This window comes from Salarias fasciatus, chromosome 7 (assembly GCF_902148845.1).
Source record: "Salarias fasciatus chromosome 7, fSalaFa1.1, whole genome shotgun sequence".
NCBI lineage: Eukaryota > Metazoa > Chordata > Actinopteri > Blenniiformes > Blenniidae > Salarias > Salarias fasciatus.
The window spans coordinates 12,381,942-12,452,885 of record NC_043751.1 but is presented as its reverse complement, the minus strand read 5'-3'; the positions used below and the strand labels follow the sequence as shown (position 1 = coordinate 12,452,885).

General features: G+C 41.4%; 5 protein-coding genes across 6 annotated transcripts; 2 read left to right on the top strand and 3 right to left on the bottom strand.

Moving 5' to 3' along the window:
* Positions 1-5,610: 5,610 nt before the first annotated feature.
* hbp1 (HMG-box transcription factor 1) lies at positions 5,611-13,012 on the bottom strand. 2 transcript variants are annotated; one of them, XM_030096679.1, is made up of 12 exons: positions 12,972-13,012; positions 11,506-11,661; positions 11,249-11,426; positions 10,711-10,831; positions 10,455-10,569; positions 9,825-9,943; positions 9,171-9,327; positions 8,854-8,998; positions 7,719-7,997; positions 6,088-6,229; positions 5,846-5,998; positions 5,611-5,806 (listed from the first exon to the last, which is right to left on the bottom strand). In XM_030096679.1, the coding sequence occupies exons 2-11, from the start codon at positions 11,576-11,578 to the stop codon at positions 5,981-5,983; spliced, it is 1,347 nt and encodes a 448-aa protein (XP_029952539.1). In that variant the 5' UTR covers positions 11,579-11,661; positions 12,972-13,012; the 3' UTR covers positions 5,611-5,806; positions 5,846-5,980. The 2 variants fall into 2 exon arrangements, with proteins under 2 accessions (XP_029952539.1, XP_029952540.1); XM_030096680.1 differs by lacking the exon at positions 12,972-13,012 and having other exon boundaries at positions 11,506-11,804.
* Positions 13,013-14,427: 1,415 nt separating this feature from the next.
* On the bottom strand, positions 14,428-21,048 carry prkar2b (protein kinase cAMP-dependent type II regulatory subunit beta). The gene is made up of 11 exons (XM_030095476.1): positions 20,486-21,048; positions 19,372-19,407; positions 18,041-18,093; positions 17,823-17,906; positions 17,511-17,617; positions 17,207-17,360; positions 15,769-15,870; positions 15,604-15,678; positions 15,407-15,475; positions 15,165-15,300; positions 14,428-14,864 (listed from the first exon to the last, which is right to left on the bottom strand). The coding sequence occupies exons 1-11, from the start codon at positions 20,748-20,750 to the stop codon at positions 14,731-14,733; spliced, it is 1,215 nt and encodes a 404-aa protein (XP_029951336.1). The 5' UTR covers positions 20,751-21,048; the 3' UTR covers positions 14,428-14,730.
* A 4,638-nt stretch (positions 21,049-25,686) lies between these two features.
* On the bottom strand, positions 25,687-30,956 carry hsp90b1 (heat shock protein 90, beta (grp94), member 1). The gene is made up of 18 exons (XM_030095475.1): positions 30,797-30,956; positions 30,216-30,318; positions 29,771-29,912; positions 29,557-29,673; positions 29,130-29,461; positions 28,837-28,948; positions 28,588-28,713; positions 28,308-28,424; positions 28,068-28,205; positions 27,898-27,975; positions 27,750-27,815; positions 27,290-27,559; positions 26,940-27,185; positions 26,701-26,837; positions 26,527-26,605; positions 26,245-26,400; positions 26,062-26,154; positions 25,687-25,961 (listed from the first exon to the last, which is right to left on the bottom strand). The coding sequence occupies exons 1-18, from the start codon at positions 30,843-30,845 to the stop codon at positions 25,935-25,937; spliced, it is 2,388 nt and encodes a 795-aa protein (XP_029951335.1). The 5' UTR covers positions 30,846-30,956; the 3' UTR covers positions 25,687-25,934.
* Positions 30,957-34,919: 3,963 nt separating this feature from the next.
* ifitm5 (interferon induced transmembrane protein 5) lies at positions 34,920-37,286 on the top strand. The gene is made up of 2 exons (XM_030095477.1): positions 34,920-35,184; positions 36,309-37,286. The coding sequence occupies exons 1-2, from the start codon at positions 34,978-34,980 to the stop codon at positions 36,528-36,530; spliced, it is 429 nt and encodes a 142-aa protein (XP_029951337.1). The 5' UTR covers positions 34,920-34,977; the 3' UTR covers positions 36,531-37,286.
* A 5,144-nt stretch (positions 37,287-42,430) lies between these two features.
* LOC115391935 (uncharacterized oxidoreductase YjmC-like) lies at positions 42,431-49,743 on the top strand. The gene is made up of 11 exons (XM_030096366.1): positions 42,431-42,546; positions 45,072-45,220; positions 45,318-45,506; positions 45,979-46,040; positions 46,155-46,208; positions 46,293-46,391; positions 46,480-46,615; positions 46,884-47,002; positions 47,343-47,438; positions 47,543-47,653; positions 47,907-49,743. The coding sequence occupies exons 1-11, from the start codon at positions 42,539-42,541 to the stop codon at positions 47,955-47,957; spliced, it is 1,074 nt and encodes a 357-aa protein (XP_029952226.1). The 5' UTR covers positions 42,431-42,538; the 3' UTR covers positions 47,958-49,743.
* The last annotated feature ends 21,201 nt before the right edge of the window (positions 49,744-70,944 follow it).

Below are 70,944 nucleotides of genomic sequence, written 5' to 3'. Positions count from 1 at the left end.
AGCGATCGGCTTTTAAATGAGTCCATTCCCGCCGCAGCACGAGGACTGAATGAGAAAGTAACTCCGACTAAACCCAGTCATAATTTATTGATCCCCGTTCGTGTTACCTATAGCTGAGGTTCTGGAGTTGTGTCTGTTTCTCTCTGTGATCCGCCAATAACATCCCGACTCCGCATCAACAGCTCTCTCCGAAATTAAAGTTCACTGTTGAGAGCGGTGATTCGGTTCTGGTTCATCCCACACAGCCGTGTTGGGGAGCACAAACACTTTCCCTGCACTTGATCTTAAATCACTGGATAACCGAGTTTCTGCTGTACAAAGTGAGGAGGTTTCTCTTAACGGGCACGCCGACAGAAATGTTTTAGCTTAAATGTCAAGTAGTCCATCGTTTCTGTGCAAGAGTCGACAGAAAAATGACTCCTGTCGTGTCATTTATATGAAGTCCTGCCGTCATTACCGCTGATGCAACATTATTCTACAACATGTTTACAAATCGTCCATCTGCAACATCCCACAAACATCTCAGTCCTCTCCTTTTTTTAAATGTATATAACAATCCCACCAGCTCAGAGATCCTGCAAGTTTTCTGGGGTCATAAGAAAAGATTCTTTCACTTTTTTGTAAGCAACCTCCCTCTGAGGACCAATCCTCCACTAACCGCACTGTCTGGTCAAGTAGTCGTTTTCGGCTGAATGCTTTCAAATGTTTTTCACATTATGAGACACTTTTGACGACAGCTGTTGGGACGAGTGATGGAGAAGAAGGAACACTGTCCATCATTCTACTGACTTTAATATGAAATGAAAGTCTGATAAGCAATCTGTAGCTGTTTGCACTAAAGATCATTTCATAACTTGTTCATTCTAAATGTTCTTCATGTGCATGTTTTTGCATGTTTGAGCCACTTGGTGAAGCATATATATGCTTTAGAGATCCAGTATGGTAAATAATGGCCTCACGACCCAAAAAAAAGGGATAGTAGCGAGGACTCAAGAAAGAGAATTCAGAGGGAGGTTTAGTGACGGGAAAGCTGGCAAATAAATCTACCACATTGGTAAATGTGCCTCCAGTAGATCATAACCACTTTTTGAAGTCCCCATTTAATGTTATTACAACAGAAGCAGAAGGCACTTTGCTATGTGGAGGGAATTTCAGTATAATTATAGATCACAGGATGTAAAGAGAAAATAAAAATCACTTAACAAAATTCAATACATTTTCTTAACAAAAGTAATAATAATAAAGGACATAAAATGCAAAAGGGAGAAAAAATGCAATGAAGTGTTTCCAAGATTTTTCATTTTCAATTTCGTTTAAAAAACTTGAATTACAGCAGGTCAAAAACAGCAAGTGTCTTCAGAAAAACTCAAATGTAACAGTTTAACATGGGGTTTCAGGAATGATCTGAAAGAGGGCATAATGGATTCACTAATGAACACAGAGCTTCCAGAGGAGTCTAAAAACTATTTTGAGGGGATAAAGAGCATATAAAGTCGTGCATACAAACGCTTTCATAGTTGAATTACGAGTATTTGAGATGAAGAAACAAGAAGAAAGACATCAGAGAAAAAAATAGCTTTACAAAAGGCTTTAAAATTGGACACACTTCCACATTTCCAAGGGTTTCAGATCAAGAACTGTGAAAACTATGAACCAAAGAAAACCAGCTGCCTCAACGTATCAGCACACGGAAAGCGGAGGCTGATGCAGCTTTCTTCACCGTGTCAACGCTGATAACCCAGTGAACCTACAGAAATGTTTAAGACAGACGGGAGATCGGGGGAACAATGAGTTTTCTGGCCTTGGCAGGTGGCTGCCATTGCACTGATAATCAAATAAAAACATGCACAGGTAAATCTGCACCAGAAACGGCCATGCATGAAGAATCGCCATTCAGACATTAGCATCAGGCACAAAGACAGTCCGCCGCTCACTAAATGACTAAAGATAATTGCGCCTAATTAGAGAGCCTTGATTAAGGTGCAGTTTTTGATTTAGGAGAGATGATCCATGTCTCGGTTTCTTATCATTTTAATTGTTCATTTTAGCATGCATGACTTTATTCTTCCTGTCAAGTGGCAAAAGGCATACATTTAAGCACTGTGTCCAGAAATACACTCACTGACTTCAAATGGAAAAGATTATTATTTTAATTTTTATTATGTACGCATTGTTAATATGACTTTTTATGTGGAAAAAGGTCTTCTATTGTTGTCATGTCCATATAATGATTTAATTCTCCTCCCCTAATTCTTCCCATAAGTTATAATTACTGAAATTTCTGAAACCTTGTTTTTCTTTAAGCAGTATATTAAAACTGTTGCAAAGCTGCTGTCTCTCGCTGTCCTGCTCCATGCTTTAGTGGCTGTTGTGTCAGCATTAGCATTAGCATTAGTATTAGTCTGCCTCCACTGAGCCACAGACGCATTTGCAGTTCTTGAATAAACATTTGCTCTGTCTACATGCTTACAGTTCACTCAGCTCTCATGCTGCTGCTGCTCCTCGCCGCCCTTCATATATTCTGTTTGATTGGAGACGAAGTGTTACGCAGAGCCACGCACGACTGCTGGAGAGAGTATCCTTCACAGACGTGCAAGCAGTTGATAGAATTTGACTTTCATACAGAATAATGAGACGTAAGCGGCGTAAATGTGTTTGACTTCCAACCAACTTCGGCTGAACTTCGTTTGTGAATCAGTAAGAAAGCCATTTTTGTTGAAGTAACTGTTAAAGTAATCCACTACTCCAGTAAGTCTCCAGTAACTCCATTAAAGTGCCGATTTGAGAGAAGTTGATCCCGACCACGATGTGAAGACAGCGGCCGCTGTGATCTGCTCGCGTTCATAAACACCGCCACCTTCTCGCTCCTGTGACAATGACAAATTGTTTTAATTTTCAAAACAGCGAAAAGATTTGAGAAACACTTCTTATTTACTAACATGATTACGGTTCTCTTGAGCGCCTCCATTTAAACTCACATCGCAGACGTTTCTGTTCCTGTAAAACTCAGCCTGCATCTCTTTCAGAGAAACCCTGTTATGTTAAAAAAAAAAAAAAAAATAGTAGCATGTTTATCATTTATTCATGATGCATTTACAGCAGGAGGGATTTTCATGATCAAAAATCATTTCAGTGATTTTCCTTCATTCCCAGCCTGCACTGAGGTGGATGGATGTTTAATGGTTTTTATTTGCCTGCAACATGTAGATTCAACATGATGTGTATCATCACTTCTCACTCACACTGAAGCCTACAGTCAGAGGAGGCTTCACTGAAACACACATGGAGGGGAGATGATTATGTCAGGGGAAGGACAGCACATCTCAGTGAAGAAGAATGGAGCGACAGCGCCCTCTGCCGTGGGCAACATATACAACGCGTTGAGGGAGGAGATGGATTTGTTTAAAAATGAAGATGTTTGGCATGTTCTTGTTTTCATCAAGCTTTTCATTTCCCTTTTTTTTGTACTCTGCTAACTAAGCTTACCTGTACTGGACTGCCTGACAAGAAATGTTGATGAAATCATACTGTGTACTGCTCGCTTCCACGTGGTATACGTACTTAAAGCGATACTTCAACATTTTGGCAAATTGGCCCATCTAGGGCAATTCGGTAGTCATTTAGAACAGCATACTTACTTTTTTTGTGAGGGCGAGCTGTTGTTTATTCAGCGGTGAGTCTGAGGAGAGCTTCACGGCGGACATAATGGAAGTGGATGGTACAGTAGCTTCCCTCGTCAAACTCATCAATCCAACACAATCCAACAACCCCAAAACACACTTTGGTGGACACGTTATAATCCCCACATTCACTACGCTGTGAAATATTAATGCAAAATTACGAGATTGAGCGTTTTTTTGCGAAGATTGCTAAGACGGAACTACTTACTAAACATGGCGTCTGGGCGTAGTGATCTCAAAAGAAAAAGTAGTTCCCAATATTTGCTTCAATGTCGTAACGCTACAATATTATTTATTGGTGTTTCACAGCGTGGTGAATGTGCGGATTATAACGTGTCCACCAAAGTGTGTTTTGGGGTTGTTGGATTGTGTATTTGATGAGTTTGACGAGGGGAAGCAACTGTACCGTCCACTTCCATTATGTCCGCCGTGAAGCTCTCCTCAGACGCACCGCTGAATAAACAACAGCTCGCCCTCACAAAAAAAGTAAGTATGCTGTTCTAAATGACTACCGAATTGCCCTAGATGGGCCAATTTGCCAAAATGTTGAAGTATCGCTTTAACACCGTGGGTAATGAAACAATTTTTGTCCAGTGTCCAGGTGCGTTGGGGGGCCTGTCAGTGTGGACTTTGCATGTTTTCCCTGTGTTTGTATCTGTTTTGTCTAGGTGCTTCCAGGGGTGAGGTTTAAATATTATATTTAAACATTAAATGTGCCTATTTTTGAGACAATCATCTTTTAAAGTTCACTCACATCTGACCATCTGACCACTGTTAATGTTGCATGAAAAAAATAAAGTTTTCCTACAAATTGACTTCAGTTAATGAAATCCTTCACTTTCATTCCCTTTGAGACCCTTTTTTTTTAATCTCTAGAAGAAGATGCTCAGTTCCACTGAGAATATAATTCGATTAAGACCTTTGGCTGCTGTCCTCATTCAGCTCTGGAGCAATTCTGCCTCAGTGCGATCGATACTCTGGAGGCTTCGTCAGAATACCGACAGGGTGGAATGTGACGGACTGGGAGGGAAACAAAAGACTTAGACGACACACTCCGACTGCGTTTTTACGCGGAAACGTCAAGCTTTACTTGGTGGACATTAAGACCAGAGGATATCGAGCGCTCTTAAAGCTCAAGAAAATCTTCCTGATTCGCCTCATTATTCAAGGACTTGTTCTCATTCATTATTCTAATTATTCAAAGCGAAGGGACAAGCGAAAACACGTCGAGCTGCAATCAGACGCTGTTTACAGTTCAGGGGTACAACAAAAACACTTGGATAAGATGCAAGTTTAAAAAAATTATTTATAATATGATACAAGGATATTTTGTGCAAGAGGTTGCCGGGGCTGTGAAAACCTGTACATGACGAACAAAGCACATCAAATTAATTAGCGACCTGAAAGTGAAGCACGGCGGGCGAGCCATGATCGTGTCGAACTTCGTCTAAAAACTACCGGGTTACAAGCTTGTATGATACAAAATGCTGTCCAACAGTATACAATGGCTGTATATAGGATTAGATTACATATTTATATAAAGTGCAGAAGGAATAAGCACTCGCAGCGAGAGGCCTGAAGTGCTCTGTGACTGAGTGTAAACCCACCACCACATGCTGGAAGCCGTTCCCGTCACACGGCCGGGTGGTCGGGTCGAAACTACCTACAGATTTGGCAGGGCAGTTATCACAAACTGTTGGCCGTAGCTCAGCGGCAGAATATATTCTGTAATACAAAAAAATGTATGAAAGCGTTACCAAATCTGTGCAATATATTGAGTCTTACAAATATCAATATGAACAGTTGTGGAAAAAAAAAAAAGGTATCCAAAAGTTCCCCTTTTTACAGTTATAAATACACACGTGTTTGCTGCTTCTTCTACATTGAAGTGTAGCACCATGGGCTTGTTTTTTCCTTTTGTTTAGTTTAGTTTTTTTCTCCCACCACTAAATAAGAAATAACCTGAAATAAATGAGGAGATGAAATCTCTCTTCTTGCATCAGAGGGAATAAGACATCTTTGATGTTAAAAGATATAAGAAAATATATGCACTGTTAGTGACTAGATTACATGTTTTGTATATACTCCATAATTCTGGTTCGTCACTTTAAGGTTGCAAGATTATTTAAAAAAAAAAGAAAAAAGAAAAAAAAAGAAAAGAAACGAAAAGCGAGTGAGTTCAGCATCACAGTTGAGTCTTGAAAATGCAGGAGAGCAAAGAGGCATCGAGCAGTCCGTCAGACTGGGTCCGTCGCCTCTCCGCGCCAAAACACCAGCAGCAGGGGATTCTGGGAGATTATCTAGGTCTGCTGGGAACCCTACAAGAGGACAACAGCAAAATTAGCATCTTTAAAACAAAACAAAACGGACATGTCATCTGATGCAGTGGAAACGGTTTCCTCCTTACTGAGTTGGTTCTTTTGCGTTTCCAGCAGTCTGGATTGAGTCTCTTCTGCTCCTCGGCGAGCGCCTTGGCCTCCATCGTGTACATCCTCCTCTCCTCACTCTTCATCTTCTTCCACTTGTCCCCCAGGATGACGCTAATGGCTCTGCGGCAGAAAGGTCGCAGACAGATCAAAACTCAGTTTGTCACATTTGAGAGAACTCATATTTGTTGCCCTTTCACAGTTTTTCTATTTCTTTTTCTTTTTTGTATCATGAATTTACTTTTCACAATTTACTAGACACATTCATACTGTTGTCTGACAATAATGTCAATAATTGAGCGTTACCACCAGGCTCTTTCAGAGTGACGCCATTCAAAGGTAGAAATTTAAAGCATCACAGACAACAGCAGAGAATTAACCTCGTCGCTTCTTGAAAAGGGCAAAAACAACACCGATATTACTTGTTGACGGATTCTGAATATAATGAAAGTGCAGAAATTGCTTCTCTACTAATAGAAGTACAGAACTAAGAGTAACCTAAAGTGTCTGCTGTTTCTTTTCCCTCAGTTTGTTATTTCATCCTTGCCCTTGAGGCTCCAGACATTCATAAGGAATTCTCTTTGTTAAAGTACAAAAAAAAAAAAAAAAAAACCCACACCTGGTCGTGGACTTTACGTGAGCAGCCCAAAGCCTGAACCACTCAGTTACATCCAACACAAAGAGAGTAATTATTCAACCCCAGCAGTCACTCTGTGTTACAGTTATCTGCAGACTTTCTGCGTTTCAACATGTTCGGGGAAAATGAAGGAAACAGTTAAGTGTGATGAAAAAAGAAAAAAAAAAATCATCCTGGGGAATATATTGGACTCTTTCATTTCCCCTTTTTGGTCAAAGCAAACTGTCAGAACTCTTTAAAAAGGCTGTAAAAACAGCAGCTGAAATCAGCTGGAATGAGCCGGATCGGCACACGCGCTCCACAGAGTCGCGGCCTTCACCAAATCACTGATGACAATATGCGGTTACTGCGTTTGAAATGAAAGTCTGATCACGTTACGGTCATATTCTGACCACAGAATAGGAAATATAAATGTTAATCTGGCTCTCTAATGTGGAAACAATAGCACTGTTTGTCAAAATAACTGTATTTTAAACACAGAATAAACATTCACAACATTTTAACAGGATTTCGGATCAGCTGAGATGAGGAGTTTAGAATGATTTAGTCAGGACGATACATGTTTGTGGCTCTTTCTCCTGCAAATGCAGCAAAATGGGGATTTAGAGGAAAAAAAAGGAGAGTTTGTAGTGCAGAGTGTAACTGTTGGAGTTTGATGAAGGGCTCTGTCTGTACATGTCTGACTGAGTAGGTGTACATTAACTCTGAGAGCAAGGAGCTGCAAGAAGCACAGTGCAGCAGTTTAATGGAAAAATATGGCTCAAAAGTACAGCAGATAATTATTTTCTGTCACAAACCTTTGCCTCATTATGGATTCTCAGGGCAGTTTATGCAGAATTTACCTTTTCATGTGTTTTCAGACGGACTCGGTGACACTAAAAACCACTGAAAGCGTTTATTTATGACTTATGCTTGAAGTCTCGGTCATGCAACAAACACACACGACAGTGACATTCAGTGCACTGGCGTTCACACCTGTTGTCTTTCCCAGGGTACATCTGCGTGTACTCCACTCGGTACTTCTTGGCGAAGAGCATGAAGGCATTCATTGGCCGCTTGCATTTTGTGGGCGTGGCACCACTGGCTGTCCCTGAGTTGTGACTCCTGCTCGACTTGCTGCTGGAGGACTGCGGGGAGCTGGCGCGCTCCCAGTCCGGGCTGACGGCGCCCCCGCTGGACAGGGAGGCCCTGCGCTGGCGAGCCATGCTGCTCAGGACGTACACTGCTGAGGAGTCCAGAGGGGTGAAGTCGTAACTGCAGGGCAGAGGAAAGAGGTGCGTGTGTTTATATCTATATGCTGGTCTCTCTGGCGTTCTCCCCAAACCTTTAAACACAAGCATAACACTAAGCCAAAAAAGCTGTTCAGCAGGTTGGCCCTTTCACTGATCTCACTCCACTTCCCTCGTGAACCCCGAGGGAGAAGAAGGAGGTAGAAAGCACAAGTCCGGTCCAGCGGAGGAGGGTTCAAGCCCCAACAGGTGCCTCTCCTTCACTCAACCGCCGTCACTCTGTTGCTTATGTTGGAATGTGTATAATGGTGGTGTCTATCTCTTTACATTTCTCGAATTAAATTCAAAAACAAGCATTAAAAGGTGTAAACAAAAAAAAAAACACAAATCTCTTTCGCTCCCTCCCTCTGACGGAGGAACTGGGAGTCCGTGATCTGACTGAGCCTCCTGAACTCACCACGTCTGCACTGAGCTGATTTGTGTCTGTTTACTTGTTGCTCTGTCTCTGTCCTCTCCTTTTTATCGCTTTCTGTGCCCTAAGTCCAACCAAAACAGCAGAAAATCTCCACCTCTGATTCGGCTTCAGCAAAGTTTCTTCCTGCTAAAAGTGAGTTTTTTTCTTTCCACCGTCCCTGATATGCTTGATCAGGTGGAACTGTTGGGTTTTTGAGATGAATCTGTTGAATTTCGCCCTACATCAATAAAACTAAATTAAATTTAAATGAATTTACTGTATAGAGTAAAATAAAAAAGTGAAACTTGGTGTTTTCCGACAGCAGTCATCAGAGAAAAAGTCGTTCTTCCCACAGATGGTCACAAATGTTGTTGGTGCTCGTCTGATGGGTGACTCAAGCACGATCACACGCATACTGAAAGTGTACCTTCTGAAAGTGTCAAAGACGACAGAGTCATCGCAGTTAATGGCATCGGGGTGGTTTGGCGGCAGACACAAATCTCCCAGCTGCATCTCATAACACGGGATCCCATGATGCACCACAGTAAGGCTCGGGTAAAAGGAGGACCACCCTGAAAAATACAACAATTTGCATTTGCAAGCATTATTTTGTTAGTAGAAGATCTGTTTCCCTCTTTAGCCTGAGCACTACAGTGCTAACAGCTGCTTCTCAAACAACAAAACACAAACTCCTGATGTCCATACACAGACATGTATCAGTATATTTTCCAGAGGTGATTTTACCTTTATTTTTGACAAAAAACGGGTGATCCAGTCGGCATTCAGCTGTGAGAAGGCCTTGATCAGGCGAGCCTGGGTCAAAAGTCAGCTTAAGAACCGCCTGGCTGAAAGATATCGTCTCTTCGTGGTTTACCAACTTCAGCCCATCAGAACCATATCTCTGGAAATGAAGGAGACGCTCGGTGAGAGCTCTGTTTGACCGGCTACATCATGACAATACCAGGTGAGTCAATTTGTAGAAAAACAAATTACTGTCGTATCACTAGGTTTCTATGAAGTAACAGAAAAAAAAGCAAATAAATGATTTGATTCTGTCAATCTGACTGCCACCTTGTGGCCCATCTGAGGTATTGTAATAGAGACCATCAAGAGATCCAGATTTCTTTACTCATAGATTCAAACAATTCTAAGTTATTTAAGAACCGGTTGGGCTAATGTGGTGGGCAGGAATATGGCCATGTGAATGATCCACAAAGCATGTTTTAAAATAGTGGTCCTTAAAAAAAACAACGTGAATTAAAACTCTAATTACTCAAAATGTTTCCCAAAATGCTGACCCTTTGGTATTACCTGCATCCTTGAAGTAGCTCTCGGTTATCAACAGGTTAAGAACTGAGTGTTTCATGATGTTACTGACGTCACTCTGGGCCGTCTTACCTTCATCGAGGGTGAAGTTGGTCTCATGGCTTCATCGTCTGAGTCGTCATCTGAATCACCCAGTTCATCAGCTTCCTGCCATTCCACATTTGGACCGCGATGGAAGCGAAGGCGGGTTCCTGGATATCAGGACAACAATGCCCCGTTAGAAAAAAGCAGGCGTGCTTCCTGAACATGAACTTATTACTTCTGTTTGAACAGCAGATAAGAGAATTTTTTTTTTTTTTTTTACATTTTTAATCATGCTCTTCTTGTTGAGAAATAAAGGGTCAGCTGATGCTCCTGCTGTTAAATATTATCTTGATTAAATATTTGCTTGGACACCAGTGTTGGAAAAACAATTGCGTTTAAAAACTGCACTGTGCGTTTCAGTGCTGTATTGTGTTCTTAATGTTTAAACGTGTTTATCTAACTTTTTAGAGCAGTGACGAATGACGAATTTCTGTTTTTATGTTGCAATAGTTCAACTGATAAACACTTAGAGGTTAAAAAGCTGGCTTCCATTTTGAGAATTACATGTAAATTGTGGCAATTCTTCTATGTATTTCTCTAAAGTTTTGTATATTTAATCAAAACATTTGTGAAATGTGTTTGTGTGAGTTGCTTGTAAATGGGTATGTTTGTGGTCACCTTTGAGGAAGCAATGCCAGGCCGTGGACGGCCAGGAGTGAGACCAGGCCATGTCTTCATCGTCTGAAAATGATGAGGACATCGAAAAAACCCCGGACTCTGACTCGCTACTTGCCTGATGGAAAAAGAAACATCGCACCGTGAAAATGGTCTCAGAATGCATGTGATGCAAAGTTTACCAGAACAGAGTTTCAGAGCCAAGAGGAATGGATGATTCTCTGATTTTCTAAGGGTGAGGCTGAAAGTGAGAGGTTACCCTGACACGCCTGCGCTCCCTGAGGTGGCCTCTGGACGGGTTGGGTGCGCTGCTCGCTAACGGGGGTCGGGCGTAGGAATGTAAACTATTACTGTTGCCAAAGATGTGAACTGGAGACGATCTGAAAATAACGACTCGGTTAAAAATATATCAGCCATTTTTTTTATTGATTTATCAAATGCAATCATAGTGCTGATTAATCTTTCATACATTAAGATCAACACATCAGTTATTCTCTAAATTTCGACGATGACATGATAAACTTCTTAACTTTTAGAGAGAAAGTCCCAGTGAAACTTGCTTTTGCAGATCCCTGCTCACATGGATGCAAATTGCAAAGATGGTTCAAACTAAAAATCTGCCCAATTCCTGGAACTGTTTCACAAGACACATTTCAGCCATGCAGCTAACTTGTCAGTCCAGCTCTGTAAAATACCCCCGGGGGACAGATGAGTACAGAAGGTAGCCTCAAATATTTCTCTGTTGTTATCTTACACATGTGTTTCTGGAGTTAGGGTCAGTTTATATTACTACAAACCTCTTATGTGGGGCGTCCTTCAGCAGGGGGCTTTGAGGACTGGTGGCAATGTTGGCTAACTCAGCGAGCCAGTTGGTGCTTGGAGAGCAGCTGAGCTCCTGGTGAGAAACTGCTCCAACCTGAAATAACCCCGAAGACCTCTGGTCCTCTTCCACCTCCTGCAGCTCCGGCATGTCATCTGTGGAGAGGAGGCCGTGGCATTCACGTTACATGTGATGACATACAGCTTAACTTAGCAGTAGGTTGGGAATTTTTACCATAATCCATGTGACACCCAGGTGAGGAAGGCAGGTCCTCGTTACACTTGAGTGGATCAAAAGACTCGTCCATTGTCACACTGCTGCTCCGTTTCCTCTTCTTTATTTGTTTTTTAGTCAGGCTGCAGTTCACCTTACTAAACTCCCATCATCACACTGGGAAAGATCAGATGGTTTCAGGAAAAACAAGAAGGCAAAATCAGACACACATTTCACAATCAAACTGAAACTGCTCCTGAGTAATTATGTAATCTAATGAATGAGAGCTATCCTTAATTCCTATGAATAGAATAAATAAGTCTTTGCAACTGCAAACAAAATAGGGATGTGTTTACTTTTGATCGAATTGGGTGAGTTTGAGACATTATGAAATGTTGCAGACAATGAAAATAACCGCATGTTCTGCAAAGGCTGCACAAGAAATCTGCTGAAGGGCAAAGACACCTCAGACAGAATGTCGCTATCGATCGCCATGTGCAGGATCAATATCATGCAAAAGCTGGGCAGCATTCAGGTGATCCTTTGTCTCTTAATCCACACAGCAAACCTCGGGGAGCAGTCACGTGACTGGCTGCGTGGAGGCCTTGTTTATAAACCTAAAAGCATTTATAGCGCATGCGCACCAGAGCTCATTCATTCATAACTGCGCAGAGATAGTGACAAATAACAAAAAAGGTCCTGAAAAGTGCAACACGGACGCTTAAAAACACGCAGTTTTAGAAAATATGCACCGATGTAAATGACACGGCAAATGCATCGACACTTAATGCGACTTTCTTTCGTTTTATTTCGACGGACTGTGTGGAAAACAACCCTGCAATCAATTAAAACGATGCAAGCGTCCAACAAAACACGCTAAGACAAAACTAACGACGATGTTAATAAATGATCGACAGTAGTTTGAAAACGATTGACACTACAAAAACACGAGCATTATGAAAACGCATTGCCAACAAATCGTACAAAATATACTGTTTCCGATCCAAAAGACGATCTGAAATGCAGGATTGTTGTTTTCACACTGATCTGGATCATAAATAGTGTCTCGCATTAAAAGCTAGAATCTGTCGGGTGAAACACTGTAAACAAAAGAATGTCAACAAGTTGAGGCATGACGCAACCCCTCCGCTCATTTCAAAATGAATGACAAGAAAACATCTGGAAGCCCTTCAACGACATTTTATCCACGTCCACGGCAGCCTTTCGCCGAATAAAAGACGTGTTTTAATTCAGAAAGGAGGCGACGGGAGGGTTTGTTATCACCAAAACAACAAGCGTCAGAGCGCCAAGGGGGGAAAAAAAACCTTAGTCGATCTCAATCTGCCTGTCGACGACAAATGAACGCGTGACAACATCACGAAAACCTCCATCTAGTTTTGCAAAGACGCGGATAACACAACGACGGAGCTGAAACGGAGGATCAGGCTGTAATTTCTTCGAAAAAAAGTAGTCAACTTCCCACTTACCAAAGCTTGTCGCCATCAAGAAACTCTGTGGCATTCACTCGAGGGGCGGAGACGAACGGCTCAGAGAGACGCTGCTATTGGTCCACAGGGGCGTCAATCACAGCGATTCCTCTGTCCCATTGGCCCAAACAGTTGAGGAAAATGAATAAGGCGGGGCTTACTTTGTTGATCATCGTGTCATTGGATGGAAGTGAATGTCTGTTTCTACCCAGTAACAGCTGATTGGCAATAACAAGAACAATACACGGTTATTTTTTATCTGCAATGTTGCAACAACAGCAAGAAGTACTTGCTCACATTGCAGATTAAATCCTCGTTTCTGTTAGGAAACCTCTGCTTTACGTTTCTACTGCACAATCCTGTGAACCAGTAAATGAGTGACTGAACAATGAATGAATGGAGAATGAATAGAGAATGGGAACCTTGAAGGAGTGACTGTCACTACACACAAAAAACAGACATGACACGCAATTATAAAATGTTTTTTATTGACATGAAAAGTGAAACATACAGTACCAGTATTGTGGTTTTGCCTCCAAAAACGACAAGAACTACCAAGGTGGTGAAATTAAAAAGTAGCATGTTTAAGTGGAAACCCATCTTTTAACGGTTCAAGCTGCAGAAAAAAATACAGGAGACTTCAATTATTTATTTAAAAAGAGAGACAAGAATAGAGAGCAAGAAGACCCACTTTAGATTCCTGTCAAATGGGAAACAGTATAAGTTGTTGGCAGAGGTAGACAGCAAATATGGATATCATAATAATGTATGTTTCACCTACACAAGAACAGCATGACTTAAATTTTACGTGAAAACACAGAAAAAAACCCATTTGTCTTGAGACATCACCTATAATGACTACAGACTAGCGGGGCAACTTATAAAGTTAAAAGTGGGTCTATATAGTAACAGTAAATACTTAGTTTCAAAATTGTACAGCAATGTGTTGTATATTCTTACAAAACTATCAGCTATCTCTCTGAAGTTTGCTTTTTTGTAAAAGCATAATATTAGGCTGACAGCCACAAACACTTACCAACAATGAATTACAGCTTATGAGCGTGTGTTCAATTGATTAAATCTCACGATGAACAGAAAAATGTTTTGTAAAAACGTTAAGGTACTGCCAAGTCTACATTCTGTTGTAATCAAAATGCAAAAGATGTTACTCAAATCAACACCCATCAAAAATTCTTTGCTTTTCCTCAAGTCGGGGCTCCTCTGTCAGAGCGCCTCCGACTGTGACAGGCGATTGTGGCAAACTTGCACACAATTATCGGGTAAGAAATTCGCTTTGGCATCCGATTTCAACGAATAATGTTTAGAAATTTACAAACAATATCATACTGCAGGTGTAGCTATAACACTATGGAGAAAAAGGTGTAAGTTAACAAAAGTGTTCAATATACAAACAAATAATGCACCTGACAACGACAAGTAAAATCCACACTTAGATTTTTTTTTTTTTAAGGTGAGAGTCGTGACATATACCAAGCTTTAAGCAATGCTGCTTTGGCTTCACTTCAGTCCTAATGCTCTGTAGCAAACTCTGCTTACATGAATCTGGCCTCACATGGGAATCTGGCATCTGTTTTACTGATCTGACACTCAAATGTGGAGCATTGAATATTCACTTCTTTTTTTTTTGTAAGAAAAGCTGTTTAAAGTGGATTTGGACAAAAACATCCACGCAAGCCACGTTTCCCCCCCCCCCCCCCCCCCCCCTCCCATCACTCATTCATGGTCCATTGGTGTCACCTCATGCAGTATGCTGCTCAATCTCAGGGCTACTTCCAAACAGGGTCACCAGCTGCTCCTCGTAGTTAGCAATGTTTCTCTTCATGATGTCCATACAGGGTCCGAGCAACCTCTCGAAGGCCTTCACGTCCATGACTGGAGAGAAAATAACAAAACCGAAGGGATCATCATGTGGTGTTGAATTCTTAGGGCAGGAGTTTTCCAGAGGGGTGGAGAAGAGGGGAAAATCAGGCGGCCAGGGAGAATATCAGTATGGTTAGTATGATTCAAGTCCTACATTCATCTAAATATTACAAACTGGTGTGGTTGAATTTGATTCAAGTTGTCCTGAGGTGAGGATGGGCTCAATCTGCCCCACCTGCATTAGAGACATACTGGAAAATGCCTGCAATGAATAAGAGTGTATGAATGAGTATGAAACTTCAGGAAACATACCCAAGCATTTGACACTCCCCACAGCGTAGGCAGATGCAGCTCTGGGCTTGTTTGTGACGAGAGCCAACTCCCCGAAATACTGGCCTCGGGTGCACGTGGCGATTTCCACCTCCTCTTCCTCCTGGTCTTTTTTTGTCTGGTGTGGAAGAAATACAAACCGTAAGACACCAGAAAGCAGCCGAAGCATCTGCTCACGCAAACATTTTATTCAGTGTGTGGTTGACACGTGTGTGTAAAATTACCCGGCTTCTCTTCATGGTGATTCTAACTTGGCCGGACTCGACAATGTAGAAGCTATCTGCTAAATCCCCCTATAATAACAACGATAGAGTGAGTGTAAATGAACACGCTGTGGCACGTGACTCATACTTCATACATGTGGAGCAGAAAAATGAAAAGAACAATCAACGCCCAGATCCAAGAGAGAGAGATCCATTACCTGAGCAATAATCTGCTGTGAGTCGCTGTACACCTTGGTGGATAGCACGTCTACCACTTTCATTCTCTCCGACAGCTGCGGGTGAAAGGACGTTTGACGGATAATGATTTCAGTGTAAATGCTCAATAGACGTTCTCAACAATGGAAAGCAAGGTGAATCTTTACCTCTAAAGATGTGAGCAGCGGTAGTGTTTCGATGAACGCCTCATACATCTTTCTTTTCTTGGCGTTATTCTTCACAATGATCCTTCTGAATGTCAGACGATCCTAAAACACAGATTGAAAGAATAGTTTGGAATCAATTGTAATAATGCAGTGATCAATAGGTGTTCTGTATATGTTCATTTCTGTTAATCTTTTATTGTCATGGGCCGGATTTCACTCTCTGGGGGACCAGTTTTGGCCCATGGGCTACATGTTTGACATCATTGGTTTAAATCCTTCCTCCAAAATGTTCAGCACTATTTTGCTGACAATCCATCAAAAACCTGGAAACATAAAGATAATAGAGTAAGATAATAGGAATATGCATTGTATTGTTGTTGAAGGTGATTTGATTGACTTGTGCTTTAAGAAAGTAGCGCACTGAAATGTGCAAAAAGAACATTTTGCTTCTGTGGAGCATTTAGGTGCAGCTTTGAAAAGACAAAAGATAATTCTCGTCTGGTTCTAGAGATCCTCACAAAAAAAGAGAAATCATAAGGTAGAAAGAATCCAGAGGGACTGTAAAGTCTGGCAACAACATACATTCCCACACATTTTCCAGCTGCTTTGTATATTATAAGAAAGAGAATCCAACAATGCTGAAGCAGCTCCTTTGTCATGTAGCCAAAATGTAAGAAATGTCCCTGGAGCGTATCATTTTAGAACTCTGTGGAGTCTAAAAACAGATGATGACAGAAAACAAGGTAGATGGCAAAACACATTCAGTATCTGACTGCAGGAAACAACACATATGCCTGCAGAGGGCGCACTTCAGTTGGAACGAGGCTCTAATTTCATTCCTTTTTAGAGTCAGGCCCAGGTTTCTGAACTCACAGATCTGGAAGCTTTATTACTGTATCAGGCTGACACAAAGATAAATATGTACCAATTTAATGTCTTATCAAAGTTCCTGCTATGGTCTACAGCTTGAGGCTCTCTGGCAGCCCATCTGTACCGAAGCCAACTATTGGTCGAGAAGGATTTCCTGTTTATTTGCACATTCAGGCACACGCTACACGCTGCACAGGTCAGCAGGGGATACAGCAGCAACCTGCCCCGTCCGCACGGCCAGGGCATTATTTGAGCTGCAACCCACACTTTAAGGACACGACCCTCCATGAGTCACTGATCAACAAACTGCTTCACAGAACAAAGTCTGAAAACAGCTGAATATTCACCACATCCTGACCACAATTAGGAATCAGGTTTGCAATCGGTTTGCAATATAATGATGTCTCAGTTGGGTAACGCAGCCTCATGCTATGATAGCAGGTAGCAGCACTGCTGCAGACAGCCTGCATGTTTATTTAAATCATGACAACTGCCAGCACAGCGTGTCGTAAAAACCCGAGCGGGGAGCCGACTGTGCGGCTGCTCGCGGATCTAATGGTTTACTCACTAGGCACCAAAGGGCTCCAGGCGAGGTGGCGATTATGGTGGCTGCCCTGGGGGTGTTGTACATCAGCGCCAGCTCTCCAAAGCTGCCTCTGTTGTCATAGCAGCCGACCAGTTTCTCCGCGCCGTCCACCTTCACAAAAATGTTAAACGTCCCACTGAATGAAAGTACAGCAGAAAGATAAACAGTGAGAGCAAATACAAAGGTGCAGCAGCCACATGTTGCTCTCTCCTTTAATGGAGGGATGATGGTGCTAACACTGACAAAACAATGAGTCAATAATGTTGGCAGTGATCTTCAAAATGACCTTTCGATAACGTAAAAGTTGTCTCCATCATCGTCTTGGTCAATGATGTGTTCTCCCTCTGTGAAAAACTTCTCAAACATGGCATCCAGCACCTGCGACATCTCCTCCTGTGATGGTGAGAAATGCCATTTAAACATTTGGTACAAAAACTTCATTGTGTGTTATGATTTTGCTGCTGATTTTGCTAAAGAAATATCTTGCAGAGTGCAGTCAGTCAGCATGCAGCAGGAAGCTGCTGGCCTCAGGCCATGCTCTCCTTTGTGTGATTTAAGAGATGGAACCAAGAGCAATGCTTGTGAATAATCCTCTTACCGGGTCCAAATTCTTGAAAAGAAGAATGTCCCTGCACGCTTCCTGTAGTCTCTGTCTCTGCTCGTCGGTTTTTGGGTAGGTAACCTGCAAGTGAAAGCAGCACCTTGTGTCAGTGGATGGCTACATAGAAAAAGAAGTCATATGTGGATCATTTTCTTCAGATGCAGTGCAATAAATCACATTGTTTGTGAAAATCAACAAAACAAGATCCGGCTCACCCTTGGCTCTTTATCCTCCTCATCTTCATCAGGATTGAACGCTTCAGCACACACTGTAAGACAGAGATCAACAAATCAAGAAAATGCAAATATCCTCTGTTGATATGAAAATGCAAATGATATTTGCATAAAAGACAACTTGCTTTTCCAATGTTTCAACAGGTTTTAGCAGTAATAAATTAATCATTTCTGAAGACAGACTTGAGTGGAACTATTTAATAGAGACAGTAAGGAGCAAGAGAGCTGGGGAGTGACGTGCAGCTAATTGTTCTGCCAACCATAAATCTAATCAGATTCACTACTCAGAGGTTATGCACAATGCAGTATGTGGCCCAATCACATGGCCATCAGCTCAGGTTTCATATTTCTACAAGATTTAACTTATTGTCATACAATACATACAAGATTTAAGATGAACAAAATTACATACAACAAGCTCTCGATTAAGAAACACAACACTGAGAAAAACAAAAAGACAGATACTCAAGAGAAAAATGAAGGAAAACGCTCTTAATATTGGGGCTGCTTTGAGGTGGTGATGTACCTGCGAAGTGTTCTAACTGAAGATCTGCCAGGCTCTTGAAAAATTCAGTTTCTTTTAAATGTTTCGGTGACAGCTGTAACAATTACTGCAGGGAAAAAAAACCCTTTTACCATTTAAGAGCTGTTTTTATAATTCATTTGGTGTGATGAAACACAAAACTACATTCTGAATGCTAACAAGAAATTCTGGGCTGATTTAGGCTCATAAAGGACAATATCTTTTCGTAATTTTCTGACCAATTTAGAAGCAAAATAACTTATCAATAATTCAGCAAACTATAAACAGATGCATTGATAGGGAAGTATAGTATGCTAGTTTACCTTGGAGAAAGAATTCAGTGTTGTTTGATAAAGCATATGTTGAGTTAGCAGGTTAAGGGTGATCAATATATACTTCCAACCATATTTATTTCCTGTATTTTCACACAAATGAGGGATCAAACTTAAAATTTGAAATAACTGACAAATGCTACTGAACAATCCTGATCAAAAATATCTGCTTTCTGAAATTCTAGCATTCTGTCCAGGGGGTTATAGTTCTCAGTACAACTGGTTCCGCCCACAACACAATGATCTTAAACCTGGTTTGAGTGAAAACAATATAAGAAGCTCTAATAAATCAACACCATCAAAAGTGTACAACAGTGACACAATACAGCTGGAAAAATACTTTGCTGACAGTGAAATCAATGAGAGGTAGCCTCAGTATTTATGTCTCCATCATGACACTCTCCAGAGCTTTTCTTTGGACACAACAGGCTGTGTAAAGGCAGGAAATGGTAACTCACCTGATGCTCTTCTGATAAATCTGTTTATCACTGGTGCTGCAACACACAGAAATTACAACCATGTTGAGATATCATAATAATGTATCTGACAGGTGTTCAGTCATGATGAGGTTACGGTGTTAATATAGTATCTGCATTGCATCCGGAGAGTTGCTCATCTGGGCAAATCCTGAATAAGGACGGTCGCTTTGAAGACGATTTGGGCCTTTGAATTAAATTTGAATGAGAAGAAAATTCAGATGGAAAAAGCTGAAAGTGCTCCGCTCATTCACAATGGCTCTGGATGAAATATACATTAGATGGGAGGTCTCATCCATTAAGGGTTTGGCTGCCTGTGAGGGCCAGAGTGAAAAAAATAACACTGAGAAAACTGGAGATGTGACCTAAAAGACGACACTGGTTAGTTTGACAGCTCAATAGGGTGTCCTTATATAACCACTGCAGCCAGCTATGCAGACCCCACTACTCATTGGGATGCTGTGTCACAGCTCTGGCTTGCTGCTACTTGCTGCATGCACCTCGTTGCAATCCTGCACCGGCCATTGCGTTTTACATGATCCAGCTTGAGAAAATAGTCATCTCAGGCTGTCACTGTCATGATGCACATGGATCACCACTTACAGGGAAGGGCATCTTAAAGTAAAACATAAATAGTAATAAGCTTAGGTTATTTTACTAATCAGGTGTATATAGGCCGTGTGCAGGCCTGCACCTGGAGCAGGGAAATATTCAGATGGCACAGAGGTGCAGGGTTTAGTGGAGAAGAGAGCAGGCCTTTAAACGGCGTCCTCATCACAAAGAAAGGAGCCGTGCGTTCAGGGATGAGGAGCGGGATCGGCGGTGGACCAGCGTTCAGCCTCAGTGACCATATAAGGCGAATGACAGAGCCGCGGTGGATGCAAGGTGGCGAGCATCACTGCGCGCGCTGTGTCGCTCATCCTCTGCCTCACACCAGCAGCAGTGCAGCAGAAAAATAACACACGCGCACGCACACACACACACACACACACACACACACACACACACACACACACACACACACACACACACACACACACACACACACACGCACACGCGCCATCTGTCTGACATGCAACCAGTCCTTTTAGCCCACCTATGAATTCCTCGTCATCGTCGTCCTCCTCCTCTCCGTTCTCCGAGTCGATCTGCATGGCTTCGTCAATGAAATTGACCGCTTTCCCAGGTCTCGGGGCCGAGTTCTGGTCATGGCCAAAGGAGGCCTCTTTGGTCTCGCTGTCCTTCAGCTGGGTGAAGTACTGCAACGCAAACTCGAGCAAATCCCTGGGCTGGTTCCTTAACACTTCCACGGTAAAGCTCTGTAACAGCTCCGTCAGTCCTTCAGGAATTTCTATACTCATTCCTGTGATCAGTCTATGAATGTGGAACAAACCGGTTTGCTGCGGAGTCGAAAGGAAATTAAAAAGAATAATAACCAGACGCGCGCACAGATGTGGAGGTTTGATCCGACGCACCGGTTAGCCGCGCATCGAGCCTTTTTTTCCTGAATGAAAATGGCTCTGGGTTTTTGATCCGAGCATCTTCTGCTGCTTCTGGCTATAGGAAACCCACGCATGTGACCCAGGAATCCATGGCAACCACCTATCCAGGGAGTGCGTATGTGCGCAGCGGCGGCGCACAAACTGCAGTCAGCCGCAAAATACAAATGACGGGAAAGAGAAAGAGCAGCGCTCCGGTGGGCTCCGGCTCCGGCAGCCACCGATCGATCTCCTCTGGCACACAGCAGATCAAACACACTCCGCAGACTGTAAGATGTCTCCTCTCCGACAGCGCACGTTTATGCACATGCAGGCTTTTAGAATAATTCAGAATCTCCAAGGGAAAAAAAAATGTTTCACATTGCCTGAATATATAATATAATATAATATAATACAATATAAGATAATATAATATAATATAATATAATATAATATAATATAATATAATATAATATAATATAATATAATATAATATAATATGGGATCCACTGTGCTAAGTGCTTGATCTCACATCCTGAATATTATGGGTTCAATTTCCTGGAGTTTACATGTTCTCCCTGTGTGTGCATGGCTAACTTGCCTGATTCAATTGCTGTGACACAGAATGAACCATTCTTATGCCTTTAGGTTATACTAGTTTTTGGTTGGTCAATGGACTTCCCATAATTATTATTATTATTATTATTATTATTATTATTATTATTATTATTATTTATAGTTGTTCATTTACTGTTGTATTTCTCATGATTTCTTCTTAAACATCTGAAGGGATAAGCTGAACTTTGGACCTCCAGATTTGCCCTTCAAATAACAGAAAGTAAAGTGACAAAAGATGATTACAAATGAAAGAGAGCCTTATTTCAACAGAGAATTTTGAGTCAACTGCTTGTTCTAATTGGAGGTAATTTAATAAAACTGCAGCCTGTTTTTCAGTGATAGGACATTTGGGAACACTGTGTCCCTCACACAGGTACTGCATGCCACCAAAACCTCCATGGTGGAATGACACATTCTGAAAAACACTGCGACAAAAACAGTTTGTCTGAAACCACTCTGGCAGCAAAAACACTTAACAGGCCTCCACAGTGAGCTCCTTACATTGAAAACTTCTCACAAATGATAAAATATGTCATGAAGCATTTCTGAATTTTAAAATTTTGCTTTTCATTTACTCTCTCGTAACAGAAATGATCTTTTTTAAATTCAATTCACGTGAGTAGTTGTTTGTTTTATGAGTACCTGTATATACCTGTAAAACTGTACTCTGACTTCTCACCTCAGTTTAAACATGTTGTAACTTCAGAAAGTGTAAATTGTTTGTAGGTTTGGATGTGTGCATGGCTGTGGTCTCTCAGTGAGCTGATCGCCTGTACAGGGTTGATCCAAATACTGCCTATAGCTCCAACTCAGAGTTGTAGGAACTGCTGAGTAAAGAGGAAGGACTGCTTCCTCTTTCCAAAGGAGGGTAAGATTGAAGCGTGCTCATGATGATACACACATTCACATGAACTGAACAGGCTGAGGACTGACTTTAGTCCTGCACTGAGGAGAAGTCTCAAAAGTGTCACACTGAGCTGGAATTTCAGCATGAGACAAGGTGGAGACTCTCTTGAGGAAATAACATCCAATAAAGGAGCACGGCTATTATCTGCCATGGTTATCATTATGCTCTGAGGCTGGGTTGCTCTGCTGAGACCCCTCCCCCTGCTGTGGCCCATATCTGTCACCTTTTATTAAGAAGCCACAATATTTTCTCACTGTGGTGAACATATGGGGGCACGGAGATGGACCGGCCTGCCTGCAGCGTAATGCCGCTGTTGCTGATCGAACACACAGCGAGCTCTGTGCCACGGGGTGATTTATTTGGGGGTGTGCGGTACAGCTCCATCACGGTCTCTACTGTAAGAGTCATTTGCATCGGACTTGCTCTCTGAACCGTGGATCCTGAATAATGTTTATGCCGAATGCTTCTCAGCAGACCCTGGAGCCTGGACTGCAGGTTATTATAACATGCATGGAGTTGATGAAAAGAATAGCACTGTTAAATGAAGACAAACCGATACCAACAGAAACTACTGATGATGAACAAAGATAATGATGATATGCATGTAGCATGAGTTATTGTATTACCATGAGGTCAATCAGACTGTAATCACTTGAGAGGGCAACAGCTTTCCTTGTGTTTGAGGTTAAGTAGTGATGGCAAGTTGTCTGTAGCTTTGGATGTGTGTGATTGACTGTCTGACTGGTCGCAATGTTGGATTTTAAGTTTGACTGGTTTCCTGTTAAGGATGTTGATCACACAAATATAAACAGTGGATAATTTCTTAACTGTATTTCTCAATGTAAAAACCCTTATCAGTCATTCCAAAAACTGACCTTTGTTTGCTATCATTTAAAGAAATAACCTTCTTTTAAGATATGGATATAGCTCTTGGCATTTTTATTTATCTCCCAAATTAATAAAAGGTTGAATAACATACACTGGCACAATAATGAGAAAGACACACAAATAAATACTTATCTGGTGTGGATATGTCCTTAGGGGGAAGTCACATATTCTGTAAATTTAAAATCATAAAGTCCAGTAAAAATATTTTGATGATAAAATGTAGTTTAAGTTTTATTTACTTCAAACTTCCTCCTTTCTAGATGGGAGTAATAGTGCCACCAAGTGGACTGGGCTTTCCTCTACAATCCTGTTAAAATGTTTATTATTAGTGTAATCCGTTTTAAAAATATTGGTGTTTAATAGACAATATTCCTGTATGCAATTAGATCTTTTCATAGAGAGCAAGAACTATTTTGTTACAACAAATGAAAGGTTTAGGAAAACAGAAATGTGAAGGTGCTGCTTATGTGTGAATGGGGAAGAGGATGGAGAAGCTGTGAGGATGAAACAAGTGGGGATATCAGTTTTTTTCTGGGTCTCATGTTGCTGCAGTAACATTTTTTTTTATATATATATATATGATAAACCTGATCTTTGCTGGGGTTTGCCTTTCAGCTCGTCATATGTCTATAGAGATAAGCCCACAATTTTCAATGATCAGATTTTATAATTTTTACTAAACCACACAGATGTTTCACTGATAAATAGCAGGAAGAAGAAATATCCTGATGCTGGACTGACAGAAATAATTACGCAAAACCTGTGTCTCTCTTCAACTCTGTGTTCTTTCTCTCTCTCCTGCAGTCGCCTGCCTCATCCCTTCCTTTAAAAGGAAAGTTTCTTCCTTTCATGCTTGTTCATGTGAAACTGTTGGGTTTTTATCTGTAAAAGTGTCCAGAAAAGACTGTGTTGTTCTTGGTACTATATGACTAAAGCTGAATTGAATTGAATGGTGAGTTGTGTTATACATATTACAGCGTCGTAATAATTCAAAGGAAAGTGCAGAATGTGAAGTAATGATAAAAATAACATTAAATGTTAAAAAATTAAATTAAATATTGTCTTTTATTGTTTTAGTAATAAAAAAAATCAATGCTGCTTTAAAACCAAGGAGCTGGCAACAATGTATCATTTTTAAATGACATCATCTAATTTGCATACCCATTTGCATATATGGGTCAAATTAGATGTTGACGTCATTTAAAATGATACATTGTTGCAAACTCCTCATTCAGGAACGTTCTAAATGATGTCCTTTACAGAAAGAAGGAACTGTGTTGTTGAAAAGTGTGTCATGTGACGTGACAGAGATAACAGAGATAACAACTATACAGAGCCCTGATCATTCAAAGGCAGCTTTTAAATGGAAGTACAGAAATCTATTGACATGCACACATTCATTGTGTTTTATTATTCTTTCACAAATGTAGAAATGTCATCTCAAGCTATGAATGAAATTTGATTGGTCTCCTGTGTTATCACACAACAGCATTTGAATAATTTAGATTAATGTAGCACTTCCTGTTTGTAATTTATTCAGTCAGGTTTCTATTTTTTTCATTTTTATAATGAACAATTTAATATACATCTTTAAGTTTCATTAAGAAGGAATCCAAATTATTTAACATTTTCTTGCAACTGTTACTTTTGCAGAGTAATTTGTTACTTTTAAAATATTGTACTGCTGTTGAACTACATGAGTGTGGCTTTGACTCTCTGTTAACGTTTATATTTTCTCTGCCTCTCCTTTCTTTCTCCTGTGATGAGTGCTCAGTGTGAGCACAGCGTAGAGGTACTACTGGGAACTGTGTGACATGACAAATTTGATCACAGAGGGGTCGTCCTCCTAAACCCTTCTGACTGAAGAGTATGTCCTCCATGACTGACATGCAGCATTAATAAAAGAGTGGCAACTTCAAATTCTTGGTTTTGTCAATTCTTTATGATGAAACAAAATGCGTTACTACACTGCATCAGGCCGATACCAAGATACCCTTCAGTTTGGTCTAAATGGAATATCTACAAACTGTACTACCGTGCAGTAAACTCAACACCATGTTACTTCTCGATTTGAGTGTTGCACAACGCCCCCCAGTGGACAATAAGTGAACTTTTCTTTGCTTATATGGATGTGCTTTTCATTGTTGCACAATGTCACGCTGCAGTCAGTCCAGGAGCCACACGTTTCAGATCTGAACAATCCGATAAATTAAGAACATTTGAGTCTCTACGACTCATGTTTATCATCATTATGTCACAGAATTTAAGAAACGGCACAAAAATTCAGAATTTGTAAAACTGCCTTTATAGGTTGAAATGTGTGGGTGATTGAGGGTCTGATGGAGTGACAGGGTGTGATATTAAAAACTGTATGCAGCATAAATACAGCAAAAAATACCTAATTAATGTTTTCCCAGGAAACATTTATTGATCAATAGACATGATTGCAGCTTTCGAGAAACAGGTCAGTTAAATATTAACAAATTTACAGTCATGAGGAATGTAAAAAAAAAAAAAAAAAAAAAAAACAAACCACAAACAATGCACTTCTTAAAAAACCCCAAACTCAGGAACCCCCACCCAGAAAAATGTCAACCACCGTGTGACACTAGACCCGGTTCCAGGTGCCGCGTTGCACTCTCCCAGTCGGTGCTTCACAGTTCATCCCTGTCTGTCTTTTCCTGCAAAACAAACACAAAAAAGGGATGAATATTTCAAGAAAAACAAGTGTCAAAACCTGGATTCTGATTGAAAGGGGTCCAGTTTGTGCAGTGTTCTCACCGTTTCTTCATCATCCTCATCCATGATTTCTTCATCTTTGTCTTCGGAGTCATCAGCTGCTTCTTCCTCAGGCTCCTCTGGTTCTTCTTCAATCTGCACAAAGTCATTTGAATTTATTAGGAGAAATTCAGATTTCAGCATCAAGTGAAAAATAAAGCCTCGAGGAAGCAGACATGGACTTGCCTGTTCGTCCAGAGGGATGTTCATACTGAGTCGGAGCATGCGCTCTATCCTGTCCCCGTAAGCCTTGGTATCAGCCAGCTGATAGCCCGAGCGCAGTGTTGCCGTTTCAAACAGAACCACGGCGAGATCCGATGCAGTCTGGTCCTCGGCATCGTCCTAAGGAGACCGGCAAAGGAAACATCATGATGCATGAGTGTGTTTGATACTCAAAGTGTTGCAGGAACAATCGATTTAATACACAAGAGAAAACTGCGGCATTATGTTTAAGTAATTGAAACTTACATTGACTTTGCTGAGCATCTGCTTGATAAGAGGATGTTTGGGGTTGATTTCTAAGGTTTTCTTCTGGCTGGCGTAGTAGCTGATTTAAACATGACAGCATAGAGAAAAAGGTTAATGAGGCATGCAGCCATGAATATTGAGCGTTGCCATTAGTGGGGAGTTACAGTTACTCACTTGGTAGAAATATCTTTTCCTGTCTGGTAAGCTTGAGCCTTCATGATCCTCTCCATGTTTCCTGACCAGCCGTACTGGCTGGCGACCAGAGCACAAGGCGAGTTGGTGAGCCTCTGAGAGAGCACGGCCTTCTCAATCTGTTGGAGAAAAACAAAAACCCTTGTCAATAATGCAGCAGAGAAAACTTTACAGCAGGGCCGTTTCTTTCCTACCGTCAATTTTTAAAAAAACAACCGTACCTTGTCTTTCAGAGCCTTGTCCTTCAGCCAGGTGGTGAGAGGTTCATACTCCTTCTCTAGGGCCTCGCGCTTCTCTTTGGCCTTCTCGCTCTCATCAAATTTAACACCCTCCTTCGCCACGTTCTGGAAGCGCTTTCCATCGAACTCGGGCAGAGCCTGGATGCAGTACTCATCCACGGGCTCCGTCAGGTACACCACCTCGTAGCCCTTCTTCAGCAGCCTCTCGACGAATGGTGAAGACTCGGCCTGTGGCGTTGAATGAGAAACGTTGAGAGCTTTAGCACGCTTTCTCGGCTGCAGCAACACAGTGATTCCAAGCTGCTGCACCTGGCGCGAATACCGTCACTCACCTCCTTCCTGCTGGTGCCGGCCATGAAGTAGATCTTGTCCTGCTTCTCCTTCATGCGCTCCACGTACTGCTCCAGGCTGGCCAGCTCGGTCTGGCTGTTGGAGGTCTGGAAGCGCAGCAGCTTGGCCAGACGGGTCCTGTTGGAGTGATCCTCGATGACGCCCAGCTTGATGTTTGTTCCAAATTCTTTCCAGAACTTCTCGTTGTACTGTTCCTCTGCGATCTTCTTGATCATGTCCAGAGTCTTACGAACCAGCTTCTTACGGATGACCTGTGCAGATGTGACGAGCAGTGTTGGTCAGAATTCTATTAATTGAACATGCTACGTCCTTTAAGGCAATCAACATATCTCGATGCTTCAATTATCTCCTTTCTGATTTATGAAAGTCATCATGCTTTTGGTCAAATTCAACAGAAGCACAAAAACAAGCTGTTCATCAAGTGAAACTATCGTTTCTCACCTTGAGCAGTTTGTGCTGCTGCAGAGTCTCTCTGGACACATTCAGAGGAAGGTCATCTGAGTCAACCTGGAAGAATAACGGTCACTTAGTAACGGTGAAGCAGAAAACCAGCAGTTCAGACCGGTGCATGACTCTTAATGTAACTCACCACTCCTTTGACGAAGTTCAGGTATTTGGGCATCATGTCGTTGAAGTCGTCTGTGATGAAAACTCTCCTGACGAAAAGCTGGAAGAGAAATAAATATTAAAACTGTGAAGTGATATGAGGGGACCAACTGTCTAATTCATTTGATACTAAAGCATGATGTAGGTAGTCACCTTGATGTAATCGTTCTTCTTGGAGCCGTACTCGTCGAACAGGCCGCGGGGAGCCGAGGTGGGCACAAACAGGATGGACTTGAACGTCACTTCACCCTCAGCTGTGAAGTGGATGTGAGCTAGAGGGTCGTCGCTGTCCTGTTTGAGAGAGAAAACAGAAAAGGTTTGAATATTAAAACGCCAAATTCCAATTTAAAATGTGTACACATGAAACAGTGTAAATATACTGTGTGCTCGTACCTTTGAGAAGGTCTTGTAGAAAGCTTTGTATTCATCCTCCTCAACCTCCTTCGCTGGTCTCTGCCAGATGGGCTTGATGTCGTTCATCAGCTCCCAGTCCCACACCGTCTTCTCAACCTACAGAGACAACACACTGTCAAAAAAACCCTGAAAACATTCATTGTTAGACTTAATGAACCCACTGGGATCAAATATCCTCTTAATCTTGTAAGATGCCAAATCGGGAAAATTCCCAAATCTCTTTCAACCAAAGGATGTACAAAAATATTCATGACTCCACCTTCTTTGTCTTTGGTTTGTCTTTGTCCTCCTCTTCCTCCTCCACCTCAGCCTCATCTTCAGCCTCCTTCTCTGGCTCCTCTGCTGCCTCAGCGTCGTCCTCAATGGGCTCTTCAACCGTCTCAGTCTGGTCAAATCACAAAACTGGTTTAGCCGCATGTTCACATCAAGATTTGTTACCGTCATATCAAAATGTGTATTAAGAGCACATCTGAGTCAAAGTATGGAAGAAACAGTCATTCGCAGTCACCTTGCTGGCCCAGACGTAGATGGGGAAGTTGATGAACTGGGAGTACTTCCTCACAAGGTTCTTGATCGTCTCCAGTTCCAGGTAGTCAGAAGCCTCCTCCTTCAGAACAAGCCTGCATTTGTATAAAGAGACTTGGCTTCAAACTACAGTGCTGACAGCAATCCACGTTTGCATCAGGAAGCAGTTTAAGAATTTGTGATGAAAACAAAAATAATTTGACACCTAAAAGAAATACTATAAGGAGGCTTAATTTCTATAAATCTGAATCTTAATGACCGTGGAGGAAAACCTACGTGATTGTGGTTCCTCTGCCGAGCGTGTCGCCTCGGGGATCACTGATGACGGAGAACTGGTTGGAATCGGACTCCCAGATGTGCTGGGTGTCGTTGTTGTGCTTCGATGTCACAATGACCTTGTCGGCGACGAGGAAAGCCGAGTAGAAACCCACGCCAAACTGACCGATCAGCTCTGAGGTAGACTGTCCCTCTGACTGCATTTCTGTCATCTTGTTAAGGAACTCGCTGGTGCCGGACTTGGCGATGGTGCCCAAGTTCTTCACCAGCTCCTCTTTGGTCATTCCAATCCCCGTGTCAGTGATGTGAAGCATGTTCTTTTCCTTATCAGACTGAGGATGACAGCAATACAAACACATTAACGGGTAAGACTTACTCCTAGAACTTTAAATATGATTAACATGCACTGCAGAATAACTATGCATACTTTGATTTTGATTGTCAATTCTTCATTGGCAGCCATTGCATCCTCATTGGTCAGAGAAAGCAGGCGGATCTTATCCAGAGCATCCGACGCATTGGAAATAAGCTCCCTGAGGAAGATCTGAAAGAGACCAATAAGTTTTAAATCATGACAAAAAAGTACATTTAAAAACCTACTTGAGCAACAACTGAAGACAAACCTAGTTATTGAAACTCACCTCCTTGTTCTTGTACAGAGAATTGATAATCAGCTTCATCATGCGGTTGACCTCAGCCTGGAAGGCGTGTTTTTCAGACTTTTCCCTGAGTTCCTTAATCTGAGCTGCATTTAAGCCATCCAGCTGGATTGCTTCTTCCTCTCTGGAGACAGACAGGTAAGATCAGAGCACCGCACACAAATCACAGCTGCCACACAAAAGCAAAGCAATCTGTTCAATGCCTCAGGAGATCCGTCTACCCTGAAGGCTGCTATTAGTGATCAGTGAACAGTAGACACTACAAACCTCTGCCCCTAACAAGCATGCATGCTCAATCATGGACAGGTGACCTTGCATGGTTAACTTGCAGTTGTCACGACACAACAGTTCAGAGTTTATGTGACCTTTCCTGACACAATAACAAGGTTTATGAGTAAGGTACAAGAAACTAAAAGTTGACACCCACCTCTGCACCACCTCGTCATCTGTTCGGGAGCCATCTCTGCTTTTCCCTAGATCATCCTCCACTGTTCCATCCACATCCAGCTCATCCTCAGCCTTCACAGCAGCTGTTGATGACATGAATATTGCCATTTAAAATATCACCTTCATTATGATTTGGTACTTTTTTGCAAGTAAAGACTTCAGGTGCACGTTTGTTGAGGAGAGGTGGATACATATTAAAAAATATAAATCAATAAACAGAAAAAAAAACTTAATTAGTCTATAAGTTACATTGTGCGTGTTGGAGCAGCAGCACTTCTAACACGAGGATGTAAGCTAACATGAGCCTGCTTCAAGATGTACAAAGGTTTCTTCAAGAAACTTCTGCAAAGGCGAAAGGGAATAAGGAAAAAAGGACAAGGAAAACATTCTTGTCAAATATAATGAACGTAGCACCAACCAGGAGCTTATTCACCGATAAATGAACACAAATTTATGAATAAAGGAGGCTTCAGTCATGAATGAGCGACTAACCGCTAACTTACATGCTAACAGGAGCGACAATGTTGGACAAGCACGACTTTAAATCTTGCTGCTACTCACCGAAGGCCAGTAGGGCGAACAGAAGACCTATCAGCCAAACTCGTTTCATCTTGGGATTCGAAAGACGAGCTGAGCGTTGAGCTCCTGAAACAAAAGCCGGAGGAGCGAAGTGCTCGCAGCAGCGTTGAAGCAGAGACTGACAGGACGACTCCGCCACCCGAAGAGCCCACTCTGTTAAACCCGTGACGACCGACCAATGGCTGCGCACCACGCACAACCACCGACCAATCAGAGGGCGGCTTTCTGCACATGCGGTCCAATCAGATCCTTCAACATAAGTCAATATCCGAAAATCGTGGCTGGACTTCATTGGATAAGAATGGATGATCAGCAGCTCTTCCTAAAAAATTTACCTTCAATGTGCAGAAAAAAGGAGTGATCTCTCGCCACACGTCAGTTTAAAGTTTGATTATTTCCCTGCCAAGTCCCACCCTGAAGCTCGAGCACATTAAAGATGACTAATGCTTAAGTTTGTTGGTTTGCTTCCCTCTGAATTTGCATCAGTTGTTTCAGCCCTTGTTAGTGTGCTTTTACATAATCCTGTTTACTGAATCGCAGGTGCTGTAAATCTGCTCTGCCTTGAGTTAAAAGCCAGAAATCATCTCTTTGTGTGGAAGAAGATATCAAGACTGTGTGCATGACGTTATCCACAAGATGGCACTAAGCATGAGACATTTTAGCTTCATTACACCAGCAGCTCATGAGGTAATGAGGCACACATGTTCAATCAAAAGGGACATGTTAATCAGATTACATGTAGAGAGCTTTTCACTGATTCAAAATACAACAAAGTGCTTAAAGAATAAAAAAACAGATACAAAGACAAAACGCTAAGATGGTCATGTAGGACAGGTTGATGTAAAATTGTAAGAGAAGGTTTATCTATTGGAAGATGATCTGCTGTGGAAACACCTATTGAGAAAATGAATAAGGAAGAGGCAGAGGAAAATGATGAATGTAAAATAATTTCAAGGAAGAAACACAAGAATATGACTTCACAAACATAAACACCCCAAGTCTGCCTAAATAAAGAGGCAGGTTTCAGTGTCTTGGGGTTCAAGTTCAAATGGTTTATTTCATTTCCCAGTAAATAATACACTTCTTACAATCACCAACATGCTAATATGTATATTAAAGGTTGAAGTAAGAAGAATAGACTTATGATAACCTCCATTTTTACTCAATTTTGAAATTGTCCTTTAGGCAATAATACATGATTTCCCAAACTTGAAAACTCAGTTGGTCAGGTTTCTTCATTAATACTGTCTTCCTCCCCACGTTATTAAAACCACCGTTGTTTTGATATGCCATTGAAATATTAAGCAATTGTGTAATGTTTTATTGTTGCAGTTAGTTACAATTATTCATAAACAATACATTTTCTAGATATTGTTCTTCATTGTATTTTTTGTTAAATATAGAATTTGCCTTTTATCATCATTTTAAATATTACGCATTTGGCTACATTCATTTTATGTTGTTGTTCAGATTGTTCTACAGTCTGACTGCTTTGACAGAATTACAGTTAAGCACTACTTTTTGAAATGGTACTTTTATTCAAATCCATGTTTCTATTTAATTAATTGAATTGCAACAATCACAAGTGATTCTAGTGAAGTGACCAGTGACACGCCTAACACAAAGTTTGATCGATTTTACCAGATCGAGACTGATCTTAGCTGAAATTCAAAAATTCAGATTTAATATTTTATTAGAGTAAAATTAAAACTCCTGAGATTCAATCAACAGTCAATTGCCTTTAGCTGTTTAGGAAGCATTCATTTAAATCAAGGAAATTTACAACCCTTGAATGTGATTAAAGTCTACTTGAAGCTTGTAAAAGTGAGGACAAACTCCTTTGTGTTCGTATAAATTCTCTGATACATTGTGTCCATAAAAGCATTGGCTTTATCTCTAAAAATGTACATATTGCACAGCTTTTATGTGCATGGTACAATGTTCAAGTATGCTATTAAAACTAGAGGCAGCTGCACAATGTTTCACTGAAGAAACAGGAAGTCACTAAATATGGTCATTGGCCCTGTACTCTAGTTTCTCACACACCACTGTAGACAGAAAACACAGTGTTATAATAGCAATCGCAAAGCAAACTTATAAACCCGGAACCCAAGTATCAAGATACTCATGTATTTACTACAGTGGGTAATGAATCGGTCAAAGTACCATGACACTGATGATAAAAAATTTGAATTATTATACTCATATACGGTAGACAGACATAAACTGATTAAAAAAAAGAAGCTATAGTGGGTGGCAGTAGGATCGCTGATGTTTGTTTTATGTTAAAGCATCATATCAGGGCACGTTGAACACTTATCTTTTTCCATGCAGTTATTTCAAGATAAGCTGTTGTAACAGAAAGTCTGACAACAAGTTGCAGGTATGTCACTTGTTCACTAGATGGCAGACTTGACCTTCTTCTTCTCTCTCATCATCATCGTGCCAAAAACAAACTAGAAAAAGTACATTTCTATAATTGCATTTTTTAAAATAAGCTTTTCAATTTTTCAAAATAATATATACAATTTGCAAACTTACTGTTTCATTGCATGTATTTAAACTTAAGTACTTAATTAAACCCCAAAGGGGAAATTCAGGTATCCAGCAGCACACACAGCACAACACACATTAGAAAGATCCACAAAAAAAAGGAAAGAAACATCCATAAACAGCAAAAGTTCAAATGAACACGGTTAAAATCAACTGTAATTGGGAGTGAAAAAGTGCAATGCATAAAATACAGGAGCAGGAGCCATTGTATTGCATTTGCCAGTAGGTGGCATAGTGGAAACACTTTTAGTTGTAACACATCAGCATGACAGGCTTAATCAGTGGTTTAAAGTGAGATATTGTGCCTGGTGTTGCCGAACTACCTGCCTGTATTCTGAAAACATATATCTGTAAAGAGATAAATGGAGGCTTTTTGTTTCATGGAGTTGTCACAGTGGAACGGAAACTTTTTCAGAGATCTTAACTGCTTGATCCCTAGTTTTGTGTAAAATTAAAGCTAAAGCCAGACTAAAAATACAGCTGTTGAAGAAAAGTAACTTCCCTTTCAATATTTTCAGGATTTCTGGTCTAATAACAAAAGAACTCTTTTTTTCTCAAAGCTTTAAAAGTCCAATACAAGAAAGGTTTCAGAGGGTTTGTTAAAAATGAACCTAAAAAGTCAAAGAAAAAAAAAAAGATAAACAGAACACAAAAACTGCCTGAGTCAAAAAACGGACAGAAAATAGGCAAATTAGCAACAATTTCACTTGGATTCATGCTGAAATGGTACTTTGCATTTCAGATTATGAAGGAATACTGCAGTGAAATTTGGGTCTAAACTGTAATGAAGTGAAGCTATAATAGCTTCCTAAAGACCTGACATTCACTAGATGGGACTACATATTTCGAGGTACAGAAGCTGCTTTTCAACGGACGCATGATTGTAGAGCAACACTCGCAAGCCGGTTGAGGAAATCTGGACCTTCTACATATGTGGTTTGTCCTCCGTCATCAGACATCGAGAGAAATGGAGCTCATGAAAGTACCCGAGCTCCTGGATGAGGACCAGGTTATTTCACTGAAACTAGATTGAGATGAATTTGAGACATTTGTAATAATTATAAGAATATTTTACAAAAAAAATAGTCCAGTTTCCATGTTCAGCACACCTGCAAATGCCTCCAGATATTCCTTGGCAAAATATGGACCCAATTTATTGTGAGGCGATAATATATTTGCCATGTTTCTTGCTAAATCACTGGTTGGCAGCACACTTGCAACTTATCGAATAGATTGAAATGTTTGTGGCCGACTTCTGACTTTCGAAGGATGTGAATATGAAAGAGTGTTGAACATCAACTGATCAACGCCACTTTTAATTAGATCTCAGAGAAAGTTGAGGTTCATTTGAAGCATCTCTCTCTCAAAGTTTTTTCCTCCCTCTCGTCTCTTCTCGATCTTTATTTCAGTCCCTCACAGGCTTGACCACATAATGACAGACCTGCTGCGTATTGAAGAACCCTGCCCATGCGTCCTCTGCCCGTCACCTCCCTCAGTTCGGGCCTTTATAATTCTCTCCCAGTTGGGGGGACATTACACTAGCATCAAGAAGGCCAACTGCTTAACGAAACCTCCCGTCTGTCCAAAGACCAGGAATCTCCTCAGCGGCCATGGACAACCATTCATACAACTTCCCGTCCGACTGCACCCCTCTCACCAACTGCAAGTCGGCCCGCAAGCCGGCGGGATCCACCGTGGTGAACATGGGCGGCAGCGGCAAGAGTCCTCCTCGGGACTATCTGATCTGGTCTCTGTGCAACACCTTGTACGTCAACTTCTGCTGCCTGGGCTTCATGGCGCTCATCTACTCCATCAAGGTGAGCCCAGATATATGATCTTATCTTTGTTGAGACATTTCAATTTGGCCCATTTTATGAAGTGTCTATGATTCGAGAGGTAAACTCTGAAGTATAAGGTCAACGTGAGACACCATTTATTGTTAAATGACTTGTAAAATAGTTTTGTTTGTTTCCCATTGTTGTTGATGTACCACCAATATCCCAATCTGTTGTGTTAATTCTTTTCATGGAAACTTGGAAATGGATGGGCCCATTTTTGTTTTTTTAAATACAACAAACAGAAAGAAAGAAAAAAAATGAATGTAACTTTAGATTTGAATCTCTAATCTGTAATCATCAATAATTGACAAAAGATGGGCCAAGTTGGCTAGGGGTTGGTATTAAGCAATTGGCACAATGTAGCAGTGTGCAGTAAAGCACACATTGAAAGCAGAGCTACAATATAATTTGAAAGCACCATACTTTGTATTTAGATTACTGTTCTACAATACTGCTTTAGCAAAGAGCCTTAATTTCTTTATTTTTGAGTAAATGGGCTCTTGGAAACATATTTGATTCTAAAATGCATGTCAAATAGAAAAAAAACAAACTTATTTTAAGCACATTGGCTTGGTATTTCCCTGGTCACATGGCAGAAACAGTAGAAAGTTGGTATTTTCACCGCAGGAATGGCCTGTTCAGAAATAAAGAGCGTGAACCAAAACACGAGTTTTTCCCTTTAAAATCTGTCTGAGAATGCAATGGCATGCATACAGCAAGATCTGAGACACTACAGCTACCTGAATAAAAAGGTTTCAGGAAGAAGAAAAAAATCACCATAAAAGGGCGTGTGGGTGCTCTTTATTTAGGTTTTTTTTTTCTCCCTTCAAAATCACAGGCCCACCGCTGACTCTGCACTCAAATTAAAGACAGTGACTGGCTGCTTGTCTCTGGAGTTAAAAATGGTGTAATTGGCATCTTCCTAATGGGCAAGTACTTATGGGAAATTAGAGAGTGCCTTATAGAGCCTCGGCCTGCTCCTTTCGAAAAATCCACACGTCCTCACAGCAGCTCGCGGATTCGGATCGCTCTGGTTCAACTGCTCTGATACACTCTTCACCTCTGCTGTGGAGAAAACTGTAACCACTCTGAACCGTCCTCAGGCCAGGGACCAGAAGACCCAGGGAAACCTGCAGCTGGCCCAGGAGTGCTCCGACAAGGCCAAGTGGTACAACATCCTGGCGGCCGGCTGGAACCTGCTCATCCCGCTCCTGGCCGTCGTCCTGCTCGTCCTGCTGCTCGTCCACCTGGGCTCGTCTCAGGGCTCGTTCGACTTCTTCGGGGAGGACGGTTTCCAAAACTTTATGAAGCTGTTCAGCTGGTAGACGACCGGCAGAAGGGAACCGAAGAGCAGAGCAGAGCAGATCTCATATTCACACCGTTTGTATTGATGTAGAAAAGAGGGCAATGAAAAGGATCGATGGGATGAAAGCTGACAGGAGTTCTAACATCAACACCAAATTAAAATGCTCCTTTTCAGCCAAGAGATGACTCCTGGGAAGCTCTGATCAGTACTAACATAACTGGTGTAACTAATGAGAAGTAACACAATTTATTAGGATGCAAAATCAAATGTTAAAACAAAGAATGAAGAAAAAAAAAAACAATATTAAGTATATCTTGAAAGTGACTCATTAAAGAGAGAAATTAAATAGCATTTAAGACCTGGAATTAGAACATTTAAACAGTATTTGTACTGTTGCAAATGTAATGTCAGCAATAGTCTGAAGCGCTCAGCTGAGATGTGACGTTGTCCATGGAATGGATACGCTTCAAAAAAACCAGAGTTTGAATAAAAGGGGTTGAATCCAGATTGTGAGACTGAACGAGCAGACAGCCTGCATCCCTGTTGCTGTTATTTATTGTATTTATGTTGAGTGAATATGTGTGAGGGCTGGAAGGATCTTTTGTCAGGGCAGGAAGAGCAGAGGACGATGGACTCAGGAGAAGCCGTTTTACAAAGAGCGATCAACGTTGACCTCCAGTTTTACTTTTAAGCAGTTTCTAAATCGTATGTCGGTTTTCTGATTCTTGTATTTTTTTATTACTTTATTAATGTCTGAAATACTTTCAGGTAAAAGAACCAGATACTTGTAACTCAGCATTGAAAAACATTTGAGCCTACATGTACTCCTTCATTAAATGTTTTCATTTACTTTGACAAAATCCTGGCAGCTCGGATCTGTTTCAGCTCTCTGAGAGGCGGCCATTAAGACGTTTTGGTGGTTTTGCTGCTGCACCTACACCCGGCTGCTGAGAGATGATTTTGGGCTTCAGAGGTTTGGTTCCCGGCTGTTTCCATCCCAGCTGTGAGCTGCCCACTGCTCCACTGCTCCGCCTGCTATATATACACAGAGTGTGACATTTAAAGAACATGTTTGAATGTGCTCTCCAGCTGTAAGGCAGGGCCGAGCAGACAGAAAACAACAGGCGAGGCCCGCGAACAAACATCATGTCCAGTCTGTTACAAGACAGTTAACGCCACACACTGCTGAAGATTTTAGGAAAGTGTCAGACTTGTCTCAGTCATTTGTGTGTTGGTCAGAGCCCTGAAAGAGTTGATGTCTGGAACTGATTTTGAGCCACAACAATGTGTATTATTTCTATCCATTATCCAGCAATTTATTTGAGTACAATATATTATGTCATGTTAATATCCAGGGTATGTATAAAAACTCGGCAGGTGACAAAGTAACATCCGACGAGCATCAGAAGACTTTTTGTTGCCTATGGATCCCAAATTCTGCCAAACATTGCATTTTATAATGTTGAAAACATTGAAAAATGTGTTGTTACACAAAGTTACTGTGAGTTGTGGGATGTAATGTGGTTTAATCTCATAATCCCACATCTTGAAACTCCTGTTCTTTTCTCCCAGTAGTTTAAATACAAGGATTTAAGTGTTTCATTTATCTATGGCATGAGTCTAATGTCTATTAACGACATGTATGATTTGTTTAAACTAATGTTCCTGTCACAGCCTTGTGTAATAAGATTTTTTTAGACTAACAAATGCAGTCGGAAGAATCAAGCTCGTACTTGTACCAGTGAACAAAACCCACTGCTCACGAGCTTTGGTTCAGATCCAGACGCTAGTCCCTCGTAAAATCCCTGACAGACTCCACTTTTCTTTTCCTCGCGTCTCGTCTTCGATGACTTGGGTGTCCCGCTCCTGCCGGCCTCCCACCCTTTGTACTCCCGTCATACTCGCATCCTCTACTTCACTCACAACTTTATTTATACATTCCCAAATCACAGCCTACAGCTTCCAGCGCTCTATTTTTCTCTTGTGGTCTGGGTGAAATGCTTACAGATGTCGGAACCATGGAATTACAGGAAAGAAGTCGCCACAGCAGAAAGGAAGGGCGCTTTGCTTCTTCTTTGCTCTTTCAGGGATCTGCAGCAGAACCTCACAGGGAGGACTCATTTTGTGTGAGTCAAGGTCACAGACATTTCTCACTTTCTAACCCCAGCGTTAAAAGACATGCCTTACATTTGCTCTGATCTGAACTTGAAGAAGAGCTTAAAGTTTCTGGATTTTTTTTTTATCTAAAAATTAGAAATAACTCAATAAACAAACCAACAGACATTAATTCACCTCTGTGTTGTCGATAGGAGAACAGCAAAGAGAAATGAGACTGAAGCTTGTGGTAATTATTACTCACTAAAATGCAAATTGCACAAACATCAGGTAGGAATTCAAGAGAGCAAGACTGAGGAAAACTGAGCCCTGCTGTTACTCACTGCTGCCACCTAGAGCACAATCAATAAAAATATGCTATCACATATCTAGTTGATGCAGTGTACTTGTACTTCTAGCTTGCTGTTCTAGCTCTGTCTGCTGCAGCTAAAACAAATTAACAACCAGGAACCAGAAGGCTCAGTGTGTCAGTGAACCGAATGTTGTGTCTAAAACAGGTAGTCATTATATTTGGAACGATGTGTGTGTAACAGAAATGTTTAGGAGTGACATTTTAATTTCAATTTGGCATTGTGTCAGGTGAAAACTCATTTGGTTTCAAATTTAGGTGGAGATCTTATAAGTCAACAAACCAGGGACACAAAGCTTGTTCTTGCAGACAAGAGTTCCATGTTGATACATATGTTTGCTGGTACACTAAAAACTAAAAAAAAAAAAAAAAACTTATGTAAAAAAACAACCTCAAGATAACCGTGGTGGGAGTAGATCGGCTAAACCTCTTCCAGTTAAGCTTGTTACCACACCTTTTGTCCCTGTAGCAATTTTAAAGACAAGTTAAGACTAATTTTTAATAAGTCTACATCTTAAAAGCCAATCTGAAAACGCAAGACGCTCTACAGCAGCAGAACAACTTTGATTCTTTCATTCCAGTTTTGTTAAAGAGTTTTGCTTCTTTGGTGAAACCAGGTCAAAAGACGTTGTTCCACACTGGATGCAACTTTACTGAAAACACGGCCAAGTAAAATGCTATTAAAAGCCTCCCCTTTGCCTTATAAATTCCAGAAATACAAAAACACACATTAAGTCAGTTCATCTACGTCGTAATTACAGGATCATTGTACCAAATGTGAATTAGTATAAGACCTGAGAGTAAATCCTTATAGAGGTTGAACAGTCTAGACAATAAACATGAGCACGTCTGTTTAGACTGCATAGTCTGAAATATACGGTTAGTCTGCATGAGAGAATGATCCTTTGTGACCAACTGAACTCCAGATCCAAAGAAAAACTCTGTGCAAGGATGGTTCTTGACTTAATTATAACTCTTTGTTAAAGGAAAAAAACAGAGCAGCATTATTTTTTCATGCACACAGATCCTGACGGAGGTCCACCTTATCTACAGAAAGGAAGAATCGAAAACATCATCAGAAATTAATGGTTTAACAATGCAAATATTCCAGAACTTTTGAATTGAGTTGCACTGAAATGTCACAATTGGTGCACACCATGACCTCCTCACCGTACAGGCTCTCATTTGTGCACACTGGGGTCATTTCATGCAACTTTACTAGAATCATTTCGGGGAATTGCATTTCCTCTGTATATATTGACACTTATTAAATTTGTTTGTGTTGTTTGCACAGACAAAGAAGTGGGCACAGGCAGTGCTCGTACTGTGAAGCTGCATAATGTGAAACACTGCATTCAAAGACTGTGACAAACAGCCTGCAGCTGATTAAATGAGGTTACTGTAAGTACTAGGTGAGAACTCAACATGTCCTGACACAGAGAGCAATTATCTTTTATTAGAAGATACTGCGTCAACAAATGTGTTTGGTTGATGGTTCCCATTTGTTAGGACCATGCATCGCCATGTGGGAAGAACAGCAACGCTGAACATTAAGTTTCCCCCAATAAAAAAACATTCCAAATCTTGGACATCAGTTTGGACACCAGAGTCCTGATTTGTGAGAAATGTGTGCAGTCAGTTGGTGGCTGTGTGCAGTGAAGGGAATTTAATGTGTTATCAATTGAGGAAAAACTGTAATCCAGACTTGTTTCTCACACACTGATTAGTTTGTATCCTTGTTTGACTTCTCATGACACTGCCCTAGCCCACAACTTTGGATTTTCCTATTTTCAGTTCCTATTTTCATCAACAGCTGGGATCCAGACACTGACACGGTAAACTCCTACCAGCTTCAGATGAGTAAGGCTGGACATACCAACACTTCTACTGTGTTTTGCTGTACCTGGTCCTGTTCGGTTACTTCTTGATGTGTTCACTGAGGTTTTGTCGTTGATTATTAAACTGGAGAACGTGTTAATCCTCTGGGACTTTAATCTCCACACTGAGGACCCATCTTGTCCCATGGTGGCTGATCTGATAACGCTCATGGTCTCCTTTGATTTTATTCGGCACATTTCTAGCCTGACTCATGCTAAAGGCCACACTCTAGACTTAATCCTCTTCCATGGTCTAAATACTGATTATGTAAATGTGAAAGGCCTTCTAATAAGTGATTACTGTTGTATTTTATTTAACTTGTCTCTCATGTTGGAACCCTCAACTCACTGTGTAGAAATGTAGATACATACTGTAAATGATTCAACAGTGTCTTTTCCACTTAATTGACCCCGCTGCGTTTGAAAACTGTGATGTTGAATTGTTCATGACGAGTTTCAATAGCCATTGCTCGACTGTTTCGAACACTGTGGCACCTACTCAAAAACTTTAGGGACACACAAAAATCCTTGTCCATGGATAAATGATGCCATCTGTAGCTTTAGGAGACGCTGCAGGAAAATTGAACGTCTGTGGAAAACCACTAAATTAGAGGCGCACAGATTCCAGTTTAAAGCAAAGATCATGGAGTTGAATGAAATGATAAAGCAGGCCCAGGCATTTTATTCTGCAAATGTTTCTTGCAATAAGAAAAAAACTCCAAAGTGCTGTTGAACATCATTAAGAATCTTGCATCACCTTCAGCTCCTCATGTGCCTGTGTACACACAGGGGTGCAATACCTTCCTAAACTTCTTTGTGAACACAGTGCAAAAAATCAGGACTAATATAAACTTCCTGCTTACTTCCTGCACCGTCTCCTTCCACTCCTGGTTATGAAGGCTTTAACCTGCAGGATGAAACCCTCATCAAGCCCTGCTGACACTGTCTCTACTCCACTTTTCCTAAATGCTTTTGACACTTTTACTCCTTGGACTGTGAAACTGATAAGTCTTCCACTGAAATCTGACTCGGTCTCTATCTACTTTAAACATGATGCGGTGAACCCGATTCTTAAAAAGACCACCTCTGATCCTGAACAGCCTAAAAACTACAGGCTCATTTCAAAACTCCCCTTTTATGTCAAAAATCCAGGAAAAAGTGGCTAACCAGTTCACTTCATTTTTTTAGCAGAAACTCTGAAAGCCATCCTTGAGCAAGACCCCTGATTCTGAATTTGCTCCTAATGGACGGATTGGTCAGCTACCACTGTGTGTGAGAAAGACAATATAAAGCTCTATGTTGGCTACTAAAACAGTGGAAAAATGTTATTTAAGTGAAATTCATTAGATGGAGCAGAATGCTTTCAGGAAAAGCTTTCCAGCAGGAAGTTGTGACAGAGTTCTTCTGCTTGTGTGTGAGCTTCAGGCTCCCTGCGGCCTCCGTTGTGCAATGAAGGGCTGAGCCTCTGAGCGGACCGAAGCCTCTCCTCTCCTCCTCCTACTCCTCCAACACGCCCCACCCCACAGATGCAGACAGGCAAAATACCTGACGGATATGACAACACCTCTAAAAGAAAATTTGTCAAGCCTGAAGAACAAGTTGGTAGATCATCAGCAGATCCCTGGAAACACCGAACACACAGAGGCTGACACACCGGCGGTGAAGGTGCAGAGCAAGAGCGTCAACATGACCAGGTAGGATGTCTGGATCAGAACTTATGATTAGGCTGCAGGAGTCCAAGTTTAATTTTAAGTTTAATGCTTGATAGAGTTTTTATACCAAGTGTTGTTTCATAGAAATGCTTTAGCCCTGTTATACATTATGTTGGAAGATAAACTTCAAACGTAAAATCCTTTGGAGACCAAAATATTAATGAAACAGCAATTATCTGGTAAATGGGCTGCACTTACATAGCGCTTTTTACGCTGTTTGAACAAAGCCCAAAACGCTTTACACTGTCGTACACATTCACCCATTCACACTCCAGTGGAGGTGTTTGCCATGCAAGGTGCTCAGTCCATCCACTGGGAGCAGTTTGGAGGTTCAGTGTATTGCCCGAGGACACATGTGGAGCTGGGAACTGAACAACGCCCTCTAATGAAACTTCTGAAGTATTATCTTCATACTTTGTTTTGATTCTGCCTGACTCAGACTGACTAGTTCATCCATCTACTTTAACTTTGTTTTCCCACTTAAACTTACTTTCAATGTTTCTTTATTTCAAATGCAATACAAATAATTCAGTGAGGGTTTTGTTCCAAAAATATCTGCATTAGCACTCGTCTTCTCTCTTCTTGGGTCTGTTGTATCACTCCTGATAGCAACTTCTGTCCTTTAATTTCCATGCTTTAAGGCGTACAGAACACACTGGCAACTAAATATTCTTAACACACAGAGTCACCCAGTCAATGAAAAACCCAAAGTTCATCCTATTTTATTTAATTTCAGCTAAATTCACACTCAGATGGAGTTACTCATGACACAGCATGACACATGATGAAAGAAGACAGTCACTGAAGCGCCATTTCAGTTGAAGCCTGGGGACTTGTTTCAGTGTACAGTCGCCACCTGACAAGTCAGCACACAGATACTCCTCCTTCTGCTGTCATTCGGTCTTCAAAGTCAACTCCTGCTTGAAGAAAAAAAAAATATTTGCGATGTAATTTTTCCTGCTGTACAAGAAGCCAAGAAGCCTGATTTGACAGAGCGGGTTTGTGTTTGACTTCAGCTCTGAACTTTAACTTGGACATTGTGAAATCCTTCAGATGGACTTCTCCAGTTCACAGATGAATGAATACTTGCGCAAGTTTTGGCATGCACACTTACACAATTTGATTCCGAAATTAAGAGGTTTACAATGGGTCTTAAAGCTGCTGACAGATGGATTTTGGTGTGCTTTGTGTCGTGACGCTTTACTCGCCAAACTGGCTGTCAATGGTGCAGAGTTTGTTTTTTTTTTCTTTCTAACACTTTGGGGGATAAATAAATGAAACCATTCTCTAGTTTGGGGATTTTAGAAAGCATGATTAAGAGTTCAAACTTGGCTAATTCTGCCCACTCTGCATTCCTGCTGACTGTATATTAAAATGATTAAAAATTTGTACTGTCCTCCAGCTTTAACACAAGTTCATCTGCCTAAGTGCTTATTCAGTTAAAAACAGGGATGTGACTTTGTGAAGTTTGCACGTTTGAGGGTTTACTCAGACCACACCAGACCGTCAGCGTGAAGCTGATATCTGGACGCAATTACGCACATACCGAAAATTTACAAGTTGTTTTCCTTTACTTAACAATCAATTAGCACAGAGTACATTGCAGGCGTGAAAGCAAATAAAGTGTGAGCAAAACAAAAACAGTGAGCCTTCACCTGAGCTGAACTGTAGGTGAATACAGGGTGCACACTCGACAGGCACCAGTCCATGGCAGTGAAAAGAACAGAGACGGACGACGAATATGTTCATATTTCTGGGTTATTTAGAGCCACCGGTGTTCAATATTTTCCTGTTTTTAATAATATATATGATAATAATAATTCATATTGTTACTTTAATAGCAATTTATCAGTTGTAATGATTCTCACTTTCCTCAGACTCATAATGGTCCGTCTGTACACTGCAGCTGGTTTTTGTTTGGGAAAACTCAAATTTGAACTTTTGTTCACGTTTTTGCTGCAAAAATCCTAAAATGTTGTGAAATGCTGTTGCTTGACTGCATTGTTCACTTGTGTGTATTTTTTTCATTTTCAGACAAATGTCAGGTTTCTGAAAATACATGGGCAGAAAAAATGAAAACATTATGAAGAGAACTGCTCTGTGCATCTCTGACTGTAGAAGCCACTGCTAAACCCCAATCAGAGTCAAGAAAACAGCAGATATCATTGAAACAAAAACGGAGATAAAGCACGAAGTGAAATTACACACAGGCCTAATCACGAACCCACTGGCTGAGGGTGAAAGCAGGACACAAGTCAGAAAATCACAAACTTATTTGGAATTTAGAGCTCGTCAACCATAAACCCGTGGTTTTGAACAGTGGGAGGAGAACATGCAAATTCCTCACCGAATGGCCGCTAACCGAACAGGGCGATTTCTGACTGTGAGTGCTCACCACTGGGTCACCAATACCCTGAATTTTTCTAAAAGTTGATCTGGAATCTGTCCTTCATGATCCTGAATTGTATATATATATATATGACGACGTGTCTCCTCTCGTCCTGCAGGTGTGTGATTAAAAAAAGTGAGGTGCAGAGCTTCATCGAGAGATGCATGCTGGCAGTGGGCACCCAGGCACATCACGCTCGCAGCCTGGCCGAGGTGCTGGTCGAGGGAGATCACAGGGGCCACGGCAGCCATGGACTCAACAGAATGGGTCAGTAGAGACTTTAAGACTGTAGCATCTGATGCTCCACAAGACTCTGCTCAAACACAGAGTGGCCACCTCCAGTGACTCAGGTCTGTGCCGACAGATATGTATGTGAACGACGTCAAGTCGGGAATTTGTGCGAAGGACGGCGAGCCGGTGGTGGAGAAGCAGACCGCAGCGACGGCGCTGGTGGATGGGAAGAACCTTCTGGGTCCAGTCGTAGGAAATTTCTGCATGCAGCTGGCCATTGAAAAAGCCAAAGAGGTTGGCATCGGCTGGGTGGTGGCACACGGTGAGTCCAGGCTGATGTCAGGGGCTTTTCAGGAACATTCACGGATCTTCCTCTGTTTGCAAAAAACTTAGTGCAGTATCCCAGATGTAGCAGGTCTTATTTGATTTATTTATTTCACTGTATGGAAATAGCGAGGAGACAAGAGTCCGATAAGGTTCATTAGGCCTTTTTTTGTATTCATGGTTTGGATTCATATACACAGGCCAGAGGTTATTTTTCCTACCTTGACATGTTTCGGCTGCCAAGCTGCAGCCTTCCTCAGAAGTGTCCAAAGAGGTGTCTGTACTCTAACGTTCATTTTTTGGGAGATACTGTAAGTTAATTTCTGATCATTCAATTCTTATACATCAATTTTTCAAATGAACTTGCACAGAGCTATGAGAGAACTGAATCCGGCATTCATTAAATGAATACTGGTTGAGGGTTTAACATGTAAGTGAGTCCACTGTAAGTAAATGATCCATTTCTTCAGGTTCCAACCATTATGGTATAGCGGGATATTATGCAATGCAAGCACTGAAGGAAAACATGATTGTGAGTGAAGCACACACACACACACACACACACACCCAAATATCCATTAACCTTCAGTAAATCAGGAACTTTATGCTGTAAATAACAATGTCATACTGAATTGGATTTCCACAGGGTATGTCATTCACCAACACGTCTCCACTGGTGGTCCCCACGCGTGCGAAAGCGGTAAATCCATTTTTTATAAGTTGTCATAACTTGTATTACCTGAAACCTGTGACGATCTAAACTCTGGTCCCGTCGTGTCTGCAGTGCACCATCGGCACAAACCCCATCAGTGTTGCTGCTCCCGGCAACGATGGAGACAGCTTCGTTCTGGACATGGCCACTTCAGCCGTCGCTCTTGGAAAGGTTGGATGTGATCCCATAATGCAGTGCATGAGCGAGTGATTACAGATAAAGTCAGAAGTCTTTATTTGATCTTCCATCACGTGCGTAGGTGGAGCTCCATGCACGACGTGAGGAGTCCATACCCGAAGGCTGGGGCTGTGACTCCAAGGGAAAAATCACAACGGACCCCAAGGAGGTCCTGAATGGAGGGGGGCTGGTGCCCATCGGTGGCTCTGAGGCCACAGGTCAGAAACTCCGTCAACACTCTGATATTAGCTTGATTTGTTTGATATTCAAAGAGACGTACTGTATGTACTTATTTCATATTTATTGTGAATGTCATATTCGTGTTTATCAATCTGTGCTTTTCAATAATGAAAATTCCCATGTCACAATATCAGGAGTGGCAGAAATGAGTCGGTGAGAATACGGTGTCCGGTGATAGCTTGGACTATTGTGATAATATCAAGTCTTCATTTCCTCCCGTGGTTCTGCCTCGGTCGGCGCCTTCAGGAGGCTACAAAGGCTACGGCCTGGGCATGATGGTGGAGATATTCTGTGGGATTCTGGCCGGAGCTCAGTACAGCAAACACATCCGCATGTGGAAAGAGACGGGCCGTGTGGCCAACCTGGTACGTGCTCTACGGATGTTGCAGCTCAGTATCTGGTTTTGTTTTTGGCTTTGACTTGGACCTGTTACCTTATTACATAACACACTGTGTGTTATGTAATAACTGCTTAATGTCAGTGTAACTTTTCCTCCTCTGTCATTTTAGAGGTTCTTGTGGAATCAAAATAATAATAAACCAGTTATCACATTCATTTTGATTATTTTTTGTTCACCCAGTGGTGATGCGGAAACATGCTGCAACTCTTTTCTGGAAAAATTCAGTGAACTGGACTCAGGCAATGTGACATGAAGTGTGTTTTTTGCTGTTGGCCAGCTTACAGTGTCGCCGGCTGTGTTTTCAGGGTCAGTGCTTCGTGGCAATCAACCCAGACAACTTTCATCCTGATTTCAAAGACAGGATGTCTGACCTGATGTCAATCCAGAGAGACCTGGAGCCGGTGAGAAAAGCCACGGCACAACATGCTGATGATTTGGACTGACTGCAAAATCGTTGCATTTGCATGAATTCTTATTGTATACTTTTTGGATTGTTGTGCCATAGTCTGACCAAGGCACTCCTGTTTTGGTTGCTGGAGACCCCGAGAGAGAGAACATGAGGAAGTGCGAGGAGATGGGTGGGATTCCATACCACATCAATGTTGTCAACTTTGTGGTAAGAGCTGGAAACACACACAGCTCCATCACAGGCTGTATTATTATGTTATTTAGGCGGTGAGGAGAAAATAAAGGAGAAAACTTAATATTTCTTTGGATAAACTATCACTTCACTCATACATTTGGCAAATAATGACTCTCAAAATTACTTTCATGTAGATGGGGGGAAATAATATGACTGTCTTTGCTGTGTAAAAACAAAAGATTTTGAACTTAAAACTTAACTGACATTTTGAATTTCATTTCTGCAGAATGAATGCGCAAAGCAAATTGGAGTGAGCAAACTGCTGCCAACCGTGTGACAACCGGTTCTGAATGTAGATATGAAAACATCAGAGAGGCTGTACCTGACAGTGAATATGTAACATCTGCATTCAGAGGTGTTGTTCTGTCTTCTTCTATCTGCTCACCTTGACTGGAGCAGCAGAAAGCTTCCGCCTCTGAGCCTGGCTCTGCAGGCTGAATCCTGCCTTTCTTTCTTCTTGCTCAGGTGGAATAGTTGGGGTTTTTCTGTGGAAAAGTGGGAATAAATGACTGTGCTGTATTTCGTGATAGAGAAACAAAATTAATTTTCAAATGAATTATAAGTTAAATTGATGTTGTTTATAAATTTACTTGAGTTTAAAAACAATGTGATTGAAAGATTAAATAAAGGTATTGCATTGTTTGGTATTTTCTTATGGACACGTTGCAATATTGTAATTTTTAATGCATTAAATCGTTAATATTCTGAAAAAACATCTTTAAATTGAAAATTACTTGATTTATAAATCAAGTCTGAATAAACTTTATTGTGTGATCATGATGACAATATAACTTTTTCCCATCTAAATACATAAAACCTACATAATACTCAACTTATTATCCTCTGTATTGATGCTTATTCAATTTATAATTTGTCTCCATCGATATATGGTGAAATATGGTCATTTTTATTCAGCTCCTCAGGAAATTAACATTTCTTAATGTATGAAATAAATTACTGAACCTGGAGCTGAAGATTATTTCTATTGAAAAGTCACATTTTGGTATTTTAATAGTAAAAACCAAAAATAAAATTCTAAATTTTCTTTTAATTATGCATTATCTTGAAACATTATTCATGTCTCAGGTTAAGTTAACCGTATCCATCTTCTGGCCTCATTGCATATATGGTGAAGATTCTTGAATAGAACAACAATGGATGTGTATGAATCTTTTTCTTTTTTTTTTTTACCACTTTAATGGAGTGACATGTTCTTGATTAAGTGCTTGGGGCAGTTTCGAGAAAACAATGACATGATTGCGCGAAAAACGGATCTCTCCATGTGCGTGCATGACCTTCCCCACTAGATGGAGACAACGTATAAATGAACGGAGGATACAGTCGAGAAGGTGGAAGGAGTAATGAAAATATGTAGCCTGTCCAAGACTGTTAAACCACCCTCACATAGAAGTACTAGTTGCTCTTCTCATTCACCTGCAGGCATTCAGCTTAATTTACCTCCACATAATCTCTGCATTCTTCAAAACAAATTTCAGAAAAACTAAATTACATAAAATTGCTATTCTTGGGATTTTGCTTTTGTGAAAAATTGTTGATATAAAACTTATGTGGTACAAAAATGCAAGAGAGTCTGAAAATGAATTTAAATGATGGCTGTTCAGTCTGATTTTCAGAATAGTGAAGCAAATATTGCAAATTATGCTTAAAAAATACAAAACAGTAACTCATTCTTAAAATACTTTTGTGTTTATATTTTGTTAGATGCATATCTGATTAAAGACATATACATCAATCTTATTCAATTAAATTAAACCACAGTTTTATTGTTGAACGGCTTAAAACAACACCGTGATATTTTGGTTATTTTTCAAAAACAAACAAAACTGGTCCATTTAAAAAGAATTACAAAATATGTTGAGATAACTATTTGAAAAATTACTTGAAAAGAAACAGTCATATATTTTACCTCTTGTGTATTTTGTGTGTGTTTAGGCTCATAGGTTTGCATGTAGTATTTTTTTCTTCATCTTGAGACCTCCTCTGTCCAAAGTTCTTCATGCATTAAAATCTGTCAATAAAACTAATTTTACGAGCAAACTGTTTCCAAGCTTCCTGACTGCTCTTTTCTCCTAATGAGTTTCCTCAGTGATTGTATACATTAACGGTTTGAAAAGCTCATTTATTATTAAAATAACTCCAGAAAAGGCCTCCCCCAGAGACACGGGGGAGACGGGGGACTGGACATTGACAGATGCCCAGATTAGGAGCTTAATCTCCCATGCCAAAAGTCCTGGCACTGTGCTCTGGACCCTGGATGTCGCATTAACACTCGGCCGGCCGCAAACAAAAGAAGAGAAATCAACAAATCAATGGGCTTTCAGCCCCACCGGGGGAGGGAAAGGGGGGTGGGGGCGGGGAGCGCGGAGCCAGGTCTGCCGGTGGATGTGAAGGGGATGCATGAAGATTAGGTCTGGGCTGAGGGGGGAAGGTGGCTGTGTGATGAGTGGAGGGCTCCTCCAAATCCACGGATTAAGAGGCCGATTCAAACACTTGTTGTAGGGGGTAGACTCAGAGGAGTGTGTGCATGGTTGGATGGATGGATGGCGGAGGCCTAATCTGCCCTGGCCTTGGCCTGGTGCCCTTATGCGGATTAGGAAGGGCCCCCGAGAGCCCGGAGAACAGGGCCGCTGGCCAGGATTAAGTAGATTCTAACAGGTGTTTTCTATTGTGGTGCTGAGGGGGGATCTGTCCATCACTCGGTGAATGAGAAAATCATGAAGTGATTGGCTATTACTGACGGGGCCAATGATGCCAAAAGGGCACCGAATGCATGTGTATGAGGGCCACTGTTTGTTTTTGGACTTGTATGTGCGATTAGACAAAACTGGAAGACTGCTTATGCATTTGTGCATTTTCATATTAAAGCAAGGCCACTTTAGGAAAATCTATATTTATAATGAAGGAAGAAAAAAAAAAAAAGTCACTGAATTGGTTTGAAAAGACAAAACGGGGATTTTTCACATGAGCCGGCACACGTGACGTCCCGGCGCGGCAGATCAGAGGTTGTGGCGGTGGAGCAGCAGCGGGGAGATTAGCATGGCTACTTTCACACTGTAGGAGGATCAGATCACAAGAGCTTAGAAGGCGCTGAGCTCGAGGTTTGCAATCAAAAACACACACAATACAGAGAAAGGGACAGGTGGGATATTTTCTAAATCTCCATGCTGGATGATATTGAACTGAATACTGTGGTTTTAGGAGGAACAATTCTGAAGATGCATTATGAAACAAATGGTCATTTTCAATAATCACATACAAACAATTGACAAGTTTGTTGCTGCCAAGCTGTGAAAGTATTAAACTCTCTGGTTCCAAACCCAAAAACTATCTATACCTGTTTATCAGTTGCCTGTGAGCTCGGTGCTGCCCCCGCAGGCCAACATTAGATTGCAAGTTCGTTTTGAGGTGTATTTTTTTCAGAAGTGTAGATGCATGTTTTATAACATCTGTTTACAACACACTGTATTGCATTATATGGCAATAATAGTAATTTTTCAGTCTCAGTGAGGTCGAGTTCATCAACCTTGATTTGTAGCTGTAGATAGTATTTCTACATTTGTAAAAGAATAATAAAACACAATGGATGTATGCCAATAGATTTCTGTATTTCCATTTAAAAGCTGCCTTTGAATGATCAGGGCTCTGTATGGCCGTATCTGTGTCATGTTGCACCACAAACTTCATTGCAATCTTTTATAATGAAAACGTATTGACAACGCAGAAATACTACAGAAATGTTGAATTTAGTTGGATGGTTCTGAGAAAATTTTACACCATACAGTAACAGGCAGGAATTATTTTTAATAGTATGTTAATAAAATAATGTTTACATTACAGTAACCATCTGCAGTCTACTGCTGACTGACACTTACTGGCATTTCTTGAAGTGATCACAGACACAGTGTTCTGCGATATATTAACAAATGCATATTTTCAGGCCTATTTTATCATGATGTCCTGAAACTGTACAGAAACACTTGACTTCTGTTTTGCAGGAATGTTTATTTCCAATTCTTAGAGAAAACAAAAGTCTTAAACTCTTCCTTAGCGTATTGTAGAAGTAAATTACCATGAAATTCACGGCCATTCATAAAGAGTGTCCAGTGAAAGAATTAATGGGGGAAACACTTGAGTGTAATGCGAAGGGATTAGGTGGACTCCTCATATTTGCGGCCGCCGCTGATAACTAAGGCGTGTGCATATGTGCGGAGACAGACCGGAGGGAGGAGTAGACTGATGGAGAGAGTGAGGAGAAAAGCTCTGCTGCTCTCATGCTGAGCCTTTAATGAAGTGAAACGACTTCCTGGTCTGGTCCTCCCAGCTGTTGTCCTCACAAAGCCAACATATTTGTCCATGGGCTCTTTGTCCTGCTCGGGCTGCCATACCTCCAAATGAGCGAGCGGACACGTTAAAAATAAAAGCAAAGCATCTGCCGCGCCGTTCCCTCCAACTGCTCGGGAATGTCAGCGTGTCTCCATCTGCTCGCTCCCTGATTAGGCTTTAAACACTGATGCTGGGTGGAGCTCAGAAAGCGCCAAGAAGATGCTTTGTGTAAATACCTGTTGAAAATATTCGCCCTTGCCTCGATTTCCATCAGAAGATGCATTCATGATTCGATTTAAAAAGAAAAAAAAAAATGAAATATCAAATCAAACTTTCTGATGAAACTGGATTTTTAATTCAGGTTTTTGGAAAACAGAACCATCAGATTGTTTATTTATGTGAAATGTCACAAAAATCCCAAACTCTGTTGTGTTATTTCCATTTATTTCCACGGAGGACTGTGTATCGCCTCCTCAGTGTCTCTGTTTTCACCCAGATATTTATCTTTTTCTACTCTTGTCTTTGTCCTGTGAGCTGTTTATAGATCAGTAAATTCATTAGTGGATTTTTTTGGTGTTTGTATTGGACTGAATTTGAGTTACTAAATTGCATTTTTGGTATTTTTATTGGTGGATGACAACATGACTTCCACCTGGATCAATACATGTTGATGTATGTATGTACATGCATTATCCATTTGGAAAATATGGACATTTTACTATTAAACATTACTTTAAATCTCATTTAAAATGATAGTCCAAGCTTAAGATCACTGAAATGGAGAAAGAAAATTCTATTCACTTGACATGAATTAATGCACGATAATATTAATTGTTTCATTCTTACAGTAATCCTCTCACCTTGGCGGCTGAAAACGGTCAGTCCAGTTGTGTAAACATCCCAGCTTTTGTTCTGACTCACTGTCTTGTTCAGAGTGAAACAGGAGAGGAAGAAATAAAACCGAAGATGGCATCAAGCTGCCTCTCTGTGCCGAGGAGCATTTATCTTCCCCTGTGTGGTCCGCACACCTCTGGGTATCGTAAGCATCAGCTCGGCCCTTACACCCGCATGTCAACAGACAGCTGAGGTGCTCTCCGGCCTTTGTCCTGTGTGTGAGGTCCTAATGACACTTTAACAGTTGTCTCTGCAGGTTTCCTACTTGCTCCACTTCAATCTATCACATTTTCTTAATATATATATATTTTTTTCTTTCTTTCTTTCTTAGACATTCAAAATCATCCAAATAAGGTTTAATGGCTTTTCATGATTTTACAAAGCAAATGGAGCCAAATGCACATGACTTGTGCTCCAATTCTGAACCACATTCGAATAAATAAAGTGTATTTCTAAGTAGCACATTCCACATGAAAACGTGGGAAAAGTGTGAATGAACTGATCATCATGGAAATGTCAAAAAGTCTGATTTGCATGCAAGTGTTCAGTCCTGACTCCCGAGAAGTGATTTATGGCGTTTACCAAATGCTGCGCAGACACAAACATGGGTGGGCCGCTCTGTCCTGTGAGCTGTCCATTTGCTTTTTGGGCAAATCCTCTGACGTGTCCACCGACGTCTTCGCGAGCTGGCAGATTCAAACGACTCACCTGACACTTCCAGTGAGCAGTGAAGATTTTGCCACTTTTGGTGCCAAGGCCAACTTCAAACCCTCCCCGCTGTCACGGGAAGTGACATCCCAAACAGAAGCCTGTCAGACCCGCATGATGCTGTTCTCCTTAAAGACGCTCAGCAGCATCCTGCTGGGTCCCGTTACCAGACGACAGGTAGGACAACAAACAAATCGCAGTCAATTTGTCTTCCCTGGCTCCTCTGGAGGTCTGTCCTCCATTTGCTGAGCAGCGGGTGTCCACTGCTTGTCAGCAAAAAAAAAACTCACTGGGGCCTTTAATTTGACATAGATATTAAATCTAGTTTTAAGTTGAACATCTGAAACTGCGGGAGTTGTACATTCCCATTTTTTAAATATCCGACAACTGTTGAGCTTACGGTGTCGCATTAAAGCTTCATTTATCATTTTGGTTAATCTCTACTATATTTATGATAAAAAATAAATGCAATTCCACACATATTCATGATTTCTTAATAATAATTACAGTAAAAAACAAACAAACAAACTTTGAAGCCTCTACCTGACTCCTAATTGTCCTGTTGCTCTGTCCTCAGAACCTCTCTGGTGGCCGCAGTGGGGGGCCCACCCCACACTTTGAAGACCACTGATATTTTCATAAAATTAAAGTGAGTGTTTTTTTTATTTGTTTGCAAAACAGTCAATACAAACAGGAATATTAGTGGCTCATTTTCAGTTTCTATGAGCTGTCTTTATGATTGTCTCATAGAAGTTTCTTTGCACTTCCACAGAACTATTAATTGTAATTTTGCTTGTAATCATAATTACAAATGAGATGAAAGAAGGATAAATGGAAAAAGCTTCTCACATATGCTTTTGTATATTTTAAAGTAAAATGTTATTGATAAACAAGAATAGCCTGATCGAAAGCGGACCACTGAAACCAGACATTTAAGACAATAGCAGTGCATACGTGGTATTTCTGGATAATTAGTGAAGAAATAAACGAAAAGGGATTGTAGAAGGCAGCGCATGACATAAAGAGTGTTGAGATTTCCTTTTCCACGGTTTCACTGACTGACATTTTGTTGGATTTTCTTTCGACCTCAGATATTTTGAAGCGAGTAAAGAAAATCAAAGAAGATATGAATGACTGGAGCAATACTGCTGTAATAAGTGGATCAAATGCGTGGCTTCAAAGGCAGAACAGCTTTTTGATCACTGAACAAAGAGTCCTTGTTGCTCCTTCCTGTTAAATGACAGCTATTTTCTCATTTGGCTTTGAGGTCTTGCGAAGCTGTGATTTGGTTTATGTCCGCCCTGGGGCAGACAAAGCCCCTCTCTCACGTCGAGGAGCTCAGAAACGAGACCCTCGGCCGGCTCGCGGAGGCAGACCCCTCTCGGCAGCGCTCCATTAGGCCAGCTGACGGCCTGCTCTCCATTAGAGCGGCCTGATGTAAAGCAGCGTGACAGGTGACAGGTGACGGAGGGAGGGAGGGACGGGAACGGCAGCTCACCTTCCTCTCTGGCCACTCAGACGCTGTTGTTTTAGGGGTCCCGGCCCGGAGCCCCGGGCCTCAGTGATGGATGGGTACAGCTGAGAGCGGCGCTGGTCGGAGGAAACCGATCTGATGACGGCCTGACCCTGAGGACACTCCGACCTCCAACGTCCCTCCTCACTGGAGACGCTCACTGCAAGTCAGGAGAAGAGGAATGTATCAGCTGCTGGGACGTTTATGGGCCTTTTATTAGATACATGATATGACGTTGTGACGGACCGACACTGCTGCTGTAATAAAGGCCGAATCTTTCAACTGAAACCCAACATGAGATCAAGCAGTGAAAACTGATTTTCTCAACATATGGTAGAAATACAAATATCATATATTTGATATAGAAAAATCACTTGAAATGGTTCTTGCTTGTTTTTAAGCACCAAATTGATGTTGTTGGTTTTTTTTTGTCTTTTCAGATCTGTTAATGTTTTTACTTTAGTAATACAGTTCAGATATTTTTTTTTGATTGATGCACATTAAGAGCAATTTTCCTTGACTTTTGTCATTATTGCTTCAGGACGGAGTGACTGTCTTTTGCTTTCTGATTTGAAATTCCAGTTAGCTGTCTTCCCAGTATTAGTACTAAGACGACCACTTTCATATTTTTGCTGAGCTTACAAAGCAAGTAAATTTGATGTTCAATCAAACAACTAAAATAAAACAATAACATAAAAACCACAATTTTCTACAACACAGGAGATTTAGTTAATCATGTGTATTACACACCAGTGCATCTTACAACTGTGACACAACTAAATATGAGTTTTGACATCAGATTTTGGTGTAAACAATGAAATTGTTGAATTGAATAAGATTTTCTAAGTAAACTTTCAAGAAAAAGCACCACTCAGTTGGTTTGAAGGAAAAAAAAAAAGTTCAAAGTTCAGCTACACTTTTGGTTCACACTCTGATTTCAACACATCACTTTAAATTGTGACAATGTTTGCGGTTTTGCCGTGTAATTGTAGCTCGTGTTTAAGCTGGATGTTTGGTTCAGTCAACAGCTTTGACTCCCAGTGGCATGTTGCCAGGTTTATGGCACATTAAAGAAAGCTCATGAATCCATTTCTCCTCCATCATCCATCTGGGACAGTCACAGCTCTGAATCCTGACACACACACACACACACACACACACACACACACACACATACACACACACTGTGCACACCGCAGTGACTTACAACAATTTGTTGGAGATGAACTCAGACTCACCAGAACTATGACTACAGTCATCTCTTTTGTTTGTAATTATAAATACTTCAGTAGGAGTTGAGTATCTTCCAAGTACAGTAAAGTATTGATCTGTATTCGTTTTCTCCAGAAATCTGTTGGCAGTGCCGTTTTCTGCCATGGTCAGTTCTGATGTAATCTATCAGTACAAAAGATATGTGCTTCATTAAAATCTTCTCTGATGGTCTCAGACTGAATGGAATAATTAAACTTGTAAAACTTCATACAGTAAGTGAATGAATGAAACGGAATAAAAACTACCTGAACCTTTGATGTGATTTAAAGGTTAAATCAATCAGGACTCTGAGACAGAAGAACTCTGCCAATGTGTTTGTGCAGCTGTGCTAAAACTCTTGTTAGGCGGAACTTAAGTAGAAAGAACCAGAGCCAAGGTCACGAAGAACATGGCTCCTTTTACAGATTGGCAAACCAGTTAAACCACAGTTGTTGTTGTTGTTTTTTTCATCTCCTACAATAGAAAACTAGACCATGTTAAAGTAACACAGTGAAGTCAAACATATGCTTACATTACGATATGTCTGGAATGCAGGAATTATTTGTGAATTAGACTAAACACCACCAACATCACCTTATCTTGGAGTCTAATCCTCTCCCACACCACTGAAATCCCTTTTTTTCATTTGATTTAAATTGTGTGTTCATGACCTACAGAGACAGGCTTGGAGAAGATTAAATTCAATAGAGAGGCAGTGTTAAAAATAACTATCCTATTTCTGTGTCAACAGAGAGAGGTTGCTGTACAACTCAAAGCTAATCAATTCACGACAATTTAAAAAGCATTTTTATAAAGGCATGTCTGACCTCAGTTTTTTTCTCTATGGCTTCTTGAAATACGACATTGAGACACGATATACTGTTAACATCAGCATCCCTGTTATACTATACCCCTATACTGGATACCAAGAGCTGGAATAATAATTCTATAATATTCTGGGTCTGTCAAAATGACTTTTGCTACAGAAATGATAGTAATCTCTCTCTCTACCTGACTGTGTAACGACTGAATCTTTTACAGTATCTAGTTCTCACACGACTGCACAGATTCCCCGGTCGCTCTCTAATGTGAGTCTGATCAGCTGGACTCGTGTGAGAGTCGATGGTGAGAGGTCAAAGGGGAGACACTGCATTTCCACACATGTTTTGTCTGGGATGATTTTGGTCTTGGTGAGTGTTTTGGGGGGTGTGGGAGTGTTGGGGGGGGGGGGGGGGGGGGGGGGGGGGGGTGATAGTGTCAGCTGGTCCATACAGTGAGATACTGCACTTCCACCAGCTCCTCTCCTTCCTCAGCCAACCAGCGCAGTGAGGAAGTGGCCGGTCTGCTTGGTGCGGTCGTCCGGACAGCTGGTGCCTTGGGCAGCTGCACGGCTGTGGGGTGGCTGGGAAACAGCCCGTCCTCAGCAAACCCAGGAGGGGCTACTGCATCTGCTCAGCTGTTACCCACCCGCCCCCCCTCCTGCACCCTCATATCCTCTCGGTTCCCCCGTGCTCCATCAGCTGAAAGCAGCAGGAGAGACAGCTGGTGGGTGCTGCCACAGAGAGAGAGGTGAGCGAGGGCGTGTTTTTGTGTGTGTGTGTGTGTGTGTGTGTGTGGAGCGCATGGAGGGACGTAGACAAAGCAGCGGCGACGTCACCACCACTGATATGCATTCAAATGCATTCACATACACTGATGTGTCCTGTTTGCTTTGCAACATAACACACCACCACAGGCATCGAAAAATAAAACAAGACCGATAGAAAACACAGAGAGTCACTGGAAGTGATGAATTCATGGCTATAAGTAACAAAAGTATCTCCACGTTAGCAATCACTGTTGTTGTCAACAACACAATGAATATGATTATCCAAAATCGAAAATAGTTTTTCATGAACTGAGTAATGTTTGCTTGATAGTGTAATATCCAGCTGTTAAAAAAAATCCAATCATATTCAAAAGCTGTTTTGTTTTCATTTAGAACCAGAACCAGTTTTTGCCATATGATTCCCTTTAGCCAAGTATGAACTTCTTTTTAAAAGATGTATTACCAATAAAGTTATCTGTTGACATGATTTACAGGTTAATAGTCCGACTTTATAGCTGGAGGATTAGTTAGAAAACTATAATTCAAGACCCATAAAAAGAAATATTTATTTTTCCGACTCTCTTGCTTTCAATGCTTTGTCTCAGGCCAGGTATTAGATTTTAGTTAAATGATGAACTTCATGTTTTTCCAGTATATATCTATAAGCAGGATGTTGGGATCAAACAGGAAAACCTTTTTCGGACCAGTTAAACTATCCTAATATTTATTCTGCCACTGCTGAGATTGCTACACTTATGATTTTGGAATAAAGTTAATACATTAGCATAAAAAATTGTTTCAATATGCGTGTTTTGTTACAATAATGAAGTTTTACCTCAGATTTTTCAACTCCTGGATTTAATTCTGCCTCTGGCTGCACCCTGACGCTTTATGACCCCAAACATTGTTCAGTGTCTCTGTATACCGAAATATGATTGATTATTAGCCACAAATAATCTTCACTATTTAGTGTTAGTATCTTAACTTGTAATATTTTCCCATAAAATGTTGCCATCTTCCCCATTCAATACACCATAAATACTTCATTGCCACAAATGGCCATGCGAGTCATGAAAGAGAAGTCATTCCTTCTGCATTCACCTGAGCTAACATCCATGCCCGTGTCTCTGTAATCAGCAGACTTTGCAGCGGGACAGCCTGCAGGGAAGTAGGGGGGAGGTGGAGGAGGCGGAGGAGCCTGGGAGTGAGTGGGGGATGGGGTGTCTGGGGAGTTTAAATGAGCAGGAGTGGAGCAGGGGCGGAGGGAGGCGGGGGGAGGTAGGGAGGGAGGGCGCTGGACGTACTCGAAAGCAGAGCTCCTTTGTCCCTAAAAAGTTCACCCTCACAGGGGTCAGGAGCAAAGTTCGGTTCAAGTGAGAGGTAAAGAAAAGAGGAGAGGTTGGTGTCACACTGGGTGCAGCTGCTTTACATTGTTACTGAAGAAAATTACCATCAGTATGTCAACAAACCTTTTTGGGAAAATGTGCAACTGACTGCACGGCGGGGAACACGCCTGACCATTTGAATTTCACACACATTTGGCAAATAATGAAAGAAATGGACTAAGTTGGAGAGTTTTTGGAGCTCTCAAGCACTTGGACAACAGTAGTGTGAAAGGGGACCAAAATCTAAAGCTCTGTGGAATGAAATCTTGCAATAAGGATTATCTATATATCTGTTTTTACTTACAGCGCATTAGGAGAAAACCCCAGCTGACTTATCTTCACTGTATCCTCAGGGTTAAAAAACAAAACCTTTGCTCTGGGGGAAGAGCTGAGGGTGGGGGTGGGGGGGATCGGGACTATACATATCCATCTGTCTGGGAAATAAAGCCCGATCAGTTCATCTCCACTGTCATCCAGCTATGGTTTCATCTAAGTGACCAAGGCCCATCTGCTCGTAGCATGAAAGGCTGCTGGTGATCATTGATCCCTTATTGATTCCATGAATTGTTTAATGACCACCAAGGGTCAATTAATTAACCGTTTGCTGGGTGTTTTAATTGCCCTGGGCTAATTTAAGTCCGCTGATTAATTCTGGGTCCCTGATGGTGGAAATGAACCTCACTGTCAATGGGGGGATTAGGAGCACAACAATGGATGACAGATGACTGTCAGAGGACGGAGTGGCTTTGGAAAGCTGTAATGATGTTTGTGTTGTACATTTTAATGAGCTTATTGTGTCAATGGACTCCAAAAATGAACTGACCATATTGCCGCAATTTATTCCCCGCTGCCAATGGAACATATTGTACAATTTCTTGTTATTTTTGGGAGGTCAAGCTCGCCAAAGAACAGAGGCTGAATGAGTGAAAGATATAATATTTATACATCAGACTTCACAGAGAATTCCCCATTGAAGACATACGGAGTATAAAAAGGAATAATCATAATTTTGTGTGTGGTAAACAATATAAACAACACCTTGCTTTTGTGAGAGCCTGATCTCTGGGTTTAGTTGCTAATTAAATAATGAAATGATCAGTAAAAACACGATTCTCAGCCCTGACGGCAGTACACACACACACGCACACACACAAAGCAGCTGAACAGAAGATGTAAAGCTCTCTGTTAATGTCAGTGTTTAAACTCTTTGTCCTAAAAACTAATGAACTGACGCTTCTGTTTATTTTGCCACTCTGAGACAATCCCTTCCTGCTCAGGATGTGAAGGTTGAGTCGATCTGTCGTCCCGACAAACATTTCACCTTCATGCTACCAGCGCATCGTCACAGAACAAGCGAGGGCTTCTGTTTCCATTCGTATTGTTTCGGTGCATGTTTTATTTTGCAAGTAGAGACCGTATTGTTTCGATGATTTCAACTGGGACTGGACTACTTCTTCACTGTATTTGTTTCACAATAATTGTCATTACTTAGAGTGATGCTGTATTAATTCACGTTAATGACAGCTATCTTGTATCAGCCAGGTGTGTGAGAAAGTAACTCAGACGACGTGACATGAGTGTAGAGCCTTTCTGTTGGAATCTAAAATGTACGTAAACTACAAGCACATTACATCGGGAGGACTGCCAGAGACGATCAGCCGTCAGACACTGGTGGACGATTGCATCATAATACTCTATAGTCTGTTAATTATACTCTAAGACAGAAGGAAACTCTGTCAGCAGTGGATATTGTGGTTATTATCTGCTATCAATGATTTGTTGGTTTTGTTTGTATTCATTCATTCGTTACACAAGCCCTGAACACAAAAGCAGCTGGTTGTAATTTTCACTAACAATACTGTATTGTCAATTACGTTCTTGAATCAGCAGCACAACTAACGCAAGATTCCTGAATCTGTCCACTGCATCTAAATTTATAGATTGTGAATACAGGTAATGCATTACTGGAAGACGATTGGGGTGATTAATCTCTTTTGTCATGCTGAATATTGAAGTGTTTTGAACTGTCAGAAGAAATGGAGCGAAATGTCTTGTTGAGAAGCAACGTGCACTTGTATGGCTTTGTCTTTTGATGTTTGAGAATAATTCATATCAAGGAATAAATAGAGGTTAAAAATATTATGTGTTATCCCTAGTTCATTAATATGGTTTAAGATCTGTGATGCAGAGCTAGGTCAATTTAACAATGTTTCACATTTCACAGTTTATCAATTTCTTTCCCGAATGGCTTCAAGTTTGGTTCTAGAAAAACATTTAAGCCTGCAACGGATCATTTGTTTTTTGACCAGAAATTACAATAAACGGCTCATTTTTCTGTTCCACATAACAAGAAAAGACTTGTAGGACTGTTGTTTATTCAATTCCTGTGCTTGTCTCTGCTGATATTGGACAAAAAGCCTGATACTGATCACAGGATTATTTTAATTTCATTTTTGGGATCAAAAACACAATAATGATGAATAGAAATCTAGCTGATTTGAAAAGCACGGATGACTATTTCATACATCAGTTATTGCAAGAGTCAATCTGTCTAAAAAGTTATGTAAGATGATTTTGTCCAGCAGGGGGCGATGTCAGCCTATTAGAGGCTCTTTATTACACCATAGGGCTTCTTCAGCATTTCTTTCACCCTAAGCTGGGGGGTGGAACTCATTATAGCTCTGGAGCTACATGCAAATTGGAGAAAAATAAGCAAAATTCACACATAATGTTGTTTTCAAGTGTCCAAAATTAATATCTTCTATTTGCAACTGTGTGTCACGTCTACTACTGTTCCTAAAAAGATTGATCTTCATTGATATGTTAGGATCCTGTGCTCTGAAGAGTCAAAATGTTGTTTTAATTCCGATGTAGTTTGTATCTTAAATTTCATGGCAACAGAAGAATATCTAATGATGTCTCACTCCTGTATGTAGAGAAACAGAGTTGGAGCAATGGCATTCTTCTCGCCGCGCGTCTGTGGTATTTTATAGGACACATGATCCAAACGTTTATTTAAAGAAGTGTATGATTTATTTTATTCTCTAACTTCACCTAGTGTGAGTGTGCAGGGCACACACACACACACACACACACACGCCCCACATCCAAACACACGGACAGACCCTCCTCAGTCCAGCAGCCCACCTCTGGTCCGCCACGCCCTTGTTAAGAGAAAGCTGCCTCTTTGTCTGAGTGTATGCGTGCGTGTGTGTGCGTGGCAGGTATCAGTGAAAGGCCACTCTGTGTAAAGCGGTGACTGCGCTGTTTTGGTAGCACTTTTCCTCCTCCAGGTGAAGGTAATGGGGTTCATTTCCTGAAGCGTGCGCGGCCTCGTGTGCATGTGATGTGATTACTCTGAGCACCTACCGCCATTACACGGTCCGGGGCGAGCGGACAGTGTTACCATAATGAGTCAGAGCTTTCTGACAGGAGCCTGGCTGCTCCACAGGTAAGCAAAGAGACCAGATCGTTTTGTGTGTAGCTTGCGTGCGCCTGCTCATATTTTTTCTTCCTTTACGAGGACCGGGGTGGGTTTTGACCTTGAGCATCAGGACGTTTGGGAAAACAGGGCCCACATTTTTTTTTTTTTTTACAAAGGCCTTCTTGAGGCCTCACGTTCTGGACTTTTATTACAAACACTGTTTTCTGCTACAGAGATTTCTCCTTTCACCCACAGGAAATCGTTTTACACAGTTTAGAGGATTTCAATATCTCTAAATCCAACACATAATCTGCCAAACAAATGACAACTAATAATTTCCTTTTCAAAGATCAAACTTTGTGACAATGCAATTCAGCCCTTCAGTTTGGAATTTGCATGCTGTGGGTCTGGACTGAACATCAGTGTGAATGAGTGTGTGTCTCTCTGGCTATTGACCGGTCCAGACTGTCACCTGTCGTCCCTCCAGTGGAAGATGTGGCGGGATGATCGCAAAACCCTAAGTGTTAGCAAGCAGAATATAAAATTAAAGAAATTTACTGAAGCTGTTCGAATGAAATCAGTGGTAACCGCAACAATTTCAAATATTGCCTTTACGTAACAACTGTTATCTCGCAGCTATAGAAAAACAAGACTGTTGTTAGAGGATTTTCTCAGCCCGTTTTCTTCTTCCTCTATGACTTTTTTCCTGTTTGTGGTTACCACAGCAGATCATTTTCCAACTTTACCCCTTGTCTCCTGTGTCCTTATAGCCCCACATATCATCCCGCCTTCCTCCTCTCCTGTTCCGTCCTCAGCATCCTTATCCTTACTTACCATAAGTTGGTTTTTGAACATAAACAAGCAATGGTAAATTCATTACAAAATGAACATGTGCAAAAACGTTTGACTTTCACAAGGTAAGTTTAAGATAACACGATTCTATACTTGCAGTATATGTAGGAATCTACACTGTTAAATACATTTTGATGAATTTGTCCTGTTTGTCCCCCTAATTCATTTTTGATTCGCGGTTAAAATGATAATGATCAGGAAATTGGCTTTAGGAGGAATATTTCGTTTAACACAAAAGATCCCACTACACCTCAAAACTTTGCAAACATGCTTTTATAGAAAAAGGTGGAACTTCATTAATTTTTCTTTTTTTTTTGTTGATTTCACAGAAACACTAGCAAAAAAAAAAAAAAAGGTGAACTTGTCTCACTTTGGTGTTTTAGTTTCAGAAGGGGGCAGTAGAGATTCATTTCCTTTTTCCTATTGAAAAGTACTTAGCCAAAGAAGTTTTTAGAGCTCTCCGTCTCTCATGCCCGTGGACACACAGACACACACGCACACGCACACACACACACACACACACACACACACACACACACACACACACACACACACACACAGAAAGAGTGAGAGGGAGAAAAAAGATGACTCCTCTTTAGAATGTGTGTTTGTGTGTGTGTCACAACAACCCAGGCGGTCACACACACACACACACACGCACAGTCTTGTATTTCTATCCTTGTGGGGACCGTCCATTGACTCCCATTCATGTCTAGCCCCTAACCCTGACCCTTACCCTAACCCTAACCCACACCACAACAAAGCCTAACCCTAAAGCAATGCTTTTGCACTTTTACTTTTTTCAGTAACAACAACATGGTCAAGAAAACACTGTTTCTCCTACTTAGGACCGGAAAAAGGTCCCCACTAGGCACGTCGTTCCACGTTTTGCTATCCTTGTGGGGACATTTGGCCCCAACAAGGATAGAAATACGAGAACACACACACACACACACACACACACACACACACACACACACACACATACACAGACACACGCACGCACACACACACACACACACACACACACACACACACACACCTCCAGTAGGTTGTGGCACACTTGGCTTTGCAGTGGTCGCTCGTTCCTCTTCCACCTATTGTTCCCACCTGAGGTAAAACAAACAAATGGTCCTCAGGTGAACAATGCCTCTAACGACGACGACTGTTGCCATGGATGTGCCCAAAACGAGTGAGAGATTTAATGCATGCATAAGCGTGTGTGTGTGTGTGTGTGTGTGTGTGTGTGTGTGTGTGTGTGTGTGTGTGTGTGTGTGTGTGTGTGTGTGTGTGTGTGTGTTCACCAGATGCAGTTCCCAAAGGAACTGCTGCTTCACAGATCTGCTCCCTTTTCCAGTAATGAGCTAAAGGTCAAAATGCTTCCTCATATTGTCTCACAGCTGCGCTCATGGCACGCTGCACATAAACTAAACCAGCACTGCAACCTGCGTGCGTGCGTGCGTGTGTGTGCATGTGCGTGTCTGTGTGTGTGTGTGAGGGAGAGAGAGAAACAGAGAAAGAAAGATTACGTTTAGAAACATGAGCTGTGAGGTGAAAAAGGTGAAGCTAAAGTACGGGGAAAAGTTGAGAGTAAAAGTAGCCCCGAGGCAGCCATTGTTTATGAGGATGATAAATACGCATGCAGCCAACGCCAGACGCGGGGGTCATGTTTGAGAGGTGACTGACGAGACCTGCGGTTCAGAACGATAACCCAAAGAGATAAGAACGGACTATATTCTACCCGAGGACAGGAATTTGAAAAACACCACCGGGCCACTTTATGAGAAACATTGACAGAGACACACACACACACACACACACACACACACACACACACACACACACACACACACACAGAGATGTTCGTATAAAATGACCTTCTTGACCTGAAGTTCACAGACCACACCTGCTCGCAGAACCATGTCAGTTTTAAAAATTTCAGTCCAGACAAAACCAAAACACATATGATTTTCTGAAAAAACACACGACCTGGAGTAGTGGGAAGTGAAGAGGGTCAGGTGACCTTTCAGTCTATATGACAAATACACATTTCTGCAGTTTGTCTGTGTCTACCAACATATAATGTGCTGAGCTGTGCCTTTGAAATCTGTCCTCATTCCCCCTGCTAGCCCAGTACTTTCGCTTCTGCTGGAAACTGAGAAACTTCCACCGAGATGCTTTAAATACGACACAACCTCAGGAAAGTGTCTATCAAGTGTAGCAACATAAAGCGAGTGTGGCTTTGTGGGAAAACATATGGAAAGTTTCTGATAATGTACTTCATAAGATGTTTTTTTCGCCAAAAAAAGGTTTCATATTTCATGTAGCTCATCCTTCCAAACTGAAAGAAAGACTAAAACAGAGATGTGTTTATATGACGTGACCCTCTGTGGCGATCACCAGCAGAGGAGGATATAAGGTCAGCTCAGGGTGCATGAACAGGTCAGCAAAACACTGAATTTTAGCAGGTTCATTTCCTATGTATAACATGTCAACAATCTAACATTAACCATGTGTTTATATTGTCACCATGATAACGGAGCTGCCTGAACCTTGAGTCACCTTGAGTACAAATTAAGGCGAATATGAAGACTCCACGAGCAACACACTTTGACTATGTGCTTTCTAAAAAACTTTAGGTTTAAAGAACCCATTATTGCCAGCTGCCAAGCTCCTTAGGCAATATACAGCAGTGGAATCACTCTGACACTGAGAAACTTCCACTTCGAAAGTGGTTCTACATTCTTTTCTGCAGGCCTGCTACTGTCAGGTCAGTTGAAAAAAAAAAAAGGTGAAATGTGCAATCCATTCTTTTATCGTGGGATATTTGCACACCTGCGTTTATATAAGACCACATGGCTAATCAAAGTGTGCTCTCTGTTTTTCTGCAGGGTCTGGAGGGACCCGGCTTCATCACCCGGTCCAGCAACATCCACACAGGCCCCGATACCACTCTGCCCCCCCGCCCCCCTCCGTCGAACAGAGCAGCCTGCTCTATGAGGGCTTTCATGTCTGCTGGGTCATGGGCTCAGCTATGAGTTCATTTCCCAGGCCAGCATCCAGGGGATGTGTAATTTGGCCCCAGGCTCCAATCATTTCACTGAAGTGGAGGTGATGGCGATGTGTTAATGCACTGCTCGCTCTGAGGAAGTGTGTCGACTCGGCATGTTCACGTATTTGCCAAAGCAGCTAAAATGCATGTCACTGGAGCAGTGTGCACACTTCTAAATACCTGTGGCCAAGGTTGTTATTAGTTCTGTGCTGTTTTCAGTGTGGGACGGAGCGGTGAGACGCTTGTGTTTCTTTAAGTTCGCACAGTGAGCGCTTGGTGTGTATTTAATTAAAGACTTAGTGATGTAATGTGTGTGTGTGTGTGTGTGTGACAAATGTGTGAATGGTAGGGAACAACAGTTGTGTTTTGTCCCATGTAAACAGACTCAGAATCGAGTTTCTATCACTTCAGAGGACAACAAATAGGCACACCCACAAATCTGAGCCACTACCTGCCTGTAACCCTCAGCTAACCACAAATTATGTCATGATTTATGTGATCGGGATTTGTTTTTAATCTCTATGTCAAGTCCTCACAGTCCGTACTGTGACTGAGTAAACAGGCACACACACACACACACACACACACACACAGTCTTGTATTTCTATCCTTGTGGGGACCGTCCATTGACTCCCATTCATGTCTAGGCCCTAACCCTGACCCTTACCCTAACCCTAACCCACACCACAACAAAGCCTAACCCTAAAGAAATGTTTTTGCACTTTTACTTTTTTCAGTAACAACAACATGGTCAAGAAAACACTGTTTCTCCGACTTAGGACCGGAAAAAGGTCCCCACAAGGCACGTCGTTCCACGTTTTGCTATCCTTGTGGGAACATTTGGCCCCGACAAGGATAGAAATACAAGAACACACACACACACACACACACACACACACACACACACACACACACACACACACACACACACACACACACACACTTGAAGGTGCACCCTTCCCCCCATCCTCCATGGTATTTTGTTCAAATGGTTCAGAAAGGATTAGTCAGTGATAAGTGACATCAGGCTGGAAATGTGGACCTTGACCTCATGATTCAACAACGTGCTCAACACACACACACACACACACACACACACACACACGCACATGCACACACACACACGCACATGCACGCACGCACGCACACACAGAAACCAATGTTGAGTCACGCTTGTGTAGCAATGCTGCTGAGGCACAGAAAGATGACATCATCTGTGTGTGAGTGTGTGTTTATGGGGCAGGGTTTGGGGTTAAGACACAGCTATTGTTTGGTGAGTGTGTGTTCTGCACTAAGGTGTGTGTGAGGGGGATTTTGCATCCTAGAACGTGGGTCTGGTTGTGTATTTATGTCCGTGTGTGTATGCGCGTGTGTGTTTGCATGCCTTCACAGCTTGTGCTCGTGCATGTGAGCATGCATGTGTGAGTCAGGCTGTTGAGCAGCAGCAGAAACAGACTCTGACTCACCGTCTGTCTGCGAGAGGTGACTCTCCAGGTCTGTCTCAGTTTTCCCGCCAAAATTTCCCCCGTCATTTGTTCTTCCTCCACTCCCACCCCCACCGGTAAAACACACTCCTCCTGCTCCTCCTCCCTCGATCTTCCACCCCCTCTCCCTTCTTGGGCTTCATTCTATCTTTTCTGACCTTTGACCTTATGCCCCTGTTGACTTAAGAGGCCAGGAGGAGCCACTCAGAGCTCCCCGTGCCTCTGGACAAGAATAGAACTGGTAGAAAGGGAGGCTGAGAGGCTTTGTGCAAAAGTAATGTATACTAATAATTCTACACAATAGCCATTAAATACATTTTCATGTGTTGCAGTGAGGACAAATTGAAGAAAAGCGGAACCAGATGATAAAATTCCATTTTGTTGGACTGAACCATTGCAGCTATTTCAAACTGCAAAATCACATTCAGAATGAAAAACAAGCAGGAGGTATGTGTTTTAAAACCTCACTGAATGAAATATTTTACAACCAAACACATGAAGTTACATCTTACTACAACTTCAAGCCGAGTGAGTTCAGAAAAGATTCATGATTCTGCAAAATATTTATAAGATAACAGTCTGAGTCACTGGTGTGAGCTTAACAGAAGAAAATGACGTACTGACCACTGACAAACTACACTTTCCACTTTCACACAGTCTCATGTTCAATCATAATAACAGTAGCAGCAGCAGCAGCGTGTTGCATTTCCAGAACACGACTCATATTTTCAGTGCTTGCATTTCAATTATGCAACACAGACGCAGTGTTTTACCGGGTCTTACTGGAAGCATTTGTTTGCTGGGAGTTTCTGATCACACTGAAGTCGTATCAGCTTGCAGATCTTTATGTCAAAACATGTCACGTAAGAGAACAAAGAGGAGCGCATCCTCTCTCTGGTCACTGCTTCGTGTTGAAATGCAGGCTGTAAACACTGCATTTGGGCTTGTGTCCATCTAAATTATTTAATATGTTATAAATATTGAATTGTGACTAAGAGTTGCATTTAAGGAATAATACATTTACGAAGAGTAATGTCAGTGACTCTTTCCTATTTGTTTTGCACATGAAGTTCTATCTGAGGTACTAAGATGGCACTAAACCCAAAAGACACACGTTTTAATTAAGCTAAACACACTAACAATGTTAAAATCTCACCCTTTGTAAGAGAGGATGACTCCAGTGGGTCACTTTGTGAGACTGTGTTTTCCTTTCTGCAGTTATTTACCAATCAAATCACATTTAATGGACGAGGAAGCTCTTTACACTTCCTGTCTTTGTGTGAAGTGATAAGGGACCACCAAGAAGCCTATTTTCTGTCCCGCAGCGGTGCAGTGACTTTGCCTTCTGGTAACAGCGATTTATTCAACTGAAGAGGAATAAATGTTATTTTTGATTTCATCACGAATGACCAGATTAATGAACACTGCATAAATAGTATTATCACGACAAAAATAAGATTTTATATGGTGACCATCTGCAAAATAATGAATTGTGCTTCTGATATGACATACAATGTAACATTTAACGTTTCACTTGCTGTCAGTCTGAGATCTATGGAGTTGAGGTTTCACCAGGACTCTTCCTGTCGCTTCCCACAAAAATACAAAGACTGTAAACTCACCGTCAGTGTAAATACGAGTGTGTATCTTTTTGTATTCACCCTTTGATGGACGGGTGAAATCTCCCGGTGTCTCCTACTCTTGACCATGTCAGCGGGGAGTATGTATAAATGAGCAAGTATAAATGGAGTCATTGGATGTCAATGAATAAAACCTCTCACATCCAATAACAGGGAGGGGAACCATCAACTCTGATCTCACAGTATAAAAGAAAATCACATATTTTCTGAAGTTTAACACTTTAAAATGTTAGATAGAGCAGACTGTCATTTCAGGGGACTTTTTGTCATATTTCTTTCTCAAAATTATGAATAATGGCAGACACACACACACACACACACACACACACACACACACACACACACACACACACACACACACACACACACACACACACACAGCCTCTCGGGGCAAACACACATGATTGTCAAAGCCTCTCGCTCCTCGACACTTACTCTTTGCTTGTTTGAAAGTGCCCTGAATAATCTTGACCTCCTCGGATCACGAAAGACGCACGAGAGCCAGTCATATGATGTCATCGGGGTCAAAGGGCGGGATTGTGTTGCCTACACAGCTAGACTGGCTGTGCCCTCTGAACAAACCCCAACTCTATTCGTCCTGACCCACTGCGCCAGTTACAGGATTGTAAAGACACAAAGACGCTGAAGCCAGAAACACAGAATGGGTTCTTTTATACACGCTCGTCCCGTGAAGTTTGGAGATTTTGATGGATATAATCAACAAATTGTTCAGTGCCCACAGTTAACTTTATGCTGCAATCAGTTCATTCAGCCAGTTTTGCTGAGAATTTCGTCTTCATGATACTTTTTGGCTCAATTCATAAAAAAGGCCGAAGAATTGTAGTGTGTAAAGCTCTCAAAAGATACTTGAAAAAAAAAAAAAATCATGATTAATTGCAGTATTTCCACAGTTAATCGTGGCTAATCTCCTTTTCTTGCGCAATTTTAAAATTCTGTTTTTCTGCAGTTCAAGGCAGTTTTGAGCTCTTAATGTGAATCATTCTTACCAGAGTGTCTTAACTGGGAATCAGATTAACACAAAGAAAGAATTTCCTTTTTGACCTTTAGGGTCATTTTCACTTGTCAGCTGAACCATCTGGACGATTTTTTTGAAGTGTGACAAGCCGTT

Bases quoted from the DNA above. Each gene is read 5' to 3' on its own strand.
- hsp90b1 (XM_030095475.1), bottom strand. From the start codon at position 30,845: ATGAAACGAGTTTGGCTGATAGGTCTTCTGTTCGCCCTACTGGCCTTC. The intron at 27,976-28,067 runs GTGACTACCTAC...TTTCTCTTCCAG, and splicing joins AGAAGAACGATTACATCAAG to CTTTTCGTCAGGAGAGTTTT. The intron at 26,606-26,700 runs GTGAGTAACTGT...TGTTTAAATCAG, and splicing joins GGAAAAGATATTTCTACCAA to CTACTACGCCAGCCAGAAGA.
- prkar2b (XM_030095476.1), bottom strand. From the start codon at position 20,750: ATGAGTATAGAAATTCCTGAAGGACTGACGGAGCTGTTACAGAGCTTT. The intron at 19,408-20,485 runs GTGGGCTAAAAG...TGTGTGTTGCAG, and splicing joins CGATGACGAGGAATTCATAG to CACCAGTGATAAACAGATTT. The intron at 18,094-19,371 runs GTGAGTTACCAT...TCTGTCTTACAG, and splicing joins ATTTATCAGAAGAGCATCAG to TGTGTGCTGAAGCGTTCAAT.
- LOC115391935 (XM_030096366.1), top strand. The intron at 45,221-45,317 runs GTCAGTAGAGAC...CTGTGCCGACAG, and splicing joins CCATGGACTCAACAGAATGG to ATATGTATGTGAACGACGTC. The intron at 45,507-45,978 runs GTGAGTCCAGGC...CCATTTCTTCAG, and splicing joins CGGCTGGGTGGTGGCACACG to GTTCCAACCATTATGGTATA.
- ifitm5 (XM_030095477.1), top strand. From the start codon at position 34,978: ATGGACAACCATTCATACAACTTCCCGTCCGACTGCACCCCTCTCACC. The intron at 35,185-36,308 runs GTGAGCCCAGAT...AACCGTCCTCAG, and splicing joins CGCTCATCTACTCCATCAAG to GCCAGGGACCAGAAGACCCA.
- hbp1 (XM_030096679.1), bottom strand. From the start codon at position 11,578: ATGGACGAGTCTTTTGATCCACTCAAGTGTAACGAGGACCTGCCTTCC. The intron at 9,944-10,454 runs GTGACCACAAAC...CCTGATATCCAG, and splicing joins CTGGCATTGCTTCCTCAAAG to GAACCCGCCTTCGCTTCCAT. The intron at 9,328-9,824 runs GTAAGACGGCCC...CTTCATTTCCAG, and splicing joins CAACTTCACCCTCGATGAAG to AGATATGGTTCTGATGGGCT.